Source organism: Enoplosus armatus, chromosome 6, assembly GCF_043641665.1.
Source record: "Enoplosus armatus isolate fEnoArm2 chromosome 6, fEnoArm2.hap1, whole genome shotgun sequence".
NCBI lineage: Eukaryota > Metazoa > Chordata > Actinopteri > Centrarchiformes > Enoplosidae > Enoplosus > Enoplosus armatus.
Genome location: NC_092185.1, coordinates 11626131 through 11696413, shown reverse-complemented (window position 1 = coordinate 11696413; position 70283 = coordinate 11626131). Strand labels below are relative to the sequence as shown.

The 70283-nt window shown below is 41.0% G+C and overlaps 5 protein-coding genes and 6 non-coding genes across 13 annotated transcripts; 9 read left to right on the top strand and 2 right to left on the bottom strand.

The window, feature by feature from the left end:
• The first annotated feature begins 25397 nt into the window (after positions 1-25397).
• Positions 25398-28046, top strand: snapc5 (small nuclear RNA activating complex, polypeptide 5). 2 transcript variants are annotated; one of them, XM_070906723.1, is made up of 4 exons: positions 25398-25468; positions 26027-26154; positions 26249-26329; positions 27425-28046. In XM_070906723.1, exons 2-4 carry the CDS (start codon positions 26065-26067, stop codon positions 27617-27619), a joined length of 366 nt encoding a protein of 121 aa, XP_070762824.1. In that variant the 5' UTR covers positions 25398-25468; positions 26027-26064; the 3' UTR covers positions 27620-28046. The 2 variants fall into 2 exon arrangements, with proteins under 2 accessions (XP_070762824.1, XP_070762823.1); XM_070906722.1 differs by having other exon boundaries at positions 25409-25504.
• Positions 28047-29566: 1520 nt separating this feature from the next.
• Positions 29567-33584, top strand: lctlb (lactase-like b). The gene is made up of 13 exons (XM_070906721.1): positions 29567-29654; positions 29758-29918; positions 30033-30120; positions 30207-30316; positions 30413-30541; positions 30675-30770; positions 30869-30923; positions 31024-31185; positions 31264-31541; positions 31676-31802; positions 31904-32103; positions 32261-32324; positions 33469-33584. Exons 1-13 carry the CDS (start codon positions 29567-29569, stop codon positions 33582-33584), a joined length of 1674 nt encoding a protein of 557 aa, XP_070762822.1.
• A 645-nt stretch (positions 33585-34229) lies between these two features.
• On the bottom strand, positions 34230-40127 carry zwilch (zwilch kinetochore protein). The gene is made up of 18 exons (XM_070907782.1): positions 40012-40127; positions 39785-39827; positions 39603-39695; positions 37416-37567; positions 37097-37284; positions 36866-36945; positions 36633-36788; positions 36412-36483; positions 36229-36322; positions 36076-36128; positions 35879-35981; positions 35701-35780; positions 35455-35611; positions 35325-35353; positions 35105-35241; positions 34913-35008; positions 34429-34544; positions 34230-34318 (listed from the first exon to the last, which is right to left on the bottom strand). Exons 1-18 carry the CDS (start codon positions 40059-40061, stop codon positions 34230-34232), a joined length of 1788 nt encoding a protein of 595 aa, XP_070763883.1. The 5' UTR covers positions 40062-40127.
• Positions 40128-40624: 497 nt separating this feature from the next.
• Positions 40625-46013, top strand: rpl4 (ribosomal protein L4). 2 transcript variants are annotated; one of them, XR_011597386.1, is made up of 10 exons: positions 40625-40694; positions 41174-41345; positions 41503-41609; positions 41866-42004; positions 42314-42438; positions 42722-42851; positions 43127-43283; positions 45455-45536; positions 45722-45812; positions 45903-46013. XR_011597386.1 is itself a non-coding variant. In XM_070907539.1 (10 exons), the coding sequence occupies exons 1-10, from the start codon at positions 40692-40694 to the stop codon at positions 44041-44043; spliced, it is 1110 nt and encodes a 369-aa protein (XP_070763640.1). In that variant the 5' UTR covers positions 40625-40691; the 3' UTR covers positions 44044-44094. The 2 variants fall into 2 exon arrangements, 1 of the variants encoding a protein (XP_070763640.1); XM_070907539.1 differs by lacking the exons at positions 45455-45536; positions 45722-45812; positions 45903-46013 and adding exons at positions 43490-43573; positions 43762-43882; positions 43972-44094.
• LOC139287200 (small nucleolar RNA SNORD16) lies at positions 41698-41796 on the top strand. The gene has a single exon (XR_011597405.1). It is a non-coding gene; the product is annotated as a small nucleolar RNA SNORD16 (small nucleolar RNA).
• On the top strand, positions 42132-42231 carry LOC139287198 (small nucleolar RNA SNORD16). The gene has a single exon (XR_011597404.1). It is a non-coding gene; the product is annotated as a small nucleolar RNA SNORD16 (small nucleolar RNA).
• LOC139287195 (small nucleolar RNA SNORD18) lies at positions 43339-43409 on the top strand. Its single transcript, XR_011597401.1, has one exon. It is a non-coding gene; the product is annotated as a small nucleolar RNA SNORD18 (small nucleolar RNA).
• On the top strand, positions 43620-43686 carry LOC139287197 (small nucleolar RNA SNORD18). The gene has a single exon (XR_011597403.1). It is a non-coding gene; the product is annotated as a small nucleolar RNA SNORD18 (small nucleolar RNA).
• On the top strand, positions 45309-45379 carry LOC139287194 (small nucleolar RNA SNORD18). Its single transcript, XR_011597400.1, has one exon. It is a non-coding gene; the product is annotated as a small nucleolar RNA SNORD18 (small nucleolar RNA).
• On the top strand, positions 45583-45649 carry LOC139287196 (small nucleolar RNA SNORD18). Its single transcript, XR_011597402.1, has one exon. It is a non-coding gene; the product is annotated as a small nucleolar RNA SNORD18 (small nucleolar RNA).
• Positions 46014-46073: 60 nt separating the features above from the next.
• Positions 46074-56080, bottom strand: map2k1 (mitogen-activated protein kinase kinase 1). Its single transcript, XM_070907159.1, has 11 exons — positions 55998-56080; positions 49794-50004; positions 49405-49551; positions 49116-49193; positions 48887-48938; positions 48466-48590; positions 47199-47406; positions 46913-46977; positions 46730-46788; positions 46548-46593; positions 46074-46473 (listed from the first exon to the last, which is right to left on the bottom strand). Exons 1-11 carry the CDS (start codon positions 56078-56080, stop codon positions 46360-46362), a joined length of 1188 nt encoding a protein of 395 aa, XP_070763260.1. The 3' UTR covers positions 46074-46359.
• Positions 56081-70283: the final 14203 nt, after the last annotated feature.

Here is a 70283-nt window from a genome sequence, read left to right as displayed (position 1 = left end):
CTATTGTGAAATCAATAATCAAGTTGAGAGAAAATATTTTATTATAGAAATGTGCAGCCACTTGTTTTGGCACAACTGGATTACATGAACCACTGACTCTTCTTTTTCTCTTCTCTGTCTCTGTGGCAAAAATGGTTGTAAAGAACAATAAAGGACAAGTATTCCTGCAACAATATTCTCTGCCATAGATATATCAGCATTACAAACTACATCAAAGGCTAGCGGCTTGAAGCTTATTTTCTCTGAATTACATGAAAGTAAAACGTGACCTGGGGTGTTTAAGATATCACAATTGCATTTTGGAGAGATGGAGCAAAGTGGAAGAACAAAATCAGGTCTCAGATGTCACAGCTTTTTATCCACAGATGACTTTTTAATCAAACTTTTGGGAATAAAACACTTGTTTAATTAGCTAATTCTCTGTATGACACGCATAACATCGAATGCTAGAACAACTAATTTGAATCAGTGATATGATTTCCACAAAAAATAAGAGAACGGACTTGTTTGGTAAGGAAAGAGTTGAAACAGGGCATCCTGTCGGCCTTTGCCTCATGTATTATTGTCGCCACTTTATCTTTGTTGTTTGCTACAGAGACCATATTTTGAGAGCGCTACATTGGAAAGAATCTCCTACTGAGAACCCCTGATTTGTTACAAAACTGGACGGATGCCATTGGCTAGTTGGTCCCAGCTTTAAGGTCCTCATGCAGAGTATGACAGCCGTTCTGACTCCAGATCACCTTACACTGCACTTCCCAAGTGGCTCCGGGATTCCTGCAGTTACACTTAGATGTGAAGTTATGAGCTCCATGGAGTGACAGTGGAATTTTTCAAGAACTTGTGTACCTCACTGGGGGGTAATAGTATGCTTTTGATTACCACAACTGTAAAACTGTGGATGAAGCTAGTTACTTATTTCACAAAACAACAGTTTATTATGGAAGCTCAAGTACAAAGCAACATCCTTGAGTTTCACATTGAGATCCCAATGTTAACTAAAAAGGTATACACCAAAACATGCAGCCACACACTTAAAGTCTCTATGTTATGTCTATGCAGACAACCACTACAGGTACTACTCCAAACAAAACAAAAAATTATTAAACCTCTCCTGACCAAGCACTGTGGTGACCACATTTTTGTGAGTTTTCCTTTCTTCCATTGTGATCCCATGATGACATTCCTTTGGCTCTTTTTACGACTATGCCAGCTCAGACTGGCTCATCTCTGCCAAGCACCAACATGGCACTGTTGGTTTACGGCATTCTCCGATTCTGTGTACCAAGCCCTCCATTATAATTATCAGTGCAATTAGCTGATTCACAGCATTTTAACACAGTGCCTGAACATACTCAGACATATCATCAGTCACTGTTAAAAGCCCTCTGTCTCAGTGGGAAGCTGTTCAGTCTCTCCTGTGGTAAGCGGGTGCCGCTAAAACAATGTCACAATCGAGAGACTCGCATTCATAAATAACAGTGACTGATGGAATGCATCACGCCTTTTCATATTTCACCTGTCTCATTTGAGTGTTTATGCTGTGACAGGCACATGCAGGAAGTCACTCGAAGTAGCTGCCTTTGGTTAGAGAAAAATGGAAGGAGAGAATTGGACAATGTTTAGCTTAAAGGATGGAAATGCCAAATGAAGAGGGCTAGGCACTTTTGTCATTGGAGTACTTCTGAGAAAGCCAGCTGTCAAAGCGCCTGCTACTGCACCTCCCTCACAACTTTGCCCCCACCCTATCACACAACATCCAAGATATTACTGACAATTACATATAAATTACTAATCTAATAAGGACTCAAACTGGTTCTCAGCATTGGCAGATGCTTAATGAAAAACATGGTATATAGACTGGATCTGAAAGAAATTATATCAGTTCACCTTATAAATACCTTCCTCATAAATAAATACCTTTGCCTGCAGTCTAAAGCTGATGGAAAGCTTAGGCGTCATACTCCACCCAAACCTACTCGTCCACTTCCAACAAGTAGAGGCGCTGGCCATGACTAAGCCCAGACAAAGCTAACAATGACCTGACCTTGATGATGGAGATAGAGTTAGCATGTCACAGGAGGCCGGGTGATAACATTTGTGACCTATGCCTCTGGCCAGCTTTGTGCCTGGCTGGCGCTGTGCTGGTGCCATTCTGTCTTCTGCACACCAGCTGATTGAATGTTTCTTGTCTGTTTCGCACAGCAGATTGCAAACTGTCTGGCCATCCGTGAATACCCCCCCGCACCCTCAACTCCACCCATATCGCCACGCTCGACTGCACGCTGCGAAGCAGTGAGCGCTTCCAGTGCTATCTGCTTCATCAGACCCTGATGATAGTGCGGAGACTGGCGTCTGAGCTGGCCGATAGCCGTCGGGCGCTCTCTGTTCAGAAATAGAGATGTGCCAGAATGGAAAAATATCACGCACCCAGCCATTCTTTCCTCTCCATCTTTAATGCTGTTGTTGCATCATCAGCGCTTGCGTTAGCACATACACCTTAATCCCAGTTTGACTCACATATTATACCTCTTTTCTATTACAAAAAACTAAATGATTATCTATTTCCAGTCTGCTGGACTTTATCTCTCTCGCCAATGTTGAGTTCTATAAAAAAACATAGTGTGCGCAGGAGAACGTGCCTCACTTCATGTCTCCCTCTTCCTGACTTTTCTCCTTAGTTGAAAGGTGAGGTGATTGCAGTTCAGAGGTTGAGTACTGGTCTGCAGTGCATGTGTGCTGCTGCTTCCTGTCGACTGTAAGTCTACTGGTAGTCTGGCGACAGGGTCACCGCACAGGACTTTGTATTCAAAGAGGAGAACAAACAACGGAGACCTTAACCCTTCAGACCCTCCCCCACTCCCCAATCTCATTCCAAATATCGGTGTCTAAAGACTCAGTGACAAAGCTCATGTTCACATCAGCGATGTGTGTGGGCAGTGACTCTGGAGAGATTTTCACTCCATTCCCATGTTAAGCTTAAAGATTTATTACCCCTCATTTCAATGTTTTCATCAGTGCATGAAAAAATAATACAACATAACACGACTTTGTTTTGAAATAAATCCACAGCAACACTGCAAGGCAGTGAATCCTGACTGGCTGCTCTGATTGTAGCCATGCTAAACGGGGTCAATGGAGACTCCCAGTAAATGGCCATGTCGCCAGAGCTCTCTGCTGCTGAGTCGACTGACGAAATAATGAACCGCACAGGCCTGTTTGATTTCCTCTGGAGACAGCTGAGCAGGAGTCTGATCCACATACAGCCCTGGCTCCCACTAACCCAATCTGCTTCACCCCGCTCTTTCTCTCCGTCTCTCACTGAGAGACGGCGTCTACGCAGGCTTTTTTAGGGTACATCCATTCACTGTGATTTATCGCAAATTAAAAAGCTGGGAGCTCAGTTGCACAGCTAAAATGCCCTCTGACTGCCTGACTAAGCTCCACACTGTCTGAGCTGGATTACATTTCCTCTCATGTCCATTTCGTTGCTATTGTAGCAGACCAATAATTCACATGAAATTGTGTGTTTCCAAGGAAATGCTCATTTAGCCCCACAGTTTGTGGTGCATACTGATCACACTAAAATTTGAGAGCTGGCATGTATGAATATTTTATGTACCACAATATCATGAACATATATACATATCGACATGGCTGTGTAAAATAATGAAAATAGTGATTTTGGATGGACTGCACTGCACTATGGCAGTAACAATGATGGGTCCATGATTTTACAGTGCAAAAGTCAGAAAGACTGGTAAAGGCACTGTCATGAAGGAGCACACAAAATCCAGTATTTTTCTGGGAAACAAGGAGGTTGGCTAGCATGCAGGCAGTCAGTGGTGATGTGTCCTGGCAGGCACAGATAGGGGCAGTGTAGTCATGGACCCAGTCATCATCATCTGGCCACACATTCCTACCCTATCTGTGCAGTAAACTGGATCTCCTTCTCCCTCTTATCAGCTGTCAGGAATTTTCTATCAGAGGCCCTCTTTCTCTCTCTCTCTCTCTCTCCCTCACTATCTCTTTTGCACTCTTATTCTGACTCCCTTGCTCTTTTTTTTCTCTCTTCCTGTCCCTTCCTTGAAGCTGCAGAGTTGACACAGAGCAGAAACGGTTAATGGTCATTAAGATAAGGAAGCAAGGAGACGTCAGGCGGCTCCTAGGACAGCCTGGAACCCAAACAGTTCTGCTGCCGACTGCGTCACCACAACTGACACATTTAATAAATATGACCAACATGAAAAGCTGTTTTGGACTGTTTCTCTGGATTTGACAGTTCTTACTTACTGGATGTTTTATGAACAAAAAAACATAAGCATTTAATCAGTCAGTTGTTATATTGCTGTGCATTCCCAGATCAAGATACTGTTTATTCCATCAATATCCTTTCCTAAGGCTCTCTTTTAACTATAAATGTATTTCTTTTCTATTGTTACGTCAATTTGTATTGTAATTAATTAATTTAATGTAGTTCTTTGCCTTATGTTAAGTTATTTGAATTGCCTTTGTGTTTGAAAGGTACAAAAAAAAAAACCTTAGAAAATGACTTGACTTGACTCTGTGGCTCGCAGTGAAGCACAGGTCGGGTCCGATATGTCTACAGTGTATGGTGACCTCCCACTAATAGTCACATAAAATGGTAATCATAGAGTAGATGAACACATTTCAGATTGACAACAAGGCTTATTGTTTCAGGTTCTGATAGCCCTGATATGTTCTTCCAAATAAAATGTCATGGACACTTAATTTTAGCTGTCTGAGAAATGTGTTTACTCCATTAAATATAAAGCAAACTATTTCAACAATACATACAGTGTTACTTGACCTTATACCACAGGCTGTGGCTGTAAATCAGAAACTGCATCATAAAACGGCATTTTCCATCTGTGTTTTAAATGAAATTATGTACGGCTGCATTTACACTGGTCTTTATTTATAATCTCACCCTCTAACAGCTAAAGAAATTAATAAATGAAAACAGAAATTCACCAAATGTGGGTAGAACCCCAACAGCCAAGATTACATGAATAAATATTATGAAATCATCATATGAATAAATGTATCATATAACTGAATCTATAAATATAAACATAAAACATAATTGAATCATTCCTATTTTTGTAGTATTTACTATTTTTTTTATTTATTGAAATTCATGTTTATTTCATTATAGCTATTTTATTTGTGAATTAGTAGCATATCTTCCAGTGACTTATTTCATAATGTAACTTTTTTATGGTGGTGGGTTGTTAGGCTTGGTCATGAAAATAAAAAACTTGAAATCACATTTTATATTAATGTGTAATTAAGTTACTGAATTATTTTACAATTCTTTCTTTAATTTATGTAGTTAACTGCATTTCTTAATATGAGTATTATATATTTCCTGACATCATGTTGACATTAGTGATAATGGTCAAACTAATGTTACAAAAAACAAGAAAAACATTCATGATTATGTCATATAAATACTATAATCCTTCTAAACAACATGTAAAGATATTGAAATATGTCCAAAAGTTTCTAAATTTTTATTTCTACAATAGGAATTCCTTCAATCTGATCTGTCATTGAAAGAACAAACAGCAGCACACTACAGGTTTCTCAGTGCACACAGCCCCAGAGGACATGACCAAGTGTGGCAGGTGCTGTCTGTGCTACTACTACCTTTTACTTACAATCAACACAGGAGCATACTTGGACAATTACTTGCTTTTGCAGTGAATACATAGTTTTCAATGTCAAGTATGGCATTTTAATTGATTTAACCAGTTCCCAGTAACCACTGTAACAACCAGAGTACCTCCTGGATAAAATTACCCATGTTGCTTGGGGTCTCAACATGCCAGATAATACAACATTTCCCAGTAGAAAGTTTATGGCGTAGTTTGGGCTCACTACTGAGATATGGATTACGTCTGACAAATGCTGTGTGTAGAGTACCACTTCACTACGGCCCTGTCCTGCTTGTCATCTTAACATCTGGTCACCACACTCCGAAAGCTAAAATATGGCTACAATTCATGCCACTGTGCCCATAATCCTGTAGTATCAAAGCACAGGCAGAGGGGTCTCTCTTTCCTCTCTCGCTCTCCCTCCCATTCACCCCCGTGTGATGACAGACCCCTGAGAGGAGCCCTTTGTTGGTAATTGAGCTTACCTCATTTTCAAAATACCAGGAGCCCTGCCGGATAATAAAAATGTGCCTATACTGGGGTACATATTTCTGGCAGAAGCCAAACAGCTCTATGCACAGAAAACAGAGCTGTACTTGTTGAATTAGACCAGAAAGAAGGAAAAGGTTTGTTTTCTTCATTCCCTGACTTTTCTTTGGTCAAGATTTTTTCCCCCTGCTGCCTTAACTACAGTGGGAGAGTGGCCTTGCGTGGAGTCTGGATCGCTGGGACCTTAGTAATATCCACCAGGGAGCCTGTAATTACTCAGACAGCACTGCTGCCGTCAGGCCACGCCTCCAGCACTCTGCAGGCTTGGCGGCCTGTAAACGTGTCAGTGGCAGGATGTCTCTCCTCCTCTCTCTTATACACTTTCTTACACACAAGAGGAAGGTCAAATACACTCTCTCTCAAAGAATACAAATTACAGAAGTGACCTTCAATGTCTACCTATTTGCATTGGATGATGGTAAATGACCTGATGATGCTCTTGGCTTTTAAACTGTTATGTATCTTAATATGACAAAAAAAAAAGGCCACTTCTGTCCATGTAGTGTAATAATGCTGGGTTTGCAGCTACAAGGCGAGGTGACAAAAGCTCCTGGTTCAAGTAATGTTTTTCGATAAATCAGGATATAGTTTTAATAGAGACCCTCCACTAGCTGTCTCCAAGAATAATGCAAATCACTAGAAAGTGCTACGCAGAAATGTTTGAGATGAACTTAGATATTAATGCAATGTGCACAATATCTTCCATACTATTGGTGGAGCAAGCGACACAGTTGCATGTGACCATACAAAGGCACACAGGAATACTTTTCTCCTCCTAACTTGCACAATCTTGAGCACTAACTATTGGCTATCTTACCATCAGTGTGGAGGCTGGCAGACATGAGTCTTGCAGGGCTTGGCTGATCCTTGTCCCAGCCAAGCCCTGCCTCCCTCACCCTAATTGGATGATTATATCCAGGACAACATTATTTTAACTTGGAGTGAGACGGGGGAGTCCTTTAATGCTAAGTAAATTCCTCTTGACTTGCTATTTGTACCCGTGGCAAAGAGTTACCAACTTCACGCTGTCAGGACTGGGAACAAAGCGAGGCTTGGCTTGGCCTTGTCAGCGCTTTAGCTATTTCAGTGGTCATCCGTGTATCAAAAAATCCTAAAAACAGACAAAGCCTCTTGAATATTTGCTTAAACTTTCAATGCCCCATAATCATGCCAGTAATGATAGTGTGTTTGCTTTGTCCAAACACCAGGGGCTCTGTTCTAAACACACAGAAACACACACATACACGTGTACACACAGAGCACTGGGACGGTGATGGATGTGAAGAAATTATAGGCCAAGGGCACTGAGTCTCCTTCTAGTCATTTAAATACACATTATATACACTAAAATCATATTCAATTCATATTGAAACACAGTACTAGTAAATCATAATGTTCACAACATGGGCAGCCAGTTGTTGGCAGAAATGGTACTCCGTTTGAATCAATAAAAGTCAACCAGACTCTAAAGCAGAACATCACACTGATTTGACTCTTATTAGTGCTGGATTGTACTTAGGTTATGTTTTCCTACAAGTTACCAAATGACTTTATGCAAGCGTTTAGCATTCTTACACACCCGTATGTTACATGGTCCAAGGATGCAAATGTATTTGAGTCAGTGGCAACGTATTCCTGAGTGATTTTGTTGGGAGACATTAAAAGCTTTAATAAAAATAAGTCTGAATATCAAAGGCTTTGGCTAAAAAAAAAAAACATCTACCCAGAGGGGAAAATTGTACAATTACCTACAATGTGCCAGGCTGCTTGCCAGTTGAAAACCAGGTCATGGAAAATGTACATATCCAGCACAGAGAAAAGGCAAAAACAACATTACACAAGCAGTCCAATAGCATTGTCATTCTTCATTTAAAAAAAATACTTTTCTTTATTTACAATACCAAGAAATTCTGCAGTCAGTCAGTCAGTGTGTGTTTTTGCATGTGCAGGCACATACAAGCCAGCTTCAATTCATGCACTCATTTCCTCTCTGTTGACTGAAGTGAGTCAGAATAAATTACAGTAACACAAACACGTACACTAAATCAAATCCTGATGTATGCATCACCCTCATCACCTCTGGCCTCTACACTACATTAACAGTGTAAAGTGTGCCAAGGCATTACTAGAACAGCAGTCTAAAACTATGCTATTACATGGTTTTCTAAACAGAGAGCATCCTGTCATGACACTGAGTGAGTGTGAGTGAGAAAACGGGGACTTGTTTCCTGAATGCTCCACAGAGGGAATTAGCATTAGCCTTGTCACAAGGTCAGGGTTCACATCAGGGTTATGGTGGCAGGAGAGAAGTCACATGACCACCTCGCTGGCAACTGATGTTTGAGGTTATTGGCTGCCAGGCCTTCAGCAGGTGAACAAACACTTCACTCTATATTCTGAACAACATGCAGCAGCTTCTGGGGAGCTGATGCTGTCATCACCTGGCACTGAGCTGGAGGTAGCAGTGTTTTAGGGCAGTGTTTTCGCTCACATCCAAAACTGTCTTAGTGGGTCTGTGTCTAATTAAGATTTCTATCCCTGACCCCCAAAAATCAAACTCTATAATATGTTAGCAAGATCACATTAAAGTGCTACGACTGTTAGCTCCAGTTAGTGCCTCTCATCACATTTAAGTTTGAGCTAAGCACCTGTTTTTCTGAAATATAAATACCTGACGATCTTTCAAAGACCCAGAAGGTTGTTAAACAACGCTTACCACTGTTCTGAAGGCATTTCCAGAATACCAAAAGACTTTTTTAACCAGGTGGATGAAAAAATATTCTGTCTACTGTATGAAAGAAAACTTGCACCTCTGTTCCCTAATCCAAACAAAGAAGGTAATCGGGAATGACATATGTCCTTACTTCATTTGTACAACATGAACCTGAATTACAAAGTTACAAAAACGAGCTACCTGGATAGGAAACACCATTGGGAAAAGGATTATAGGAAACAGAATATCCACCATCATCCAGATGGTTAGAAGAGTCCCTCATGATTCTGGAAATGCCTTAAAAACAACAATAAGTGTTGTGTAACAACTTTCCGGGTGTTTCCAAAGATCACCAGATTTCTTTTTTATAAAACATGGATGCTTAGCTGTGACTTGAATGTAATGATAATACATGAGACGCACAAACTGGGGCCATACTACTATAGGTTTCAAAGAGGAATTTAAAGATATTTATTATATGATCTAGCATAAGAAACAAAGCTGTGAGGAGATATACATATAAACACTATATCAATCAGCTCAGCCCTGATGATGCTTCTTTCACTGCAGCATAAAATGACCACACTCACTGTCTGTTGGTTGAGCAAGAACACATATGTATAATACAAAATAACTTGCGACATGTGTTTGCCAGACCTGGGTGGTATTAACTCTGAATGCAGCAGACAAAAGCTAACCCAAGAAACACATGATGCAGAACAAAAAATAAATCACAAGTGAGGGCATATATAGTCTAAAGAAAGTGTCTGTCATCCAGGGCCTTGTTTGTTTGTACTCTTTCCCAGGCTGCCTGGATTCATTAACATGTAGCCCCTGGCAGCACCCTCTTTGGCACAGGGTTGAGCTGGAGGACCACGGCTGTGCAGCCTCCGTACATCAGGAGATGAGGACATCTTCTCCACCCATCCACATTCAACCTTACCCTTCCCTGCACAGCACCCTCCTCTGGCACATATCAATTCCCTCCACCCTTGCTCCGGTGTCATCTGGCCCAGTCCTGAAGGCAAATGTATTAAATATTTTTATACTTTGGCTCAACAGAGGCAATTAAGTAGCGGTAAAGCTTGAGAAAAGTCTTTTAGATTACAGAAACAAAGAGCACAGTGGATGATGGGTGGAGTGCATGGGAGGGAAAAGACAGCCATTTAGGGACCAAGAAGGCAGTCCTAAGATGTTGTGTTTCCAGTCATTACCGCCTTGCTTTGTCTAAACCCCCTCAGCTGGCCAGGTACTCCGCCTCCACTCCTGCTAACCCTCACTCTCACCCACAATGCACCTGGAGCAAGGCCAGGGCTGCTGTTAATTTGGCCTCATTATTAAGTTAAATGCAGCGCGGGCGGCGGTGCTAGAGCTAATGAGCAGTGCAGAGCTGGCTGTGCTGCTCTCAGCCTCCTGTCCCAGCCATTAGAAAAATTAGAGAGTGGAAAATGAGTCAAGGGTTGTGGAGGCCTTAATTGAAGTCTTGAATGAAACTGTCTCTGATCTGAGTAAACCCTGCTCTTACTGGGAAGGTCTCAACCCTCACTTGGAAACAGAATAGCTCCTGTTGGGGCCATTTGTGTCAACAAAATCAACATGGCGTAGGGCGAGGTGTTTTAGGTAGGAACTGATACATAACAAACAAAGTGTCTACATAATGTAGACCATGTAATTAACTTACAATATCTTCCAGCCATTCTATGTGCATATGTATGCATTTATATGTATATATGTGTCAGAGAGACCTCTTTTGGTTGTGTTTATGCACAAGATGGTATCTGAGCTGTGTGGGTGGCAGGGTCTCTGCTCAAGGGGAGCTGTGGCTTCAGAGGAGAAGCTCAAAGCAGGGGCACTACAAAAATACACATGTGGGAGACAAACAGGGCACTCAGCATATCAAAAGACAAAGTTACACTTAAGGCTTTTAAAGAATGGAAAAAATACCGATATGTACGGCATGAACTGTTCAAAGCTGTCCACAACTCTGGAATAGTATCCCTCTTCAGTCATCTCAGAGACTGTCTATCATCTAGCCACTCAGTCAAGACCGTGAGAGACTGGGAGGTTTAGGACTCTCTATGTTTAGATGACTTTGAGGGTTTTTCCTCTGCAGCCTTACTAAATTGTCCAAACACGACCACACTGGCATTCATTTGCACTTCATCCCAACACAGCTTATCCTGACCACACATTGACAATGTTTTTCTGGGAGATACTGGGGAGATAGCTGGCCAAATCTTTGAAACCAAATCAGCAGCTTACAGAGATCAGCGAGAGGCTCCATTTCGATATTAAAAGAGAGAGAAAGATCAGTTCTCTGTTTAGGTTTGGCTGAACTCAGCTAGGATATAGAGATAGATAATAGCCAGAGGTTGGAGGAACACGGGAGGCAGATGATGACATGGTGTGTGTGTGTGTGTGTGTGTGTGTGTGTGTGTGTGTGTGTGTGTGTGTGTGTGTGTGTGTGTGTGTGTGTGTGTGTGTGAAGTTTGTGGGTGTTTCCTAGAATCTGACAGACATCTCTGCTTAGATTTGTCTCAAGGGTCAAAGGTTGTAGTAACTGAGCTGTGTTCAAGTGCCTCATCCAGGCTTTTGTCTCCCTCTCCCTTTTGCTCGAGTGCGTGGCTGGGGACAGTGTACAGCAAATTCCTGTCACAGTATTGTCCTCCTGCAAGCCTGCTTCTGATGGAGAGCACTTAGCCATGTTTATAACTGTACAGGTTCAAAGAGAGGCCAGCAGCACAATGGAGCAGTTGGCTACAGCAGCACTGTGTGGGAAACACCATCACACACCAAGGAATCAAAACAAAGACACAGAGGGGGAAAAAACTGTGCAAGGATTAAGGAAATTGTCACTTTTTCCCCTATTCTATTTTGCCACGTTGAATTCTACAGAAAACATTTCCTCAACACAACAGCGATAACAGCCATTAAGTTCATTAGTGCATCAATCAAAAACATTTTGTTTCCAGTCAAAAATATTTTTCAGGCAATGAAACGTCTCACTTTTACAAAAGCTGGCCTCTGATTGGAGAATGCCTCTTTCTCAGTGAGCTATTGGCTGGGTGAATGGGTGGGGCCATAAGGCCATCTATAGGGCAGCGTTGTCAAAATTATTACATCAATGTGCATGACACTGCTGACTGGTTGTAACAGCTCTTACTTTATATTGACTTCCCGTCACAAGAACAGAAATCTATGCATACTTGGCGTCAGTGGAGGTGAAGGGCAGACACAAACGCCACATTAAAGGGATAAAACTGGAGTTTGGGGTTTTGAGTAAATGTTTGCCTAACTCAGCTTCATCACATGTCCAGCATTTAACTAAATAGTGTGCTGACATTGACCATCACATACAATAACAGCCAGTCTTCTCGTGGTGGCCTTCTCACCCCAACCAGCCCCTGTGACCTGTCCTTCAGCCCCCCCTCCAATGCTTTAATCCAGCTAACCTTGTCAAAACCACCAGACCTCATTCAGAACAAGCAGATGACTCTCTGCACGCCAGTGGCCTCTATAAATAGAAATTTCATTGAGGAGCAGCAGGCTGAATGGGAGGTATTGTAAACAGCGGGCCAGCCTAAAGCCTTACACAGGGCTAACCTGGGAAAGTGATGGAAAGTGACATGCTGCAGCCATGAGGCATGCAGTACAATAACAAACTGACACCACTGCACCACTGTCCACTGTCCTTCACTTCACATGTAAAAAGGTTTTACCTCACACTGTTAACTGGCAAAAAAACTGCTTGCAAACAGCATACTAAGGACATTCTTTGGGTTAAGCAACAAAACAATGTGGTTTATGTTTATTTCTAAAGTAAGAACACTGTCTCTGACAGATTTCAACTTTCCAAACTTTCCTGTGACCCCCTTAAACAATACAAGAAACGAGATGTTTGTGGGAAGACAAAGTGGAGTGCTCACTCTGCCTTTTGTATAAAGAAAGAACAGTCTGCACCATGCAATCCTTAACTTACCATGAAGCAGACAACTTTCTTTTAGAGTATATATGTGTACAGTACATAGTACCTCTGGTCCTTCTCCACAGATAATAAGTATACAGTTGTTTTTAGCCACAACTCTACATCAGTCTGTGTTGGGCACAGACCCAGCCTGTCTGTGAGCTGCCTGATTCACTGATCATTAATTCAGTTTACTTACCCTGTTTTATACACAAAGCAATAACAAGCCCATTCTGGCACGGGTTGAAAGGTTTGGTATGGGAATGATGTCTTCCTCAGGAGGGAAAAAAAATGTTGGATAAATCAAAGGATTATTTTGTGAACGAAACTGTGCCATTCAGTCACATCAAAAACTGTCTGACATCTCATTCTGTCAGTTTAGCTATTGATGGATATGTTTGATGCGCAAGACAATTTGATCAGTGAGGCTAAGCACACACATCTAGTCTGTCAGTTTGGGCCTTGCTGTTGGTGCAGCAGAACAACAGGGGTCTGACTCTGTTTTTGACTCATGTCTGGGGAAGGAACATAGTTTTAGAAGATTGAGATTATAGGTGTTTGTATCTGTTCTCAAAATCTTTAACACATGGACCAACTATAAAGGATCCTAGACAGTCACCTACCAAACCACACAAAGAGAGAGAGAAAGAGAGAGTGAGAGCGAGGGAGAGAGGCTGAACCATTTTTAAGCCACTCATTTGATTCACAATTCACACGCAGATCCCAGCCAGGGGGCAGGGATTTTGAGGAGGAGAGATCAGTAGCCAGGCTTAACTTAAAATGTCAAATGCTTTACTTTGACTTCATGGAAAAAAGACAGTTCAGAGGACCCGACAGACCACATGCTACCAAGCACTTTTTCCCTCCTTACTTCTCAAAAAAAAGCAGCAGAAGCAACAGGTACAGACTGGCTCTTTCACTGAGCTGTAGTAAAACAACGAGGTGCTTCAGCCCTGAAGGCCAGTGATACCTGATCATCAAACTGCCACCAATTAGAGCATTAGGAGAAGTCATTTATTTTGCCTATGTTTAAGAAGGTGCTAAACTCCATGAACCATTCCCTCATACCCCTGCTGAAATCCAGAGCAGCCCTGGCCCCACAGAGAGAAAGAGGGATATTGAGGGGCTAAGTGAGACGAGGGCTCTGGAGACCGGGCTCACTAGAGTATATCCTGCCAGTCCAGGTTCAGCCAGAGAAACGACAGCCCCCCCTCTACCTTCACAGACCGACTGGAGGACTTGGTAATACAAATTCATCGTTCAAGACAGAAAAAATCTGCATGCTCAGAACGATCAGTCATGGAGGGGCTACCAGAGTGCAGGGGGGTTGGAGGTGGTGACTGACGCCCTCCCCCCTTTTCAGCCTATGACCTAATGCAGGTAAAGGGTGAGGCTTGGTGCTAGACTGCTCCCCTCTCTTCAGCCCCACACCCAAATCTACCCATTTCGGTATTTGTTGAACCTCCTGCACTGAAACCACTGCCCATACAGGAACAGATTGGGTGTTGGGCAGCACACAAGTTTCCATGCATGGTAGGTAATGAATGGAGAACTCAATAAGCTTTCAGCCTGCCACAACTATTACTGAAAATAACTGTCTTGACTTACTAAAACAGCACGAATAAGCAGCCCTTCAGGTTATCTAAGTCAGTAGATACATTGTCAACTCACAACATCATAGCAGAACAACATATGTGTTTTATCCATAAATCAACGTTTAGAAATGGAAACTGACATCAGTGAACAAAATAAACAGAAAGACATGACGGAAAGATGAACTCTGGAGCGCAAACAGGCTGTCGGTGGAACAGGAAATAGTGTTTGCATTGTGTCTCATCCGAGAGGTGTTTCCAGGTGCTGCTCAAGTGGTTTATCTGATTTAGGCCCCTGAAGATTGTCAGTTAACACCTACGCTGTCATGGGTTTACCCTGCTCAAACTAATACATCACCCATCACAGTGAACACCTTAAACCGAATGTCTGACACACCAACATGAAGACAGATGTAAACTTGATTGATGAATTACTTACACATTGAAAAGCAATACTGAGCAAGAAATACTGGATGTGGTAGTTATAAAATATCATGCAACAGTACCCATCATTTCTTTTGGAGCTGAAAAGTATTAAAAACAAAAACATTTAAAATAAATAAAATCTTTTGAGCATTCAAATATCAACACATGCTTGCTTTTTGTATCTATTGCAGTCAACTTTTACAAACATGCTTCAAAGGGTTCAGCCCTTCTGATGAACAGCACCCTCTGCTGCTTAGCCTCTGAACTATCCATCAATCCACTCCCTGTACAGCTTAACCTGCTCAGGATCAAGGGGGTTGAACTATCCCAGCATGCATTGGGTGGGAACTCTAAACAAATCGCCAGTTCACAGCACTAACACCTATAGAAAGAAAAAGAAACTCACATTTACATTTACACCCATTAGCTGAACTAGCTTTAGGGTAAAGTCACCCATGGAAAACCACTAGTGCCACAATATAATCATAGCATAATGTATCTATTGAGAACTACACGAACTTCGAAAATGCTTTTAAGCTTGTCCTTAAAAGCTTTGTCCTCCACCATCAATCACATCTTTGGGAAAAGAAGAGAAAAAACACCCAGAAAATACAGTCAGCCTATTCTTTTAATGTTGGTCAAAAAGTCTTATAAAAAGGACTCAATGAGTCATATGGCAAAATCTACATCTAAGAGCAGAAATCCTTTGGAAAACTGACCACTGGAAATCCTCACAAGCCATAAAAGACACATTACAGATTTTATATTATGTACAGATGAAAATTTAAATGCAATAGCAAATGTTTTCAATAGTGGTATAGATGACTTCTTAACTTACATTATTCATTTTAGTGTAAAGCAGTCTCTATTATTTTTTTCTGAATTGCTTAAGACAGATGATTAGGTATAATTCCCTACAATCAAGTGTTGCGGCCCTGTATCAAGAGTCAATTCCCAAACTGGGGAAGAGGATATTTCATCCAGAGACTCTGCACAGGGCTCCAACAATAACACCTCCCCACTGAAAGGAAATTCCTCCGCCTCCTCTGCTCTCGGCTGGAACACACAGCTCTCTTAATCCGTCTCTAGTAATGAGGTCATTTCACAATATAATTTTCTCCCTTCTTTTTTTTCATTTGAACAAATTAAAATCTGGCGTTTGTCAGTTACAGGAACAACACTTTGTGATTGATCTCTCTCTTTAATAAGATACTGTCTCTACAAAACTATAAATGATTTAATATAATCTGATGAAAGGGTTTTTATTTCCATATGAGAATCTTTGATCATTTAGATGTTCAGTAGTGTTTATGCAGCTAAGATCAGAGGCCCTCAGTGGGGTGGGAGTGGAGGGAGAGGAGGTGGTAAGGCAGTAATGGAACAGACAGAGATGTTGTTGAGAGCTATGCCCTGCCAAAACCAACTCTGATCACTGCTCTGAAACCATCTGATCGCAGGAGCAGCTAGTCTGGCCTTAAGTGGAGGTGACAGTGTGTCTAGGAGACACATTACAAGTCAGAGGAAATTGAAGATAAACAGATAAAAGAATGCAATCTCTGCTGGAAGTAGCGAGGCACAGGGGGCAGGAAATAAACCTGTATTTAAGCTGATTACCCGAGCAGAGTCCCAGCCCCTTTCAGCAGCTCTGTTCAGCCCGGCCTCACCACTACCAACGTTGTTAATTAGAGATTTGCTAAGAGGAAAAAAGGCAGCCTTGTCAGACTTGCAGGAGTGTTAGTGATGGCTGGCTGGAGGGGGACATGCAGGGCTCTTAATTGGGTCTGTATGCTGTATCGGTGGCTGGCTGGAGCGCTGGTGATGATTGCTGTGAGCAGGTGGCCGTGGTGGCAGCTCCATGCAGGCCGTCCCAGGCCAGCCTGTCTGTTCTTGTCAGGACCTGGAACACTGAGCAGACAGCTCCTGAGCCCCGCGCTCATTACGCCAAGTTGCCCACCCTGTTGCCTAGCAACGCCCTCACAGCCCCTCCACAACACTTCCTCCCTGGTCCCACAATGTAACCCGCAGTCCTGGAGGACTACTTCCACACAGTCCAGCTATGGGAAAAAAGATGAATACACTGCTACCTCTCAGTGTCCTCTTTAGATACAATATGTAGTACATTAAGGCAGCCATAATGCATCATCTTTACCAAAACCAGTGCCAATCAATGAAAGCTGCAAAACCCCCCTGATTTATCACTTTCTCCCTCAAAAGTGTGTTTTATGAAACCATCTTTACCTTTATTATGTTGGCTGCCGCAACTTTCTTTCATCCAAGGTGTGTCTGGATTTTAATCAGGTAATGTCTCGGTCACGCTACAGCTGGTCATACATGACATTTGCGATTATGATCTGCCTACTAAGAGTACTTCAAAAACTTAAATGCAGACATGAACATGTGCAAGCTTTCACACACGCACAGGAGTAGTTAAGATCTTGGAAGTATTCTTGTTAAATGCTGCCGCCTTTTTCTGGCAGTAATATCCATTTGCACCAGAGTGGAGCGAAGGTAGTAGTGGGTAGGGGGCAACTTCTTGCAAACACTGCTTGTGACTTCAACCTCAACTGCAATCCAGCAACTGCAGCAACAAGCAACAAGCAACAGCGGAGAGAAAATGCAGAAGTCTAGAAATCACTGTTCACAGGCGTATATTCAGCTTCCAAACAGTCCTGGTGCCAATGTGAGACTTGTTGGCAAAAAGAGAATCTTATACATTTTTGAGTGATAAAACTGCTTGAGGCAAACTTTACAGGGAAAACTGGGAGGGTGCAATTTAGGATTGCATGGGGGCAGAACATTTTCAATGTAGTGTTTTTGTTCTCTTTGTATTACCAAAATGTCATCAGTTCATTTGGGGAAATCTATGTCCCAAGAGGACCTAGCGTTTCTTTTGCTGCGGTTAGATTACTTTGGGCAGTAGTCAGCCAAAGTTTCATGATTCAATGGAATTTTGATGAATGCTACAAATGAAGTGTAAAAGAATCAATCATGTCAGGGTTTGACTGAACCAACTTTGGAGAAGGGCATGTGGAACAGTGCCTGAGCTGGAAAATGACAGGAAACAGTAGAATGACATCAGTTATGGCACAGTACAAGGCCTGTTTAATGAAATGGAGAAATCAATGGGCTTCTATAACGCCTTTTAAAACATGGAGCACACCTCGAGACTCCAGTTGTGAATTAAAAAAGGACATTTTTCATGCAACCACAGAAGAAATTGGAGCAGAGTTGGAATCCAATCAAAATCAACATCACCCCCTAATATGCAGTGACTAATCTGGCAGTAATAGATGTTATTTTCACTTCTCTCTTCTCAAAGGGTTATGGCTTGAAACTAAAATGAAACCAACTTCTGTTGTGCTGTGCCTAAGAGCTGTAGTATTCAAGTTGATTTAATCCAGTCAACAGTCCACTAAATGACACACAGTCCCCACAGTCCTGTCAGTGCTCTGAGTGCAGACTGTCCGGTGTTGAAAAAGGTCAATATTAAATCATAGCCCCACCCTGAAGGCTCTCTCTAACATAACAATCCACACCAGGACTTGTCCACATTCTGTGGTGACGCTCTAGTTACTGAAGCCGTACAGAGGGGAAAACTCTCAGCCCTGGGCCCACTTCACTGTGCCAAGAAGCCCACAGCATGCGAAAGCTGAAAACCCAAAGGGCGATCATTTGTCACGGGCAGTTCGCACGTCTGGAATGTCTCAGTTTGTGCACTCAGAATATCAGACAAGATGGGTGGTGTTCCTAGAGATCAGGGCCGCTCTCATGTCGGGCGATCAAAGTGAGCAGGGCTGGCGCTACAACGTTCACACGCAGCTGTGTCTTCCCTGGGGTTGCACTTGGGCTGCGGGTGCTAGACCTCACTGTGGAAGTGCCTGTAAATAAATGGTTTTGTCACTGTGTTCACACATTCCTCCAACCAATGGGCCTGCTCTGCCTTATACCTCCACTAGCATCGGCTGCCATCCTCACAGCTGACTGCTGACATCACCTCATTACAAACACATGGGCTTCACAGAGGGAATAAAATAATACGCGCAACATAACACCATCATTCAACTAACACTATCTACTCAAGTTATTTCACAATCTTTTAAATCAGGATGAGATGAGATCCCTCTCTTTTATCTACCTGTTCAATATCTATATGTATATTAATATATGTTTCTACACTTCAGTTTTTATACAGATTTAACAAAGAAGATATAACATAACATGAGCTTTAGAGGTGCTGGTAGGCAGACTTTGTTACCTTTGGACAGAGTCAGGCTAGCTGTGTCCCCCAGTCCAGTTCCAGTTTTAATGCTAAGCTAAGCAAACTGTCGTCTAGCTGTAGCTTTATATCTAACTAATGTGAGATGTGAGAGTGGTATCAATTCTCTTCTAACTCTCCGAAGAACAAGCATATTTCCTAAAATATCTTAGCAGTTTCTTTAAACGTCACTATAGCCATGTGTGCCTTTAGCTGAGGTAGTATAATAGGAGCAGAGGGCTTGGTTAATGAGTGTATGGAAATCAGGAGAAAAAGCAGGATTGCAGTACCTGTGCTATGGTCTTTCCATGAGGAATGTGAGGAATGCCCAAACCTCTGTAGTCAATATTTGCTTTAGATGAAATGATAAGAACAGCTCAGTCTCTCACCAACTACAACTGGGATGCCAGCCAAAATGTTTTGCCCAAAGGAACACACTCTAACCTGCAAATTAACCAGCCAAATGTTCGACTTGCATTACCTTCAGAACACAACACATAGTCCCACACAGACAAATATTGATTACACTGTTACCTAGCCGATGCTATGTCATGATCACACAGCCAGTCCTATGGGAGTAATCTGACCTTGTGTTGTCATTTGACCTTTGTCCTTGGCATTAGCACCTCAGACCTCCCTTGGCCCAGTGCTGTACTGAGTCTTATTTTACAACCCTGTCATGTTTCACTCTTTTGGCTTGTGGTGAATGGGGTCAAAAGGATTTGTTTATTTTCACCTTTCTCCAAAACTTCTTTCACCACTTTTGTAGCCAGGCAGTCGGATATTTGAGACTGAAAAGGATCACGAAAAGAGAAAAATGAGCCTGCAGACTTACTAATAATGAATCATTATGAAAAGAAAAAACAGCAGAAAAGGAAAACAGTGGATTTCCTTCTGGCTGGTCTGACATTACAAGGATGTTTAACTTAAGGTACCAAGGGAGGTGAACTGCACACACCAATACACCAGGCTCAGGAGAGCGAGGGAGTGAGCAAGAAAGAAAGAGAGAGAGAGGAAAGGGGAAAATGTAATTAATCACACTACAGTCAGTGGGCCTGGTGTGGTGGAGGTGTTCTTGAGTTCTGGGTTTGTTTGTCGGTCTTGAGAGAAAGGCCAGTGGAACAGGAACACTGTGTACGGGTGGTCAATTAGTTTACAAATTTCAGCTGTGACAGAGGCATTCTCCTCAGCCCCGGCCTCAAACTACCTCCTGCCATCCTCGACCAAACCACATCATATCAGGGCCCAAACCTCATGCTGTGATCTGAGGCATTCCCCGGACTGCAACATAAAGAAGCTCACTCGATTTAGCCCAACCTAAATCAACAGCCTTTTACTGTGGTTACATTGGATTGCCTTACATCCAGGATCTGCCAGCTCTTTTAGCCTCTTTTCAGTTTTCCATGCGTCCGACGTACTTCTGAGAACCAGACCTCCACCACTCTGTCGCTCTGCTTTTTGACTTCCCCGGGATCACAACATGTTGCACATCCTTTCCAATTTGACTGAATGTACTTATACCTGTCTGGACAGACCAGTTCAACTATAAAAACCAAATAAAAGCCACATTAGAAGACTGAAATCAAATCTGAACATGGGATAAATATGCTTTCCTGAACTTGTCGTGAATAGGGCACAGAAACAAGCATGTCTCCTGGTACGTAAGTGCTTCAGATAATAAAATGCTGATGGCAACAATGATCAGGTTTTCCAGTTGGACAAGTGAGTAATGCTTGGCTTTTACTACACTCGCTTGACGAATGAGGACAGCATCATAGCTGCGGTGGGCACCTAGCTATACACTTACACACGTACACATACAAGTGTTGAAAGACAAAAACCACACAGTGGATCATACCACACTGCTGTGGTTAATCTGGTGATTAACACTATTATCAATCATCTTCTGTGATGCAGTGACAGCGTGCCCACTGGGATTAAGCAGCTGACTGATTTAGTGTGAAAGGCTTCGATGTGCAAAGAACTAAGGCAAAGCTGACCATTATTCTACAACTTCACTTAGAAATAGATTATTTCTACTCACTACAATGATTACATAACATGAAAAATGATGAACACATATTTCCATCTTCTGGCACTGTTTACTGCATGCAAAGGTGCAGGGATATTTTTAACCACATAATGTGCATTTGTGCTTACATGGATCTATATCAGTACACTTAAACATCCACTTATTCACCACAAGTATGCATCCATATCTTTCTGGCTCTGTGTACGTGCAGAGGATTGTGCTGATTACAATGAATGTACTCTAATACATTTGTCACACTGTGTGTGCGTGCCAGTATGCATGAATATGTGTGTGTGGGAGTTCAGAACAGGAAATGTAAAGGTTGAGGTAGTTCCTTGGAAACAAAGGCTCCTCCACATCTCCGCATCTCCACACGAGTCCTTTCCTTTCATAGGCGCCCGAGGCTCCTGTCCACATTACTGCAACACTTAAGAGGGAACATCCTGGAGCTGCCACCCCCACCTTTCCCATCACCTTCTATAGATGGCTTGACCTACAGTGCATCAGTCATGTAAAACTTAGGTAAAAATGTTTATTATACACAAATTTCATAGTAAAGCTCTGTTAGACTGGGTGCCTTGTTCCTGAATCAGAGACAAGCAGTGCTGGCCATGGTCTGGTTTTACTCAGCTGTGACTGCAAGAGAACCCATGATTCCCCAGTGACTCCACAAACTCCTCACTGCTGTTTTACAATCTTATCTCTCTGGGCCTCACCTTACAATCTGTCCCATCATCTTCCCTCTCTCTCTCCTTCTCCATCTTTCAACATTCCTCTATTTCCACACTCTTACCCTGTTTTACTGCCACGATTGAAAATTGAGTCATAACTTCCTGACGGCACTGTTCAAAGGTCACCCCCCTCCTCTGTCTCTTTCTGTGTGTTCCCCGCCCCCTTTCCTCCTCTCACTTTTGCGAGGCCCCTCATCCAACACGCCCAGCGCTGCATTCCACAGGCGGTGGGAGCACCTTCAAACGCTGCACAAGCATAGCAGACCACCACTCGCAGCGGCACGCAGGGCAACCGAGCCCTGGCCTCAGCTGCCACCAGGCCTCAGCACTAGGCTGAAGCCCTGCCAAGGAGAGCTTTGATTGGGGAGAAATTGCAGTGTAGCAGCAACAGAGTCTGCGTGATGACAAGGAAAAAGCAACTGTGGTTCTCAAGGAGCAGAGTGATAACTGTACAGTATTAGCCACCTTCAAGCTGCTGAAACCAGCTCCAAGTAAAACCCTCATGCCACTGGGGGGCCTCTCATGTCTGTGCTGGGAGGCCGGCAGCTGCGATAGTGGGGCGCAGGCCTCAGAGCACCTTTTCGTCTGACCCCCAAATCCTTAAGGTCTCAAGTACACTGACACACAGCTCCAGTTTCACCCTCCCAAGGCTCCCTATGTGCTTGGCCCTGAAAACAATAATGTTCTTGTACATGGTCACATACCACAACACGTCAAATCTACAGTGCTGTAATGAACAGTAAATAAATCCATTAGTTGACCCGACCGACACAAATTAAATGGATTCCAATAACTTGACTATTTCCCTTGCATGTCTCCATCAGTAGCAGCAAAACAGTGGAAGCAGAGACATCAGAAACTGCTTGACTTAATTTGTTGCAAAGAATATGACTCATTTTGTATTTTGGGAAATCCTACTGGGTATTGTGTTGAAAATATTAGCGTTTGTTTTAAAGCAAGAAAAACTGTTTCAATTCACCTCTGAATATGGTGTACAATATTTTGTTGAACAGCAGTCATTAAAAGGCTCAAAACCTATTTATTTTACACACAAATATTTTACATTGCAACAAGATATAAATGTGTCTTGTAAGTCAGTGACGTACTAGATGTCTTAATTACATTTTAATTTTAAATAATTCAGATGTATGACACAGTATAGTTCAATAATTCTAGCCAAAATATTCGTACTATAAAATCTATATATTATCACATACCTGCAGAAAGGTTTACAGCAATATTGATAAAAAATACTTGATATCAAACCTGTATCAGAGACACATGGACACCCTCTTGTCAACCTGCCCTGCTGTGTTATCTGGGAGTGCTCCTGGGTCTTCAGTGGCAGGCGGCACTGTGTTGCACTGGACAGCTGCTGCTTCTCACCTGAAGCACAGGCAACATATGTATATGTATATGTATATGTGTATATGTATTTTCACAAAGTGAAACTATAGACACCAAGATCAAGATAGTAGTATAGTTCACAGATAAACTAAAAACAGTAATGTTGGCTAAATAACATCATGTAGGGTGACACGTGTGTGCATACAAAGAGGCATGTGGATTCACAGGCAGGATAGTCATTATGAACATTCACACAAGTGCCATGAGGTTACGTTAGCTATATCCCATCATGACAAAATGGTCACAGGATATTTGGAATAAAGCAATTATATAATCAGTGAAGCAGGTATGAACAATATCTTGACAAAATTTGACAAATCTGTAGTTTGAAGGATAAGATGCCTCATCACATTTTCAAGGGTCCTCACAAGGCATTACATTTCAGCACATAGTAATGGCCAATGCTGTTGAAATTACTGTCTAGCACACCAATAGAAGGCATGTGGTTAGGGAAATTTGAGGAACTTACATCCTACAGCAGTCCTGTTTTCATGTGTGTGAACAGAGACAGGTATGTCTCTCCTTTTGGCTGGGCTCCATTGTTAGTCTCCAGTCGTGCCTGCGTGCTGTGATTATCAATGCACACATCTGGATGGACTTAGTCAAGGAATCCAATAAAGAACCTAATGGGCTCTTCTAACATTTTTTGAAGACTGATTAAGAGCCGTTTCAGATCTTGTTCACATCAATGAGTTCCATCTGTGATCTATTTAAGTTTTCACTGAATTCGTTATCCACGTTACTTGCTCCCTTTCAGTGTAATGGAGGATTTAGGGGAGACTTGCATGCTTTGCAGGTAATGTGCAAGACTGTTGACTATTTGCTTATGGGGCAGGTCAGATACTTGAATAAACATAGAGGGCTGCTCCATCACTGTCAAACTCAGGTGTTTCTGTACCATGCAAACAATCCCAGCTTCCTTAACATGCATGACAATGCTTAAAAACTCTCACAGATACTGTCAAAAATTGTCAAAGCACGTTTGAAAACCATTGTTGTTCAAGTTTCACTCACTTTTAATCTTGCTAATCATACAGTAAAGTCGCTACTTGGAGTCACGCCAGCATGAAAGGCAAATTTACACCTTGCATATTAGCTCAGTTACACCCAGCATACAGTCTGGTGAAGTAGAAAGCAGGCCTCGCTTTTAAGGCCTATTTGCCTTCCAATACTTTGACCCTTATGTTTTATGAGGGAGACTAACACCATGAACTACATTTGTTACAAATTAGGCTTCCTAGTGCCGTAAAGTTGACACCTGCCACTTCAAACCTTTCTTTGGAAAGAAGGACGTCCATTGATAAGCGACTCGAAAGAAATAGCTGCATTTATACACGTTAATTAGCTAGGTTAGCTAACTCATGTCCACCTGGTCAAACTGACTACAGGGTAACTAAATTATTGTTAAGAATAATATATAAAAGAACTGCTGTGGTTTGTTAACACATTTAATTTAGTTACTTAACTAACGTACATCACAAAACACTGATACGTTTTCTTACCGTCAAAAAACACATTTTGTCCAAATAATTAGCAAACAATCTAACTTCCAACCCAAAGGACAAGGCCGCCATTACCGTCGCTCACCGCAAGATGTCGCTACTCGCCAGGTTCCTCCACTAGTAATGCTGCCTTTAAGTGCTTCTCGTAAGGTCGTATTCCTGGTTGTAAATAGATGTGTGAGTTGTGGATTCTTTTAATAAATCGACTGCAAGTCATAAATAAAATGAACAGCGGAACAAAAATATGATTAATATTTCTTTTTATTCTCTAATGTAAAAAGCTATATCCTTTGAATTACTTTTATGGCCAAAAGTTCCGTAAATCGGACTTTTTAACAGCAAATGACTTTCACTGTCAGACGTTTGTCAGTAATGGTTATTGCTGAACTACAGCTTTCAAGTGGTAGTAAATCTGGTAGTAAACCCTGACAGTCGTCAGTCCGAGACTAAAACTTGAAATTTCCGACAGCACTTAAAGATACAATAAGCCCGGATATGACCGCATAACCACAGGACCCAAACTTTAGCTTGTTGCAAGCTGTAGCATAACAGCTAAGCTAGCAGTACTCAAAAAGCTGTCGGAAGCACGTTATCTTGTGTATCACCGATTTCAACGGTAATATGGAGCTGTAGGCAGAATTTATAAACAGAGGTAACAGTCTCAAACTAGGTTTTACTCTTGCATGTGTGGAAATAAACATAATTAAACGTAATTTTGGGGTAAAGCTCTTTAGCCGAATTGTTTTTCCGTAGCTAGCAGTACAATGTATTTACCATTTTTTAATGTGACAATCTGTACAGCTGGATTAAACGCCGATAACAATGTGTAATAGATGCACCATTATATTGTACTATTAAATACATTTTAACTGATTAACGTTACAGTGGCTAGTTGATGAATTGTCACGTTGTTAGATTAAATCCAAAATAGGTGGGACAGGACCAGGATGAATTAGCAAACTAGCTAAATGTCCCCGTCATATTTCACACAGTTTGGACTAGTATACTTCTAAAAGTTCTCAATGAGTTTAGTGAAGAAACTTGCTGTCCGACACAAGTTATAAGGCAGGGATATTTTGACAGGTTGAGAACATTGCCACCCCCACCCTCTTTGTAATCAACAAAAAATCTTGCATGACACTGTACCCCTGACTACTGATTTCTTCCCTTTCAGTGTTTAGGAATGGTCTGACTGCAGCAGTACCAGTAAAGATGCACAGCCGTCTGCAGGAGTTGAAGAAGGAAGAGGAGACTCTCCTCAAAATCAAAGTGATGCTACAAGACCAGCTGAACAGGTTGAAGGTGAGGGAGAGGGTTCACAGTATGAGCGTACTGGGGTTTGTGTCTGTGTTTGTGGTACCTGAAGTTTACATATAATGTTTACACTCTGTTTCAGTTTGAAGAAGGGGCCTTGAAATCTATCATTAGTGCTCAAACAGAAGAAGGAGCCTCTGAACGCTCAAACCAAGAAACTGAAGTAAGTCACTATACCAGAGAGAACATCAGGGGACAACCGTGCTAAAAGCTCGGAGACAATCTGTCACATTAAGATATTCTTGATAATAGTTTTGCTTGTGTTCTTTAATTAATTCACATTTAAGTTGGTTTGTTGAAATTAAGGCTCAGAAGTTTTCATTACTATTACACTATACTACTGTACTTTTTTGCTGGGGATGTTACAGTTTGCAGACCTGAATAACCTCCCTGATTACATTTACATCCACACACAAACCAGGTTACTCTTGACAGGAAATCAGATGACATGTTTGTGTGCGTTGCTGTAATTTCATTACTTTAAAACCTCAGTTTAAATACAGTACGACTAAGGTATACAGAGCCAAGTAATCATGTATTTCTAGCAGATATGTTGCTGAATCTGCTGGGTTATTTTAAATCCCTTAATTTGTGGGAAATAGTCAGATTATTTCAGTGCTCATGAAGGCACTGACTAAAACATTTAAGGCTATTTTTGTTTTCATTAGTTCCATTTACTCAGAAAGATACATAGCCGTCTCAGGATGCTTGTTTATGTCATTCAGCAATTGAATTCAGTTTCTGCTTAGCACTAGCATTTCATGATCATGATTGAACTGTATTTCAAACATGTCTGCATGTGTCGGCTAACAGTGTTAGACTCAAATTGCTACTAATTACTTTTAAGGCACAACCAGGTATGCCCATGAAATGTTAAAATGTGCGCAGTCAGAAGTTACATTATATGACTAGAGTCATATAGGTGCTTATTGTTTTCAAAAAAGCTATTAAAAACAACAATTAGTAATACTTTTAGATGACTTCAGACCACAAATTGTAGTTAGATTAAAAAAATTGCATTTCACCAAACTGTGTGAAGAGATGCTTATGTGTCTCCAGCCAGATGTTTACTCCCACTCTGACTTGATCTTTATTTTGTATCTTCACTGTCATGAAAATATAACAGCGGCCAGAGTAACCTAAAATAACCAACTATGAAAATTAGCTGCATAATAATATTTTAAGAAGTTGCTTTTTAAGATTTGATTTAAAAGTGGGCAACATGTATATGTTTATTATTTGTTTCCTGTTGTTTTAGGTTCATATTAACCTTGATGATGAGAGCGAGATCAACCGAACCAAACTGCTACTGAATGCCGCTGTAGATTATGATATGGAGGAGGAGGAGGAGGAAGAGGAAGATGATGAGGATGAAGACGAAGAGGATGATGAAGTAGAAGACAATGAGCTTGAGTTTGTTCCTGAGGAGGATGAGGAGGAGGATGATTACTGAGATTCTCAGTGTTTCATGGGGCTTCAATATTTGCACCACTGATGAAGAACCACATGTTAACGGACATCTGTTTGTTTGTTCACCTGTTTTGTACTATCACTTAGGAAGTTTAAGTTATTTGGATGGAGTGAGTAACAGTTACAGTTTAATGATGTGTGGTGCTAACAGTGTCCTCTCCTTTGCCTGATTTAAGGCATGTCATCCGGATTTCAAATTATGTTAGTATTCATGTGTCAGATTTTGTGAGAAATGTCTCACTGAAATGCAGTAAGACGGCGTTATTAGGTGCTTATAGCTTACTAGACATATTGTGCATTTTGAGGATTAGCATTAAAATGTATGGCTGGGCCATATAAGAAGATAGTGTGTATGCATTATGTAAGAAATGATAATCGTAAGCACAAAATAAAATGTTTTGCATAGAGTTCACCTGACTGATTTGTACAATGTATACTTCTAGTTTTACGCCAACATGCTTTCCAACATACAGTAATGTTTGTCATATGTAATTAATGTTTGTTTACTTCTGGGCAATGAGAGGATAAATCTCTTTTTCAGTTTCCCTCTCAGATACTCAATTAAGGTAATACCTATATAAAATTGTCCTAAACTGACCCAGGCGAATGGGTAATGCAGTGCAAACACTTTCCACTAGCAAACCATTCAGCATTTTCTAAACAGCTAAAACAATACAGTGAGCCTCACAATAAGGCCAGCTTTCACACTGACAGCAGGGACAGCTCTGGAGAAGGGTGGTGCTACAACAGGCAACGTACAATAGAGATTGCACCAATAGATATATACGGCTTTCTACATGGTCTGCTGTTCCAGGAGAGCTCCCATTCACCCAGGGACTTGGGCTCAGCACACAAACCTGCTGCAAATGAAATCTTCATAAGGTACGCAGGTGATTGGACATCTTATTCAGTACATTTGCTTTTGTGAATCAAATTTTATGGAGTGATGGTTATTTATTTTGCACCCGTGTTTGAAAAAAATATTTGCAGGTGGAATACTGAAACTAAAATGCTAACCTGAGAAAATTAATTATTTGGGAAAAAACAATGGCAAACATGGCCAGAGATGTGTATCACCGTTAGTATTCATAACTGTCGGAACATTAGATTTCTCTAGCTTCTATTTTAGGGTAAAAACTTTTACCATATTCCTGATTTAAAGCTATCACAGTGAAATGTCTTCAATTTTGGATTATATGATAAATCCTATGTATCACACTGATTGCAGGCTTATTAGACTATAAGACTGAAATGTGATATGATGCTCCTGAACACCTGGAATTGAAATTGGAAGAGTGTTGTGTTTATTTTCTGAGAGTTGTCAGCACTCAAATCTGGAAATGAACCATGCCAATATAACATATAGCACTGCTTTTCTTATAATTGTCAAATGATGAGGTTATGAAAGTTCCCATGTTTACATTTAGTCTATATGTGTGGAAAGGTTCATCCACTGTCATGTGATTGTGCACTGTAAATACATATCAACCTCCCTAACATTAACTTTGCTTACAGAGGTGAAACCATAGTTTGTATGGGATCTGTCTGCCTCAGCAAGATGAGCTCACACTCCATTGAGTTTGAAAAGGGGTATTTGGCTCTGCAGTAGGGATGCGGGACCCCCCGTAGTCCACCACATTGGATGCTTTCAGACTGTTTGATGACAGTTTATTGTGATCACATTACACTTTTTTCGGTTTACTGATTTAGACATTCTCTTTTTGGAGAAGACGATTATGTGTTTATGGGTCTTGAGACAACATGTTGGCTCCAGACCAAGCTTGTTATTCTGATGAAGTGGTGAAGCTGACTGGTTCTCATCTGTGTGCAGACGTCAGTGAGGGACTGGAGCAGAACCAGACAGTGACTGTGCTGCAGGCTCAGGAGTACCATGCTGCCCCGCTGTGCATTCAGTGTGTGTCATGTGTTTATGTTGGTGCTGTGTCTGTCTTCGGCTGAGGACTTCGACTGGACAAAGAACGACCACAGCTCCTTCTATTATGGCACTTTTCCAGCTGGTAAGCACAACTTCTTCTTTTCATTTTTCATTGGTGATATTATCCCTCCCAAGAGCTTCTCATCTAACTCAGAGTTGGTTGTTGCCAATGATGTATTTATTAGGATTTTCGTGGGGTGCCGGCAGTTCAGCCTATCAAACAGAAGGAGCCTGGGACAAAGATGGAAAAGGACTGAGCATCTGGGACGTGTTCAGTCATAAGAAAGGCAAAATTCAACAAAATGAAACAGGGGATTCCTCTTGTGAAGGCTACCACAAAGTCAAGGTGAGCTGATCAGGGATGGTGTGTCGTAGAGATATGGAAAGAGCAGAGGGAGGCAAAAGGAAATCTAAATATTTCACCCCATTGTGTGTGTGTGTGTGTGTGTGTGTTGTACAGGATGATGTTTCTCTGATAAAGGAGCTGAAGCTTAACCACTATCGCTTCTCCATATCCTGGCCTAGACTCATCCCCACTGGCATAAAGTGTGAGTAACTGCTGCTGCCTGGCATATATGATTTTATTTGTTAACTGCTAAAGCTGATGAGTTATCTACTTTAATACCGTTTGCAGCTGACCATATAAATGAAAAAGGAATACAGTACTATAGTGAACTGATTGACCACCTGCTGGAGAACAAGATCACTCCCGTTGTCACTCTGTATCACTGGGATCTTCCACAGGTTGGTATACAAAACACTGATATTCCCTAACTTCAGCCTTTATGCAGTACAGCACTATTCTTTTATACCGAATTACTGTACTCTTTGCTTTTCTAGGTCTTACAAGAGAAATATGGTGGATGGCAGAACATAAGCATGGTCAATCATTTCAATGAGTTTGCTAACCTGTGCTTTGAAAGATTTGGCAACAGAGTCAAATACTGGATCACTTTCAACAATCCATGGGTAGGTTCAAAATGAATTATTTGCAGGTTTTACATTCACATCCACCTTCTAACGTATAAATAAATGAATATCTACCTGTTATTGTAAGTCCTGTTATCACACTAATACTCTAAACTCTGCTAATCTGCTTCAGTCTGTAGCAGTTGAAGGCTATGAGACAGGTGAGCATGCTCCTGGACTGAAGCTGAGAGGAACAGGGGCATACAGAGCTGCCCATCACATAATCAAGGTAGGAGTATAAATATATATATCCAGTGATCAAAAACACTTTGCAATTAATGTGCCACTTTGAGATGAAATCATATTCATAACATCTTTTTCATATAGGCACATGCTAAAGTTTGGCACAGTTATGATACACAATGGAGGGGAAAACAAAAAGGTAAACAAACGCTTGAAAGTAACATATTGACTTAATTCAATATTTGCCTCTCAACAGTACTGTCTGTCTTAGTGTTGAGAGCTGCTGTTCACATCTGCAGGTTTGGTTGGCATCTCTCTGTCTGGAGATTGGGGAGAGCCGGTGGATATCAGCAACCAGAAAGACATTGAAGCGGCTGAGCGATATGTCCAGTTCTACCTGGGCTGGTTTGCCACACCCATCTTTCATGGAGACTACCCTCAAGTGATGAAAGACTTCATTGGTAAGTTAAATTGTAAAGAGTTAATCCTATTGGTCATTGGGGAATTAACTAAATCACTACTTATAACTGTGTGTGCAGGAAGGAAGAGTGTCCAGCAGGGCCTCGGGACGTCTCGCCTGCCCACATTTTCCCCCCAAGAGAAGGGCTACATCAAGGGGACCTGTGACTTCCTCGGCATCGGCCATTTCACCACCCGCTACATCACCCAAAAGAACAACCCATCAGGTCGTAGTACCAGCAGCTATTTCACTGACCGTGACCTGGCGGAGCTGGTTGACCCGCGATGGCCTGACCCCGGGTCTGAGTGGCTCTACTCTGTGCCTTGGGGTTTCAGACGTTTGCTCAACTTTGTCAAGGTGACTTATAGTGGACAGTGAATGATGCAGAACAGTCTTGACTGTAAAAAATGATCTTAGTACACTGCTGCAACCCTAGTTAAATTACATTAAAACAACTTATTGCACATCATACTGATTTATTCCCCATCTAGACTCAATATGGAAACCCAATGATATATGTGACTGAGAACGGAGTCTCTGAGAAGATGTTGTGTACAGAGCTGTGTGATGACTGGAGGATACAGTATTATAAAGACTACATCAATGAGATGCTGAAAGGTGAGTGAGTTCATATGTGCATTTTGTGTGGTAATGAGGAGCAAAGTCTGATCCAATTTTTTGTGACCAACTCGTTTTCTGCTCTTTTTGGTGTCACTCAGCTATCAAAGATGGAGTCAATGTGAAGGGCTACACTGCATGGTCCCTGCTGGACAAGTTCGAGTGGGATGAAGGCTACTCCGAGAGGTTTGGCTTGTACTATGTGGACTTCAGGAACAAAAACAAGCCTCGCTATCCCAAAGCTTCTGTCCAGTTTTACAAACGCATCATCAGCTCCAATGGATTTCCTAATCAGAGAGAAGTAAGAGACACAAGGTGGTCACTACAAAGCCCTGCTTCTAATCCTTTCCAGACATTCAGATATTCTTCTGAATTTAAAACATAATTAAGATGAATTGGTTAAATATTCGACTGTGCCACGAAAAGGATTTCAGTGATTGTATTGTGAACCTCTGCAGGTTGAGAACTGGAGGAGGAAGGCTGTAGAGTCCTGTTCTTCAAGCAACCAGCTCCTAGCTGCAGGTCAGTTCGTCTATAACATCCCCGACCATGTTTATCAATGATCAGAGGTGAACAACTAGCGGGGGTAAACAAATAAAGATTCCAGCATAAATATCAAAAACGTGCCAATAGTTCTTTAAATGCAAATAAGATCAAGAATTATAATTTGACTTGAATATGTGTTGCTGTTCTTTAAGCACCTCAGAAAACACACAAACAAATCATTAGTTAATAATAAGAATGATGGAAATATAAAACATATAAAATAACAAAATCTGAGATATCTTCTTTGTTTGCCCCTCCAGCTAGAAGAAAAGCCAAGGAACATGCAGAAATGCCAAAGGTTTGGCCAGTGCATGATGAAGTTTAGAACTTGAGGGTATATATCTTCCATTAGTCACTTTTTGTTGTTGTTTTGTGATTGTGTGGTTTTAAATCTGACTAACAGAATTAAGCCTCTGCAGTTTTAACACTTAGACATGCCTCTGAAACAAGCTTGTACTCCCTGTATACAGTGTGCAACTACGTCTTCATTCATCTGACGTTTTTACTGGTGTGCTTAAATCTAATTTGCAACCAAGAACAGCCCTTTTGATTTCACAGCAGCTTTGACAAAAACTCAGAAAGCATAAAACATATCTGTGGACTTGTGCCCACGGGGATATTTCACAAAGCAGGATTATACATTTACCCAGATAACATAAAACCAGTGTCTGTGATAGATCTGAATTGAATTTAGAGAAAAAGAACTTCAACATGCGATTTAGGAACATGATTCAGCCATGCCTGTTGATAACTGGTAATAAGACTGAAGATTTGAAAGTTATGTGGGTACAAATGGCACAAATGCTGTTTTCTGAAATGTTCCCCAGTAGCTGCATGCAGTTCTCAAAGGGTTAAAGTGCCGTTAATCAACTCTGAGTACTTTCTCTTTTTTTATTAGAGGAACAGCGGAGTACTGCTGCCAATATTCTAAGACTTATACATGGTAAGAAATCCCTCATGCTCACTATAAATCAGATAGAGGATGATTTGATTTAGGGGAAAAATATTAACCCTTTGAGTGCTGTGCTTGAGCATCATTACTCGCCTCATAAGCAGTGTCTGAACTACATAGTAATGCTACTGATGTTTTCATGTGTGTTTGTGTGTGTGTGCCCTGCAGACCCTTTGACCAGCCACATGGAGATGGTAACTGAGATCGTTGTTCCCACTGTGTGCACACTCTCTATTTTGCTCAGTGCCATCTTCCTTATGTTCCTGCTGCGGAGGCGGAACTAGAAAGGAGTTCTGGCAGTGTGCATGTTTACAATCACAAACATCAACATACATAGACACACGTGCACACACACATATTGTAAATGCATCTTTAATGGAATGAATTTCAAGAGAATTAGTGACTTCATTAATTTGGTGTGCATACAGTGTTTGCTGTAAAAACATTGGTTTAGCCTATGATAATACATTTAGTACCAGACACTCAAACAGTGTGGATAGCCCTGCAACATGTTGGAGTTTCTTATTACAATATTGCTGTGGAATATTACCATTGCAGCCCTTGTGATCTACTGTACTTTGTGTTTTCATTTGGTTAAAACAGGGAGTTGTTTGGCAGAAATCCTCCTATCCTCCTTTCAGCTGCAACATTGAACAGAAATTCAGCAAATCTAATAAAGATGCAATTAGAAAACTCATGACAGCATCACAGAACATATATACAAAGGACTGAAAGTTGCTCATTTAAAACATTTGACAAAAATACAGAATATTATAGAAAGCCCTATAGTGGTCCCTGTCCACTTTGTGATGCAGTGTAAAGTCATATGGCCAGTTCTTCTGGCATTTTAAAACCTGTTAATTGCTGATGAGAATATCAAAAATTACAATAAACACATCCTTTGTTGTTCAGTTGTGCTCAGTGTCTATTCATGCAAAGTTGACGAGACTGCAGCACATCGTGGTGGAGAAGAAAGCAGGATCCTCACTGTCCCCATTCACTGTTTCATTTGGGTAATCTAAAACACACAACAGTTACAGAAGAATGATGTTATCTGTACTTTACTGGGATAGTAACCGCTATCACTATATTGCATGTACTACATTTGGAGTGGTGCATTAAAATCACCTGTTTCAAAGATGATATGATCAACCAGTGGTCTGTCACTAAGCTGTAAGGATGTCCTGACCTCACGGGGACCGTGGCCACTGGACACCTCGACCCCCCACACTACTGGGTGCTCTCTGTGGAACACACACAAACAAGAGACAACAACCCCTGTTAAAACTTTGCAGTTGGCACTTAAATGCACATTAAGTGATCTGATCACAAGAAGGCAGGTAGACACATGTGACTACATCAAAAGTGTGAAAGCAAATGTGTTTCCCACAACTAAACTCATGAACACATCTGAACAGTTGACTTGTTTCCGACTTTCATACCTGACGCAAGGTACAAAATCCAATCACAAGTCCTACCTTCTGTTTCACCTCTTTGACACTTTTGTAGGTGAAACAAATGACTAGTGCGTGTTCAAACATGAATAAAAAAGACACATATCTCAATTTCATTTACAATTTCCATCGGATGTAATGAAGCGGTTGCTCCTTACCTCTGGTAGAAATGGCTGATCAGTGCGGGTTTGAGTTGCAGTTTGAATTCATGCTCCTCATCGTATGGGTACGTTTTGTAGTGCTGCAAACATAATCTATGAGAAATGAAAATGATCTACTTTAATGTCATCTATAGTGAAGTACATTTTTCACACTCACACATCACTGGAAAAAAAGCCAAATTGATTTACTGTGTGAGAAGGAAGAGCCGGTCATAGGGCAAACCCAGGAAAGTACTGCAGGTCACAATTATTTCCAGCAGATGGTGCAATTTCCTGAGTCGGATCACTTGCTCCTGCAGATCAACCTCTGTGCTCAGGTAGTAACACTACAGGGTAAAATATTCAAAATCAGAATATTGTGTTCACAGCCATTTGAAAATAATTGTCAGCAAAATAATCTTAAACATACCAAGTGGTTTAGAGTTGTCAATTCTTCACCTGTGAAAAAAAAACAGTTGCAAATTGTTGAATATCAAAGCAAAGTTTGTGTTATGAGTGAGGTTAAATATAAGGGTTAGGTATAAGGTATTAGAGGTTACCAATGAGGTAGTTAATGTAATCTTTTCTCATCTTGTCCAGACCCATCTCTAGCAGCATGTGGACAGGGGTGGCGCCCGTGAGAGACACATGATCAATCTTCTGGTGGTAGGACTGCAGGATGAGCTTACTGAGGGAGCTGCTGCTGTCTCTGTGAATCTGTGAAACAAAACAAAACAAAACAAAAACAAAATGTACCCACATTTTTTTTTTCTCACACAGTTTTCAGAAGCTGCATCATTTCATACCCAGGGTTTGATGTCACCGTATCTCAGAGCTTCAATGACCAATTTCAGGCAGTCTCCGACGTCTTGATATGAAGTCACACCTGTAATGAAAAACAACATGGAAGAAAATGGCTGTCACTGTCTGTTTGTAATGCTAAATCAAATGAATCTAGTTTCCTTAATAGAGGAATTGACTCACTCTTTCTCATCCGAACCCACAGCTGCTCCACAAAATCCAAATCACCTCGTTCCAAGAGAGAGTTGAAAATGGGAGTGTCTGTTTCAGGCTTCAGCTTTGTGGTCTTTAAGAAAAGATGAAGAAGCAAAAAAAGCTAATACATTTATTCTGAAATTAGTGTATTTGTGAAAAGTCCCTTGAATTTAACACTATCATACCTCAGCTTTCTTTGCAGCCTGGTCTGGTAGTGTCTTTGCAGTGCTCTGAAGCTCTGAAAGAAGAATAAAATAATAAAGTAATTTAAGTAACTTCTAAACTACCTGTTCGCAATAAATCATAGTGATGGTACATTGATTTAACAAAGCAGATACCTTCTAGGAAGGCCTTGGTCAGATGTACAGCTGACGTGCTTTCCAAAGGTTCCATCCATTCTGTCTCACCCGTTCTAAGACCATCAGCAAGAGCCTGAAATAACAGGAATCTGATATATTTAGTGGTTTATTTGTGTATTGATACTCACGGTCATTCATCTCAGATTACTGTGGGACACAAACCTGAAGAAACTCTAGCTCCCTGTACATCTCGAACATTGGGCTCCTCATGTCCCCGCTGGCAACTTTGATATTCTGCATGTGAACAAAGATAAACATGGCAAGTACACAAAATGTACTACCTAATTTTATATTTTAAATGGTATTATCAAATTAAAATTCAACTTTAAGTATGTGGTAGAGACAGAGTATGTGTTGAAAGAGTGTGAATTCCTGGTGATTACCAGTGTTGCTGTGGAGGACAGGGGTGGGGTCTCAAGGATACTCTCCACATGGCTCCATTTGAAATCCACTGTCACACTACTCTGTGACTCAATCATGGTGTTTTCAACAACAGTGGAGCCAAACAAGGTGAACCTGGCACTGCCTTTAATCGCCATCTGGAAGCATTGACAGGCGTAAGTGAATGAACATTCATTCACACTGACTTACTAAGAAAGGATGTACACTCACTTACCGTTGATGGGTGATGCCTTTTCTTGTGCTCTTGTTTAAGGTCGTCCAATGTCATGAGAGATTTTTTGTCCGCAGTTGAGCCTAATACAATTTTAAATTCAAAAGTTGGAATTAAAAACAAATACCAGAAACTTCAAAATCACACAGGAGTTAATTAAAAGCAAATATTCACTAGACTGGTAATGTTCCATGGATGGGTTATTCAAAGAGCTATGAAGCATTTGAGCTATACCTTTGCAGGTAACAGAGTACAATTTGACACCAGATACTTTATTGCCCATGCAGACTGTTTCAGCTCCAAACCAGGTTGTTCCAGCTGGATCAGACATGTCACACCGTACCCACAGAGGGTGTAAAGCAGGGTTGTTGTCAGCTGACACATTAGCATTTTGAGATAATGTGTACCAAGACAGCAACTGCCTATAAAAAGAGAAAGAAAACACTACATTTTCAATGTGATCAACAGTGTACTAGATACACAGGTAATATAATCCTGCGAGCACTGGCTTAAGTTTTGATGAAGTGTTCTTCTACTTCTTAACATTGGTCACCTTGCTTTCATGATTGTGAGTGGCTGGGGTCCCAATTCTGTCTGGAGTGCATTGGCATTATCGTCGTCGTCATCATCATCATCATGAGCGTCATCGGCGCAGTTTGATGTTTCAGTTCTTTGTTGATCATCAGGTTCATATATTTTTGGAACCTTGTGAAATCCAGAAACAAAAACATGGCTCAATGGTGAGCATTAGTAAGAGGTTTTTAATAAGAATGTATGAAAAACAGTTAACCACAGGTATCTTGAGTTACAGTGCATCCGGAAAGTATTCACAGCGCTTCACTTTTTCCACATTTTGTTATGTTGCAGCCTTATACCAAAATGGATTAAATTCATTTTTTTCCTCAAAATTCTACACACAACACCCCATAATGACAACGTGAAAAAAGCTTATGAGATTTTTGCAAATTTATTAAAAATAAAAAACCTGAGAAATCACATGTACATAAGTATTCACAGCCTTTGCTCAATACTTTGTTGATGCACCTTTGGCAGCAATTACAGCCTCAAGTCTTTTTGAATATGATGCCACAAGCTTGGCACACCTATCTTTGGGCAGTTTCACCCATTCCTCTTTGCAGCACCTCTCAAGCTCCATCAGGTTGGATGGGAAGCGTCGGTGCACAGCCATTTTCAGATCTCTCCAGAGATGTTCAATCGGATTCAAGTCTGGGCTCTGGCTGGGCCACTCAAGGACATTCACAGAGTTGTCCTGAAGCCACTCCTTTGATATCTTGGCTGTGTGCTTAGGGTCGTTGTCCTGCTGAAAGATAAACCGTCGCCCCAGTCTGAGGTCAAGAGCGCTCTGGAGCAGGTTTTCATCCAGGATGTCTCTGTACTTTGCTGCATTCATCTTTCCCTCTATCCTGACTAGTCTCCCAGTTCCTGCCGCTGAAAAACATCCCCACAGCATGATGCTGCCACCACCATGCTTCACTGTAGGGATGGTATTGGCCTGGTGATGAGCGGTGCCTGGTTTCCTCCAAACGTGACGCCTGGCATTCACACCAAAGAGTTCAATCTTTGTCTCATCAGACCAGAGAATTTTGTTTCTCATGGTCTGAGAGTCCTTCAGGTGCCTTTTGGCAAACTCCAGGCGGGCTGCTATGTGCCTTTTACTAAGGAGTGGCTTCCGTCTGGCCACTCTACCATACAGGCCTGATTGGTGGATTGCTGCAGAGATGGTTGTCCTTCTGGAAGGTTCTCCTCTCTCCACAGAGGAACTCTGGAGCTCTGACAGAGTGACCATCGGGTTCTTGGTCACCTCCCTGACTAAGGCCCTTCTCCCCCGATTACTCAGTTTAGATGGCCGGCCAGCTCTAGGAAGAGTCCTGGTGGTTCCGAACTTCTTCCACTTACGGATGATGGAGGCCACTGTGCTCATTGGGACCTTCAAAGCAGCAGAAATTTTTCTGTAACCTTCCCCAGATTTGTGCCTCGAGACAATTCCTTTGACTTCATGCTTGGTTTGTGCTCTGACATGCACTGTCAACTGTGGGACCTTATATAGACAGGTGTGTGCCTTTCCAAATCATGTCCAATCAACTGAATTTACCACAGGTGGACTCCATTTAAGCTGCAGAAACATCTCAAGGATGATCAGTGGAAACAGGATGCACCTGAGCTCAATTTTGAGCTTCATGGCAAAGGCTGTGAATACTTATGTACATGTGATTTCTTAGTTTTTTATTTTTAATAAATTTGCAAAAATTTCAAAAAAACTTTTTTCACATTGTCATTATGGGGTGTTGTGTGTAGAATTTTGAGGAAAAAAATTAATTTAATCCATTTTGGAATAAGGGTGTAACATAACAAAATGTGGAAAAAGTGAAGCGCCGTGAATACTTTCCGGATGCACTGTATATATCTCTCGCTTTTACAACGGTGCATGGTTGTGATACACAATAATGACAACTGAACTGAAATTCAGGGCTAGTGGAGTATACTGATTCCTATTAAACTGATTGTGCACCATCCCATACCAAAATGAGTGTAAAAAAAACCTAAGCAACTGGTGATGCATCAGAAGAACCATGCACCAAGAAACTACAGACCTCTAAAATGCAAGATGATGTTCGTTATTAATTTATTTATTTAATTCACATATTACACAGTAACACTTGTCTCGGGCTTGCAGCCACCCTGAATATATTTAGTAAGTGACAGCATTAACATTACTCACAGCTTTTTCACAGATGAAGACTGGCTGGTTGCCACAGTACATATTCAACACAGGGATTCTGTCTCCATTCATCTTTAACATTTGGATATCCTCCTGAAACCCAACAGATATGTATCAAAATAATCATTATAAGATAGACAGATACACCAAATTGCGACAGATTTACTTAAAACAAAAATTACCTCATATGCACATGGATCATTGCTTTCCTCCTCTTGAAGAGACCTTCGACCAAACACAACAACAGAAATTAAGCTTACTTCGCCAAGACAAGTAGTTAGTGGTTACTGAAGCAATAATATAGTGAATGTGAGCTAACGTTAAAGGCTGACAACCCATCCACTGCCTAGCCTTTATTTGACGTTAGCTAAAAAAAATTGTAACGTTAAGCATCCAAAAGTAAACTCACCGAAGAATGCTGTAAAACTCCTTAGCACTAGCAATCACCTTTGAGCCCATAACAAAACTATAGAAGAGATCTCTTTTTGCACGGAAAACAATGTGGAGAAAATACAAGTTACGAAATACGAGTTTAACGGACTGCTGTGGAGAAGTTTAGGCTGCTACTGTTGATATTTTGACAGTCGCGCGCTCACTCGGGCGATGACGTCAAGAGGTCACAGGTCATCCCGTTATCGTCATAAAATACAAATCAGAAATTCATAAATAAAGTCAGCGACGTATATAAATAATCTCCCAACACATAAAATAGAAAATGTAAACACATTAAATTATATTTTATAGAAAAGATTTGACTAAAAAAATAGTTCGGCCTTTACGTTCATCCTGCGCCAACATGGCGTAAAGAAATAGTCCCAGTGTATCAACCAACTTTATGGTGATTTTGTTTAGCCGAGAGAATTTGATTGAAAATTCTAACTTAACTGTTTATTACATTCATAGACATTTTATCATGTGTTTTTCTTTGCGGTGAGCAAAACAATTGGGGAAAATAATATGTCGACGGAAGTGATACTCGTCAAGGCGGAGGCATATAGCATTTAGGGTCATTTACCAACTTCCTTTTTACTGTGGCCGCCATAGCGAGTGGAGCGTGGTTCCCGGCGAGCCGAAAAGAAATTACCGAAAATGGTGAGAAATTACCCTCATATCGTCATTAATGTGCTATATAATACGCGGGGCTTATCTCGTTGGTTGTACTTCCAAAATAAGTCCGTATTTTCTGTCTGTGGAAGCTTAAATTTAGAGTTAATAGGGCAGTGAGTTGGAATGTCCCCGGCTAGCGAAGCTAACACGAGGAGCCATTTTGGAGGACCAGCTTCAGTAGTTCAACCCAGTTACACGTGTGGTTGTGGATTCAGTGGTAGATCAGTAACACGCAGGTAGCAGTTGTTGCTCATTTAGAATGCATCTTTATACCATACGACTCATGGTATTCGATTGTATTTATGCTCTTGATAGCGTTCACGCCATCCACAATGAGTGGACAAAATGACGTTTAAGACCGATCTGCTAGATCACGTTAGCAGAATCGGGCTAAGCTAAGGCCATCAGCCGCAGATTTCTCGGTAGTAGCCTGAAGCTCAAAAGTTGTTCGTTTTGCTTCCTAGGCCTGTGCAAGACCCCTGATTTCGGTTTATTCCGAGAAAGGAGAATCCGCAGGCAAGAATGTGGTCATGCCTGCTGTGTTCAAGGCTCCAATTCGCCCTGATGTTGTGAATTTTGTTCACACCAACATGCGCAAGAACAGTCGCCAGCCTTATGCAGTCAGTGAACTGGCAGGTGAGTGTACATGTCTGCCTTGAACTGACATGTTGATCAAGCATTGCCATCATTGTTTTTAAATAACAAATTAAGATGATTAAGATGCGATTGTCCTCGTTTTCACCAAAAGTATTTTTTTTCTGGGAAATAAGTGTGTAATTGTGTTTTATTTCAGGCCACCAGACCAGTGCAGAGTCCTGGGGTACAGGAAGAGCTGTGGCCCGTATCCCTCGTGTGAGAGGTGGTGGTACTCACCGCTCTGGCCAGGGTGCTTTTGGAAATGTATCCTTTGACCAGAATTGAAGTTTTAAAATATTTTATTTTTTAATTTGCTCTGTGTCAAGGAAAACAAAAACTGAATCAAAAGACTTGCTGTGATGGTGTAATTTGCGTCCGACTCTGTGACCAGTGACAGAATGCCTGCTGTCATATGCTGGCACAGAAGACTGATGACCCTTGAGTCTGAGCAGGTATTAAGTACTTCAGGAGTACCTCATGTTACTTCAGGAGTTGTCAAACCTCCTTGACTTTGGTCTAGATGTGTCGTGGAGGACGCATGTTTGCCCCCACCAAAACCTGGCGCCGCTGGCACCGCAGGATCAACACAACCCAGAAGCGCTATGCCATCTGCTCTGCAGTGGCTGCCTCTGCCATCCCTGCACTTGTGATGTCCAAAGGTAAGCTACAAAAACGATACTTGTGGAGAAGAAAACTGGTTAAGTCTTTAAGAAATGTATTTTTAAGACATATTGTTATAATGTAATAATAACTTAATCAATTTAAAGTACAGCTTAACATTTGACTTGCCATGATGGTGTAATTTGCGTCTGATCCTGTGAACAGTGACAGTTGCCTGCTGTCTCTAAGCTGTCACAGGGAACTGATGTGTGTGAAATTCTGAGCAAGCTCTAGTACCACTGTAGTCTTTGGCAGTCACAAGAAGGTTGAGTGGGAGTCTTTTGGTTGACATAATGGTCTTCTATTAGGACACCGCATTGAGGAAATCCCTGAGGTCCCACTGGTTGTGGAAGACAAAGTTGAGGGCTACAAGAAGACCAAGGAGGCAGTGCTCCTGCTGAAGAAGCTTAAAGCCTGGAATGACATCAAGAAGGTAATCTCAATTCTCAGCAATCCATTAAGGAACACACAAATTGAAGCTGAAGGGCTGGTTTAAGGTTGAATGACGTTTGGTGATGTTTGTTTTCCACATTGTATGAAGAGTGTAGTAATCAGTTCTATTTATACATAGTCCCCATCTGTTATCTGATTCATATGTATGGTGTGTAGCATTTAAAACCTGTCTGAGGTAACTGCTTGGGTTTAGTATATTACGCATTACTAGGTTTCTTTACTTTTTTAATGACATATTGAAATAATTAACTTTCCATTCTCAGGTCTACGCCTCTCAGCGCATGCGTGCTGGTAAGGGTAAGATGAGGAATCGCAGACGGATCCAACGCAGAGGGCCATGCATCATCTACAACCAAGACGCTGGAGTCACCAAAGCCTTCAGAAATATCCCAGGTGTGTTAATATTTCAAATGTAGAATTCATTGCTGTGTTAACTAAATGCATATCAGAGCTATGCAATATATAGTTCATAACAGTGTGTATTAAAAACCTGGAGACAAAATATGTCAGTGTAGTAACATAGGCATTAACAACCCCAATCATTGTTAAGCTCTTTATTTTTGCTCTTGTATAATGAATTTACAATGACTTGTAAAATTACTTTTTAAAAGAAGCAACAAGATAACTAAACCTGTGAGTGTTTTTAATTGTTGTGTTGTATTATGAAGGCATCACTCTGCAGAACGTGAACAAACTGAACCTCCTGAGGCTCGCCCCTGGTGGTCACGTCGGGCGCTTCTGCATCTGGACCGAGAGTGCTTTCCGTAAACTGGATGAGCTGTACGGCACCTGGCGTAAACCTGCTTCCCTGAAGGTCGGCTACAAGTGAGTATTTAAGGAGCAGTTGCTCTGTAGCGCAAGTAAAACTGATCAACTCACATTACAGTGATGAGCTTCCACTTCATGGTCCGTGTTTTTGAAACTGTGTGATATTAACGAAGTTCTGAGTTTCAGCATCAAAACGTCTGAGTTTAGTATTTTCATAATTTCCGAAATGAGGAATTTAATTCTTAATACCTTATTTATTCCAGCCTGCCCATGCACAAGATGACCAACACAGACCTGAGCAGGATTCTGAAGAGTGAGGAGATCCAGAAAGCACTTCGTGCTCCTAAGTAAGCATGGCTCACTTTCCATTGTTAAAATTGTTTTTTAGCTTGTCAACTATGATGATGTTCCACTTCAGGTCCGTGTTTCTGAACCCTGATTATTATGGAGTCCTGAGCGACACAAAAGGTTTTTGACAAACTCGTAGTTTAGCAGAAGTTCACCTTGTTAACACTGTGTTGTATTGTCATTGCAGCAAGAAGATCAACCGCAGAGTGCTGAAGAAGAATCCTCTGAAGAACTTGAGGATAATGCTCAAACTGAACCCTTACGCCAAGACTGCAAGACGTCATGCCATCCTCAAGCATGACCCTGCGGTAAGAACCCAAGCAATTCAAGCTGGAAGCAAAACTTGTTGACTTTAATTGTTTTTTTGACTTTGAAATTTTGGTTGTTCTCTCCATAGATCAAGGCCAAGATGCTGAAACCCAAGAAGAAGCCCGGAAAGAAGGGAGCACCTGCTAAACCTAAGGCATAAATCTATACTTACAGATTGGAGTTCAGTGATAAATAAATCAGTTGTTTCGAATTTTGATTTACAAGACTATTTATTTCACATAAGCTAACAGAGTTTAGTCTGCTGGAGCTGTAAGGACACAAGGTTAAGAGGAATATCAAGCACGCTGAGCAGCATTTGTCATTAATTTGATAATTAGAAAAAGATGGCTTTTCTGACAGGCGTGTAATGTAGCCCAAAGTCAACAGTTAATTTCACTTGGCATGTAGGTTTGTACACTGAATATACAACTATTGATTGCACAACTTAAAGTAATTTAATACTCAGTAGATACATTTTACCAATAATATAAATCCAGTCATTAGAGGACCGTGGGGTTTGTTTTAGACTCAACTGGTCTCACATTGCTGTGTTGCAGGCTGATTAAGGTAAATGGTACTGGTACACGTGATATGACATTGAAACACAATGCAGATTTCAGCTTGGTGTTTATATCCGCATTGTATGAAGAGTGTAGGAGTCAGCTCTTTTTTTATTTAGTCTCCATTTTAGGGGAATCCTGTGAGTGTGTTTTACTCTGAAGTAAAGACAGAAAGCTAAAAAAATCTGAGCTGGTAGCAACATACGCTGAGTAAAAACTTGACGGGGAAAGATGCCGGTTCAGGTAACTTGAGGACTCGCAGATGGATCCAACACAGAGGGCCATGCATCATCTACAACCAAGATGCAGGAGTCGCCTAAGCCTTCAGAAATGTCCCAGGTGTGTTATTTGTATAAATGTAGGATTCATTACTGTTTTAACTAAATGGATTCAGAACATTATTTTAATAAAGTCTTAATATTTAATACCTAACAATGTACAGTTAATTTGCAGTGGGTATTACAAACCTGGAGATGAAAATTGATCAATGTAGTGAAAGGCAGCATCACTGCTATCCTTAAGACTCCAGTCACAACATAGCTGTGTATTTATGCAGGTGTAATGACTCCATGTTGCAGTTTTCTGAATCTTGGGGCATCACTGATGATCAGTTTTGAATAAGTAAATGTTAAATCACCTTTTTAAAAGATTCAACAATATATCTCAACCTGTGAGTGTTTAATTGCTGTTGTATTATGAAGGCGTCCCTGTAAAACATGAACAAACTGGACCTCCTGAGGCTCGCCCCTGGTGGTCACACCGGACTCTTGCTGAGTGCTGTCCTGCACCTGGTGTAAACCTGCTTCCCTGAAGGTGTACTGAAAGTGAGTATTTAAGGAGCAGTAAATCTGAGAACTAAAAGTCGTTACAGTGATGAGCTTCCACTTCATGGTCCGTGTTTTTGAGACTTTGTGATATTTAAGAAGTTCTGAGTTTGAGCAATAAAAAACTTTACTATATCCATCATTTCTAAAATTAGGAATTAAATTCTTAATACCTTATTTATTCCAGCCTGCCCATGCACAAGATGACCAACACAGACCTGAGCAGGATTCTGAAGAGAGGAGATCCAGAAAGCACTTTGTGCTCCTAAGTAAGCATGGCTCACTTTAAATTCTTGAAATTAGTTTTTAGCTCGTCAACTATGATGATGTTCCACTTCAGGTCCGTGTTTCTGAACCCTGATTATTATGGAGTCCTGAGCGACACAAAAGGTTTTTGAGAAACTAGTTTAGCAGAAGTTCACCTTGTTAAGACTCTATTATGTTGTCATTGCAGCGGAGTGCTGAAGAAGAATCCTCTGTAGAATTTGAGGATAATGCTCAAACTGAACCCAAGACGCCATGCCATCTTCAAGCATGACCCTGCGGTAAGAACCTAAGCAATTCAAGCTGGAAGCAAAACTTGTTGACTTTAATTGTTTTTTTACTTTAAACTCTTGTTTGTTCTCTCTCCATAGATGCTGAAACCCAAGAAGAAGCCTGGAAAGAAGGGAGCACCTGCCAAACCTAAGGCATAAATCTATACTTACAGATTGGAGTTCAGTGATGAATAAATCAGTTGTTTCAAAGTTTGATGTACAAGACTATTTATTTCACATAAGCTAACAAAGAGTTTAGAGCTGTAAGGACACAAGGTAAAGAGGAATATCAAGCACACCGGTTGAGCAGCATTTGTCATGATTAAATAATTTGATTAGAAAAAGATGGCTTTTCAGGCAGGCCGGTAGCCCAAAGACTTGTTCAACACAGTTAATTTCACTTGGCATGTAGGTTTGTACACTGAATATACAACTATTGCTTGCACAACTTTTAAATCCATTTAGTACTCTGTATCAACGTACATTTTGCCCACGATACAACTCCAGTCATTAGAGGACCTTTTGGATGTGGGGTTTGTTGTAGACCGAACAGGTCTCACATGGCTGTACCGTGGGTGGGGGTCACAGGCTGATTGAGTCCGATGGTGCTGCACAACCAGCCAGCAAAGTCGACCTGCTCTGCCTCCGACTGTTTGATAAAAGGATGCACCTGAAGAAAAGGAGACGTGTGTAAGATGGCTAAAGAGAAACTTAGAAAGAAAACTGCTAAATATGTGCACTCACCATCAGCTGTTTCAGGTCTGCTCTCTCTGCAGGATTCTTAATCAAACTGCAATGGAGACACAAACCATTTTAGAAAGTAGTGCATTTGAGCACCACTAGGTGGCGTAAAGTGTGATGGGCAGATGTGGATTTTCCATTGCTGTTTGATGCCAGTAAATTTTTCAAATATTTATTCTACGTACCATTTATTGACAAAGTCTTGAAATTCAGAGCTAAATATCCCAGGCAGCTTTGGTGGAGGCTGAAAATTAAAATGTCCAGTCAGCACTGAATGGATCAAATTTAACATGATCAAATGGCCATCAAAGGTATCACAACAAATGTACACCAGTATGTCAGGATGTAGTCATAGTGGGCACACTCACCTCATTGACTATGTAATCAAGCAACTCAAATATAGCCATCGGTGGTCTGCTGTCTGGTCCGTATGCTGGGGGGGTAAAAAAAAAAAAAAAAAGATATCAGCCTCGCTCATAATTCACTGTGTCCTCTGCACTAATAGTCACCAATAGATGTCACTTCATGACTATGCTGTAATTGACTTCTTGTGGTAAAGAATTTCAACAGATCTTGAAAAATTCACTCAAAGCTGCAGGAATAAAAAACAAAAAGCCACAATCACAGAATGAACCAACGTCATCTCAGACTTACAGCTGCCTGGTCGCCCAGGGGGCCGGGGCTTTGGGGAGGACTCACTGGAGGCTGCCTCCCCTTCCACTGGGAAGCCAAAAATCTGTTCCAGTTCCTTAGCATCAGGCGGTGGGATAGGGAAGCGTCCAATGGCCATTTCAACCAGGGATAGACCCATGCTCCAGATGTCCGACTGAACAGAGTAATGGGTGCCCTGTAAACGCTCCGGCTGCACAACACGCATGCGATTACATCACTACTACAACCATCATTGACTTGTACAATGTAATTGTAAAATGGGTGGATCACGTTTTTGTTGGGGATTTTATACATTTAATTAATTTTTGATAAAGCAACCTAAACGTAAAGATCTACATTACATCATCCAATCAGTGGTATAAATCATATAAATTGCATAGCCTATGTCTACATATGGGTTACTACTTTTAACATGGCTGATGCTGAAAACATGTATGGCCTACTCGACATAATGCCCTCTACAGGAAGGGCCAGAGCCGTCTCTATTTTCTGAGGTGGCTGAGGTCCTTCAACATCTGCAGGACTATGCTGAGGATGTTTTATGAGTCTTTGGTGGCCAGTGCTATCCTCTATGCTGTTGCATGCTGGGGCAGCAGGCTGAGGGTGGCGGACTCCAACAGACTCAACAAACTGATCCGCAAGGCCAGTGACGTTGTGGGGGTGGAGCTGGACTCTCTGACGGTGGTGTCAGAGAGGAAGATGCTGTCTAAGCTGCGGGGCATCTTGGACAATGTCTCACATCCTCTCCATGACGTACTGGTCAGACACAAGAGCACCTTCAGTGGGAGACTCATTCCTCCCAAATGTACAACAGAGCGCCACAGGAAATCATTCCTGCCTGTGGCCATCAAACTGTTCAACTCCTCCCTCTGAGTGTCAGACACTATACACATACATATACATTGTTATTGTATATATTTTTTACTTTATTTTTCACTTAAAAACTGTAAATGTGTATATATATATTTTTTTTTCTATTTCTTATTTTTATATTTTGTACATACTTTTAGCTCTAAATTATGTTACTTTCTACTCTTGAATGGGAGCACCGGTACTGTACAATTTCCCCCCGGGGATAAATAAAGTATTTCTGATTCTGATTCTGATGCCTATGTATAAAGCCAGTACCAGTCATCAAAATTGGGAATCTAGTCTGAACGCTGTTTCAATTCAATTGTGTCAGATATCCTAAAGGATAAAGTATGAATGAGAGCAGCAGGAGAGGAGGAGTGTGTGCACGTTAACTCACAGACATGTACGAGCGAGTGCCCACAAAGGAGTTGGCCATGGAGTCTATGAGCTGCCCGCTCACTCCAAAGTCACACAGCTTGATCTCACCGCGGGAATTCACTAGGATGTTAGAGGGCTTGACATCTGAAAGAGGACGTGCAGCGTTTAGGAGAGCATGGAGGGCAAATTGTTCAACAGGTAACAGTGAACAGACTGCTGCAAAGCCTCTGTGCATGTTGTGCTGCTTCTCGCATGCTTGTATGTTTTAACATTTCCTTTCATCATTTACATGTAAGGTAATACTGAAGTTGCTTAAAGCAAACAGTGTTATTAAGTATAGCATACCTAAGGGCGGGTACTCATGTATTTAAAGGTCTCGTAAAGGTGCCAAAACCTTATTATATTTATGACATCTTTAAGTAAATGAAACAGTGGTTGACCTCTGTGCATGATCTTGTGTTTTTCCCTCAGGTAGGAGAGCCCTTTAATGACCTGGAAAGACAAACATTGCATATCAGCGTAGTAAGCATTCAGATTATTTGGTAGTGCAAAAGAAAGAATGTACTAGTACATATGCATCAGTGATAAAAATAGTTGTATATCCAAAAACAAAATGTGGTGTGACGACCAGAGCACGAAACTGGTAGAGGAGGTGTTGGAGCTACCCACAGCGATGCTGACTTTGCCAAGGATCTGCTCTGGGATCTTGCCTGCCTTCTTCAGTGACTGATCCAGGGAGCCACCGTCCTGCAGCCAGCAGGGAAGGAAAATATGGAGAGCATCGACTGAATCCAAAATATAATTTGTGAAATCCAACACATATCAAAATTAGTGTCTTTCAATACCAATGAGGTTGTGCATGGAAGGCAAACAAACTTACAGCACAGCCTGTAAAGCAGCACTCAAAGTGAATGCTGTGTAAATACACCGGCAGCTAAAATGTATTAGAGATAAGTACCATATGCTCCATGCAGATGCTGATTTCTCCATCACTGTAGAAAGCGCCATAGAAGCCCACAATGTAGGGGGAGTTACACTCATGCAGCACCTGCAGCTCCCTAATGATCTGGTTCCTAATGGCTGGTTTGATCTCCAGGTGGATCAGCTGGAACACAGATGACATATTCATGTTCTCACAGCACACAGAACATAAATACTGGGAGATTCAATCTGTGCAATGTCACACACACACACAAGAACATTAGATACTATGTAACATTTTTTTATATGGACTGCCCAATGTATACATCTCTGCTAGACACAGTTTAGGCTGAGTGGTTTTCTGGAAGCAAAAATAGCTTTTTTCCCCAGTGTCTTTACTAAAGCCCATCTACCAGGGCAGCTTACTTTCCTCGCCATAATCAGACCAGAGGGTCGGTGGGAGACCTTGAAGACAACTCCTCCGTTGCCTGCGCCCAGCTCACAGATCTTCTCAAAGTCGTCGTCCTTCAGCTCTCCCACCTTCTGCTTCTGTGTCAGAAAGGCCTCCAGGCGTTTCCGCTGCTGCTCATCCAACTCAAGCTCCTCTAGTTTCTTCTGCAGTGCCTCCAAGTTTGTTCTTAGAGAGAAGATAAAGACAGAAAGAGAGAAATATGAGTTATTCATGCATTATAAATGTGTTCTTCCCTAAATAAGGCAGAACTTTTGCAGATGTTTTTTCCTGGAAGTACCAGCTGTCCCCCCAGGAGACATGAGGCAGCCCATGGTGCGTCCAGATCTATTGTATTATTGAAACCTTGGATAAAAGGCAGAGCTTGTGTGTGACAACTGCTACTGCACCTGCCTCTGGGAACAATGACAGCCAACTAAAGAGACAGCAGGACGACAGAAAGGGTCGCAGGGTGCGTTTCAGTGTTCCTTCCCAGATCCCGATGTGAGGAAGCTCGGAGTTCCTATAATCGCTGACGCCGCTCCTCTGATGCTGTTGTCATGGCGATGCATTTTCTTGAGAAATCAATTGCGGGGCGAACTCTTCTGATCTGCTCCTCTTTGACCTCTCCTTCCCCTCCCACTCTACTGTCGCACTGGATGTACAGTACTGCTACACAAAGCCTTTATCATGAACTTGATAAGAAGGTAATGAGTCGTCATGTTAATTCAACTGATTAGAAGTCAAAGAGCTGGTCTGTAAACTGATATTTTTGTTATCAAAAAAATGTACAAAGAATGTAGATATCTGTTCAATGTATTATAGACTAATGGAAACAGTGTGAGTTTGAGTAAACATTTATTAATGCAAAGCCAAAAGCTTCATGCTGCAAAACAAGTAAGGACATGTCATGTGCCTGCAAGTGTACAGGCTACTGGAAGGTGTTCTATCTTCAGCTTCTGACAAATAATTAGTCTTTCATATTTGGATTATAATACGCTTGTCTGATGATAATAATATGATTTTCTTCAAGCTCAGAGGTAATTATGCTTTGTTTTATCTTTGCACCTAATCACGACTCAGTGGAGAGCTGGGCAGCGTGCTCTTCTCTCCGCTGCTCCACCACACAGCACAGAGAGGGTTAAGTGGTTTTATTTTTGACAGTGGGCCTGCATATCCATGGAGACGAGGCGCTGAGTTTGAGTTGGCTGTGGGTAGCGTGGGCGTTTTGTCGACAAGAGCTGGGGGTGGAGGAGGCTGGAGATACTGAGAAGAGGAGCAGCCTGAAAACACACTCCACACAATACGAATGTGGGAGGGACTACAGTAGCTGCTGCACACTGCAGCCCCCCCTCTGTGTGCTGGAGGAAGTGAGCACGACGCTGGCCTTTTGTGCTCCATCCACACAATGTCCAAGGACATCCAGAAGATCTTGAATGCAAAAGACACAATATTGCTGCAGCTTGCCATAAAGTGCTGGAAAGAAGATGGCTGTTTGTTTTGTGACTTGGGGTGCAAAAGTAACCACCCACTTTAACTCTAACTGTATTTCTTAGACTATAAAATCTTTAAAAATGAACATTATTATTATCAAATTGAAATAAATGAAACCTGATGAGCTTAAGAGGCTGCAGTTGTGAGGCCTACATACTGTTTTCACTTTAAGACTGCTGTAAATCTGCTGTAACCTGTAACATGGATCACAGCGGACAGAAAGGTGCTCGATGGATTCAGTATCAGAAAACAGGAGCATCACAGAATCAGCGGTTCATCTAGTGATGGTCATGAGCGCCAGATATTGAGGATCCAGGGAAAATAGATCATCATATCTTCATTGTTTTTTTTTATACAGACAACTTGAAAGTTTCTCCAGTACCTCCACAGACTTCCATTATAATCTATATCTGGGTTAAACTCAGGCAAAATGCACACAAATAGTATTGTTTGATGATTTCACAAGGAAGGCATGCTTTTATTTACAAAAGAGAACAGTGTGTGAAGTGAAGGTAATCTAATGCTTTTGCAACCAGTGCATATCACTGACTAAAGCAAACAAGTACTAATTCTTTTGTGGTGAAACAGGATATGGTAAGTGGTATCTAACCAATGAAGAATCAGCACCACAAACTATGGTTGCTGTATGGGTTAGTTGTTGCTTTCCTTTTCACACACTCACATGCACACTTGCTTTATTCCTGTATTTGTATCCACCTGTGTGAGAGCACATAATAAAGATCCCCTTAAACAATACAGGCATATTCTGTAAGTTTGGATGTATGTGATAGAGGGATTTTATCCAAGATTTTAGCAAATAGCAAATTACCCGAACAGGTCTACTCAGAACAGGTTGTTTTTATTTGTTCTCAGATCTCCTCTGATAATATTACATGCTTGGCTGGCATTATGTGGGCCACTCAGTGCACTTCTCCCATGGCTGCCGGCCATTTCACGCTGAGAAAGCATTTGGTGGGTTGGAATGGCAATTCCTTTTCGCCAGAGTGGAATGGTCTGGTTTCAATAAGAGGCTCATCGATTGCATTAAGCTTATCTATGCCCGACATGCAACACCTGCTAGCTGCTAGTGTGAGCATCAGATCCTCCTGTGTGCTGCTCCAAATTACCCCAAAATAATGTGCTAATTTATGTGTATGTCGTTTTCTCCCCTCTGTATTCAAAACAGGTTTTCTTTAGTTTCAGCCATAATATTGATATTGTATTATGAGACTAGATATAATCTGGAATTATTGCTGTCTAACATCCTTATACAGTACACGCCTTTTTCACAGAACACATTTTGGCATGTCACAGTAAATAAATCACAACTATAATTGATAAAAAAAATAAGATGGCTGTATTCCATTTAGGTGCTTCAGTTTCAGGGTCCTGGTATTGTGCACTCTGGCTCACTGTCACGGCTTACTTGAATACTGAGACACTTGAATACAAGTGCTTTTCCTACTATGACAAGTCAAAATATCTGCCGTGTGGAGCTATGCTGTCAAATAACATGAGGTCATTAAACTCAGTGTCCCAATAAGAATGACAGAGGTGTGGCCTGAGAAGAGGTACAATCAGCCATAATACAAAACACCTGTGGGGATGAACCATGGCTAGGGCCTTTAATTGTTTGCTAGAATGTCCTGTGACACTATTTTATGCAGTTTTGTTGCCTTTGTAGCTCATATTCATAGACTAAAAAGGTCCTAGACTGAGTCCTGACAAACTGCAAACACCTGTGGACAGCTGCAGCCTAAGGGTGCCTAATTTTGTTGAGTTTGTTACCATTAAAGGTCTAACAGTCACATGGAACAGTGGACAGTGCTCCCAGAAAAAATATCCTGGTTTGACCTTGTAAGAACCCAAAACATGCTCTTCATCCAGTCTTTAACATCCCAACTGGGGTCGCCACAAACATACACACTCATCCTATTACACCACATGTGGAGGAAAGACGCCTGGTTCATTAAATCCAGTCCTCCCCTTCACTGGTCAGCAAATGTTTGGCAAAGCTCCAGCTCTCCACAAAACAAATCACTCTTCCACCTTCTGGTTCTTTAAGGTCCTTGCAGAGCTAAAATTAGGAAATCAGGAAATGTTAAAACTCTGGTTGAGATATCTGCCATGCTTAACATTTACACTCAGCACTTCTGGAAGTGGATGTGCATCGATGTGCTTCTCCATAATACCTTCAAGTTCAGATGTCGATCAGTCACCTCTTACAAAAAATTATAAATCAGATCAATTTATTTTTCATTTGGGCTTTAAAGAAGCTGTCTTTCTGATTGTAAGTATGATGAAGAGGGCACTTTGGGACACATTGCTCTGGAGTTGCTCAAAAACTCAAGAATTTAAATGGACTATCAATATTACAGTCTAGGCTTTAACTTCTCGCCTAATAATATGCGATCCTAGAAAATAGAAAACTTCTTCACCCTTGTCATCTGACAAACAACATACAAGTTCATTATTAGATACATTTTACTTGTAATGTTGTAACTGTGAAACAATAACAAATTCTGATGCTTTTTCGAGTGGGTGTGCAGGAGCTTAGTTTTATGCAGTGTTAAGGAACAAAATGTGTGCAGAGTGTGACGGAACTGTGTGTCTGCAGACCATCAGACATCACTGGTCTGAAACAGGACTCGCTTTGCTTCAGAGCCTCAGACAGCTGAGAGTGTGGACCCAGATGAAACTGACTTTTTATGGAAAAGAGGTCTGAGTAACACGTAACACCAGGCTGCATGGCTCTCTGTCAGCAGTGTGTCAGTCTGAGTGTCACAGTGCACGACACAGCAGTATTACTAGACAGACAGACACACACACACACACACACACACACACACACACACATTGTGAGTTCCTGCTGTGATGGGAGGCGGGATCTCTCCACAACAGAGACTTCCAAATCTCTGATTCAGAGTTCCTGATTGTTGCTGCATCGTGTCATGCTGCTCCTCGGCCTCAGCAGCAGGAATGTGCTCAGCTCCAGCCAAACATTATGTCATCATCAACAACTTCTACTGAGCAAAGCCAAGGCACAACTCCCCTGCTGAACACTATCAGCCCGCTGATCCTCCACCATAAACGTCACTGACGTCCGCTAATATCTTTTATGGTTCTAATACAGAAAAGTGTACAGATAAATGTATATATGGGACTAAGTATATTAATTGTAATGGAAGCTCTCTTTTCAATTTCCAATTTAAAATGAAATGTTACAAAATGTCTGAAACAGTTAGTTTATTAATTGGTTAGTCGATCCATTTTTAAGTCATTCATTGCGAAAGACTCAAATGTATGATCTAACGATGAAACAATGAAATATTCCACCTCTACAACACATCAGAAAGCCAGCCATCATGAGGGATGACATGTTATGTAATTCTCATCTCAACTGATCCAGCTTGTTGCTGGGCTGACTGGGTTTTTCTCTGCGAGCTGAGAGCTACGAGAACTTGGTGTCACAACTATTTAATATCGCCATTACTGTGTTTTGTCAAACGGTGGTGGGAACAGGCCTACACAAAACGTCTTCAACACACAGAAATATTATTCTACATGCTGCCTCCCTGCAAAGGTCAATCTCTGGGTAATCACTGTCCGCACAAAGTGGGCTGGTAGAGTGACCTGCTCATCCATGACACCACGAGGACCTGAGAGCTTTTTCACACTTTGACTTGTCGTAGCAGGAAAAGCACAGGTGGAACTAATTTTGTTAACGATGGCTCAGCTCCATCAAGTATCCCAGTAAGTCGTGCCAGTGAGCCAGCAAGCACAACATCAGGACCCTGGAACTAGCTCATCTAAATAGAATGCAGCCATATATAATGTTATCAATTACACCTGTGCTTTTCCTACGATGACATGCCAACATGTCTGCTGTGAAATAGGTCTATTGACAAAGATTTTCAATGTAACGTAATTAATTTGTGAAAGCAAGTAACAAAATAGCTTCAAGTAAAGTGAATTAAAAAAATGAATTGGAATCATGAAAATGTTAGCAGCTGCAATAATCCATGTAAACTAGCGCATGAAATGACAAGTTGATCAATAAACAAATTAAATGTTGGCATTTATCGAGCAAAAATGCCGAACATTTGCTGGTTCCAGCTGTGCTGCTTTTCTCTGTTTTATTTCATTGTAAATTCAATGTTGTTATGTTTTAGACAATTAGTCTGACAGAGAATGCCATGTGAAGATGTCAACTTGGGCTTGGGCTTTTTTTTGTTATTGTTGTTTTTTTTTTTTTACCATATTCTTACATTTTATACTCTAAATGATTAATTATCGAGTGATTAATCAATAATGAAAATGTATAATTAGTTGCATCAGACATAGGCTATTTGAAGATTTCATGTAATCATTTATTAGATTAATTAAAAACATCTCAATATGTCAATTGATAATAATGAATAGCCTAAGTGCAAAAAAAACAATGACACACACACACACACACACACACACACACACACCTGGTGCAGAGTCTCATATTAAAGACCTAAGGCAGAAGTTCACACACACTGTAAAGGGGCTATTGAATTATCTATATGTTATTGCAGTTGTCATGAGCCTTTACAGCATATTGAACATGAATCTGACATAAATGATAAATCAGATAACCGTTATCAATATTCCCCATTGACCAGTCTGAATATCAGTAGCAGATGATTATTGACACTCACTCAGTGGCCCCGGTGCCGTTGATAGTGTTTCCATCGGGGATCGGGTTGAGTTGGATCGGCTCTGGCTTCCTTCTCTTCTGCATGTTGCACACAAGAAACAAGCTGGTGTACAAACACACGAGTTACAGCGAAACAGATGGAAAACCCGAAGAAAAAGGAGCTCAGCTGTCAAAACAGGCACAGAGTCAGACACACAGCGGTGCTGTCATGAGCCGCAGGGACAGCGGGACTGATATTCTTCTTAATGGGTGGATGTGAATGATCCGGCAGATGAAACGTCACGAAAATATTTACATTCGTCTTCCGGACAGCATGGCTGTGCTGGGGACAGCGCCCCCTCTCCTGGTGATGGGTGGTATTACCATCCTGTAACCAAAATGACGGGACAGTTTCATTCAGACCAGAGGTGGGAGCAGGACTGGAGCTACCTCATGGATGTATTTATACGAACTATTATGACTAAAGCTGCTATTGAGGACAGCGAGGTCATTATCTCGGTATTTTTCCTCTGTGGGAATTTGGGTGTTTTACGCACCTGGAGGGAGTTACCAAGTATCCTACATCGTGTGAATTTTATAGGCTGAGACTTGTTTAAACCACAAACTAAAATGAAATAAAATACAGGATTTAGGGTGTTATTTCATGACCACAGTGTCCCAGGCTACAGCTCCGGGTGGGAGCCAGTCACGAGAAAGTTTGAAATTAAGAGATGCAAGAGTCCAAAATATGTTATTCTAATTTTAATTCTTATGTAATTCAAAATGTTCATATATAAAATTAACATAACATGTGAATGCTCTTCCTTATTCTAATAACAGCTACAAGTCTTAACCAGTGGTGGAATGTAACTAATTACATTTAGTCAAGTACTGTACTTAGGTAAAACATTGAGGTACTTTAATTGAGTATTTCCAGGTTATGCAACTTCATACTTATACTGCACTACATCTCAGAGGCAGATACTCATTACCCTAAATAAAATAATATCATTACTAATTTTTACCCTTCCTGTCCAGTGAAAAACATGCATCTCCAAATTAGGGGATTTTGAATTTTGATAATCATGTGTTCCTTCATGGGTAGAGAAGATTCTCCTACTTCTTAAGATAAATTAACTCTTCAAAAACCCTCTTGGATTAGCTAGAAAATGCAACGCCACAAAGCTGAAATCATTTATGTTTGTCTGAGCTCATGAAACTCTTTAGATACAAGGTTCTCACAGGACAACGACACTTCTAACATATGATGATCTTATACAACATGATGCTTTGCTGTAGAATAAACTACCCAACATTATACAAAGTAGTTAAGCTTAGCACAACCAGAAACATCTACCAGTAATATTAATCCACAAACATCATATATTATAGTAAAACACTGACAGGGATCATTGCTCTGCATAAGTACTTTTACTTTTGATACTTTAACTATATTTTGCTTATAATGCTTACATACTTTTACTCAACTAAGGTTTTGAATGCAGGACTTTTACTTGTAGAGAATTTTCACAGTGTGGTATTTGTGCTTTTACTTAAGTAAAGCATCTGAATACCTCTTCCACCACTGGTCTAGACAGACAGTACTCATTTACAGCACTACAAAAGCCAAAAACTGTACACTCTAGTGCAGTACAGAAGAAATGAGGTGCAAGTTCAACTGAACTAAATAAATAAAGCAATAAAAATAAAGCTGAAATTCCCCATTAAATAAAAACATGTTTATTCAGGATCTCTCATCTCACCATTATATTCCCTTAAATGGTTTTTCATTCAAAATCCAGAATGACAATGATGCATTTAGACCTTCCAATAATGTATTATTTCAGTCATACTGTTTCAGTTCACCGCCTTACTTTTTAATGCAGGATACCCAGTTTTTAATGCAGTTGAAAGCCAGATCAAGTGATTCATTTCTAAGTAGGATGGAATACATTTATGATCAGTGGACATTAGACATGTACAATTTAAATCAGCATTTAAACATAAAACATGTGAAAGCTGCCAAATCTAAGAGATTTATTGGGTAAACCTTTAATATTTGTAGCTATTCCCAGTTTTGTCTTGCTCCCACATTACTCTGATCCTCCAGCATCCTCTCCAACTGACTGTTTGTTCACTAACCAGTACTCTCATTTGGAGACAGCCCATTAAAATCATTTCAGGTCATCATCAGCCTTCTGCAAACCCAGTGAAATATTCCGTACATGCTCTGCTTCTGTTTTGATTCGTTTCAGTCCAAAATCACTGAGGATTCAGAGTCTGATTTCATCCCCAGCAATACCCTCCCCTCTAATACTTCCCTTTATGCGTTTGGTATCTTTTATTATTGTTGACACTCTCTGTGGCCGTTGAGAGGATTAAAAGAAGCTTCAGATGATTCTTTTTATATTGTAGAGGTCTGACTTTTACAGGAGACCAGACTTATTCTCAACAGTCCTGAGCTTTCTTGCTTAATATTTGTACACAAAATATCAAACCCCCAATGGCTTTTTGCATATAACAAAGCCATTCTATCAACTTTAGCAGGTTGCACCATTACCATCTTAACATTAAAATGCTTCAAAATATTCTGAGTACTAATTAATTTATCAAACTTTCTGATCTATTCTGTCAGATACATCACTGAATGGAGGAACTTTTGGATCAGTTCTTTCTTTGATTTGGGGGTCACACTGTATCAGTCAGACTATTTGACCTCTGAGGAAAAAAATAATCTGTTAGACGGGAGACCATCACCTTCTCTGTTGAGCGATGTGTCAGCTGTCAGCCTAACCGCACCATGTAGATTAGATATCAAGCAGAACTTGAATCCGGCTGCCATTTTTACAATCTGCTCTGAAGTCTCCGTCCTGACAGACACAAGGCCACTGAGCCGTGCCTGGTTTGCAAAAAGCATCTTGCTGCCAAAATCATCTTTTTCTCCATAAACCAGGATTGACAGAGAGGAAAGATTGGTTGTGTCCTATCTCGAGCCCATGGACAGGAACCGTATGAATTCTAAGTTGTTTTTGACAAATTGGATTGTGGGAACTCAAGTATATCAGACCTGACTACAGTCCTGGACTCCCACGTGGACCATAAAACATTTACACCAGTGATTTTTCCTTCCTGGGGGTGGGGACCCTCATAAATACATGACTAAATTCTGCTTCACAAAATTACACTTATTTTTGGGGGCTTTTGTTCTTCTGAAAAAAAATCTAAAATAAATCCAATGAGCTACTCACAACATTCTCCCTGTGATGAGGAGCTGCAAGTACAAGATATTGTTTTGTTTTAAGGGATCAAACGTACACTTTAAAAATCCTTGGGGTTGGTAGATGGAGGGGCGGCTGGATGGGTGGGGGAAGGGAAGATGGATGTTTGTTTACATAATAATAATAATACAGATTCAAAGCTGAATGAACGTTTATGTGAGAGTAAAGACTTTGAAGTTGAAGTTAGAATTATCTTTTAATAACATTACTCATGTTGAGCAGTGCAAAAGCAATCCAACAAGAAATGATTATATTTGATCAAATGATATTAATCCATATTTTCTCATTTACCTCCACTGGTCGATGGTGGTTTGGCTTTTATTCACCCAGGTTTTGAGATTTCAGTCTCCCCTCCAGCCCCATTACACAGGACAGGAGGTGAATGTAATTCCATTTGTGGGGCTCTAAACATTGGAAAATGGCATTCAAAGTCCCCCTCCAATCAAAAATGAGTTTGTTTATTATTACTTCAGTTGTTGTTCCACCTAACTTCAGCCTGGCCTTATCGAATCAGCCACAATAACTGAAAACACCTGTGTGGATGTTTTGGATATTGCGACAGTACCCAAAATCACAACATCAAAACTGTTCACTTTGATGTTGTTTCAGTCACACATGATGTTTGCGCTTCACTGTGCAGAATGATGTATGTGGTAAAATGACATTTCCACTGTGTTTCACTCTGACCAGCAGGGGGGACTGCACCCTTCACAGGCTGATGTGCAGTATGTGCAGAGTTTGACACAAGAAGACTGTTTCTCTGTTTTCACCTTAAATCTGACTTTAAAACGTGTACATACAAGCATGATTTTGTGGTGTCATCGTTTGGAAGCAAATTATGCAATTTACACAAATGTGATGTGGAAACCTGAAGCCTCCGGTGCTCATACGCTGTGGATGGACTTTTCAGTGAACCAGGAGACATCTTGTGTCCTGCAGTTAAACTGAATAATATAGATTCTGGATTTTTCAATGAGGGAGAAAGAGCAGATGTAATTTTAACACTTTTTTTTTTTTTTACAAAGTAATTGAATTTTTTTGTGGAAAAACCCCATCAGACCCAAATTATTATTCAAAGCAGAGGATTTTTTATATATCTTAACATGTCTGGAGGGGATCTTTAAAAGATTCAGCAGTAACATTTATTTTCAGAGTCAGTGTCCCTGATACTCTGAATAATCCACAGACCTCGTTGTCGACAGTTTTTATGAGGGCTATTCCTTTGTTAGAAAGTGGTTACAAAGGGAATGACTGTGACGTCTGTGAATCATCCACATTATCAGGGACTGTTGATGTTGCTCCGAACATATCGCTCTTGAATGTCATTTTTCAAAGCTGTGAACACCACAAATGAAATTGCATTAATCTCCATTTTAATTTGGTGGCAGCAGAAAGACAGAGACAGATATCAATATCTCAAGACCTGGGCAAATAAAACCAAAACTATGTTTATTCCACTCTCTTTATTTACATTTTTTTCTCCCTGCTTCCCACTCCAGTTGGCGGGCAATCACACTTTTCATTTCTACCAATCAGATTTTGCCTCAATCTCTGCGAGCTGATCACCTCGTTGCTGTCAAACTTGAAATAAACAAATACCGCACAGCCTTGCACTCTGTTGGTTTTGGTTTCCTGTTTTTTGGTTTATATATTCAATATTTCCATTTTATTTTCTCTCTCTCTGTTTTTAAGTATTCTGTTTTGGAGCATCTGGTTGTTGTATTGCAATGTTGCATTCCTTATGCTACACACTATCTATCTATCTATCTATCTATCTATCTATCTATCTATCTATCTATCTATCTATACAAAATGTACTATTCCCTTAACTGTACATTGAATGTGGGAAACTCAAATAAACTTTAAATCTCAAATATAACAAAGAAAAAAACAAAAAACATCTTCTGCTGCTGTCAGCCGTCATTTCAGCGTCCAGTTGATGCGACCGCCTCCACTAGATTCCCTTCCAATGGGAGCTAATAACCAAAGACTTCTCACATATGTCTTCAACTTTTCCTTTTGTGCACATTATTAAAATAAATTAATTTCTTAATACTTCTTTAAGCCCTTCTATTCAATGGATGTCCCCTGATTGAAATAATGTGTCTTTTGCAATTTGCATGGACCAACCCTTTAACTGTCAGAAGAGGAAAGGCATAAGGCAAAAAAAGTCAGAAATCACTGCAGAGCAAACACACATTAGGGAAGACGGTTACTGAGAATTACAACAGACGTCACATGGGCCACCAACCTACAGCTACAGAGTTAAAGTCCAACTCTATACCACACACTGCTGAGCCATGAGGACAGATGAGACACAAAAGGTCTCAGATGCACTGATCGAGGACAAGCAGCAGTGCTGGAAGACCAGAATATACTATGTCTTGTTTGATGCTGTGGATTTGTTGCCTCATCCACCACTACTTTGTTTGGGGAGTTAGGGACTTGTGGTCAGGGATTACAGCAGGCTACAAAGGCAGCTTCTGAAGCAGCCGATAACAGCAGCCAGTTGCTCCGGATGAAGAGAGAGGCCAACAGTTGGGCTCCCAAACATGCAAATCTGTCCAATGACTAAGACAGAATAGTAGCCACAGGATAGGACAGCTATGGTGAGACAAGTGGGCACTCACGCACTGTTCTCACTTCTTGGAATAACTGTTAATAAGCATACTATTTGCTTTTTATTCAGTGGTTGAATCTCATTTGGAGTGTTTGAGATTTCCTTGTCAATCCACACTCAAGGGAGTCACCTGCAACCCATGGACTTCATTTTCAAGTGTTGGTCCAATTAATCTTTTATAGAGAATGAAATTCATATCATTGTTTCCTTCACCTTGAGCGTCCTCCCCCGGGACAGCACAGGGTCTGCTCAGGTGCAGACCAAAGCAGACTTTTGAATTTTCTGAGCAGTTTTAAAATGTGCTTTAAGTGATGTTTGTTTTCTTGACTTTTCTCAGCATAGATGCAGGCAAGTCTGTACAAAGATAACAGTAATAAAACATGCATGAAAAGGATCAAAAGAAAACAAAGGAGACACCAAGGAGGGAAAAACAAATAACTTCAGGAGAGGATTTTTCCAAGAAAAAAATAGTTTGTTTGCAGGTCCTTGAGTGGTGTAATGGATTTTCATGTTTCATACAGAGCATAATGTCCCTTAGCCAGTGGCGGTGGGAAGGTGGAGCTGTGCCCTTCTGTTTGGGTAAGATAACTCGGCACGCTAATACGCAGGCAAAGGCAGCTGTGTCTTCTTTTACTTTGGGGCAGATGTAGTTCGTCTGGAGACGGGCCAAAGACGGTGCACAGAGGACTGCATGTGCTGAATGTGCCTGCAAAACACATTTCTGATAAAGTAGCAAAAACAAAAGTCCAACACTCAGCTGAACTGAGGCAGAACAAGCGTTTGTAAATGATTGAGACATGAACACACACACACGGGCGGGGTACACCGCTGGGAATGCTGCAGGTTTGCACAAATTCATGGCAAACATACACAGACAGCATCCACCTGAGAGCTAACTAAATACATACACTCAGCCACTGTACTTACACATTTGAGCTATTGTTCTTGTACTTGCTTTGAACCATTGGATGGACAAGACAACAATTTGAACATATCATTTTGAGCTCTGGGAGAGTGTGGTAGGCATTTCTCACTATTTTCTGACATTTTACAGACCAGACAATTAGTTAATTGAGAAAATAATCACCAAAATAATCAATAATTAAAATAATCATTCGTTAAGAGCCCTATATAAAATGGTTAGCTCCACCTTAACAAACTACTACAGTAAAATGTTGCTTACACATCAAAAATGCATCAAAAAGAATAATCTAATGATATTAAGGTATTGTTATTTCCCCCACCACCTTCTTCATGTACCAGGTCATGTTTGCATTAGCTGGTCAGCTGAATCTGGAAGGTTTGGTAATGACAGTAAATCAGATACTGACCCTTTGAATGTCAGTATCTGATTTTCTATATTTTATCTGATTTTCTATATTTTATAGAGCGTAACGTGTGAAAGACTTTCAGTTGTTATTTCAGGGATTTTGGGTGTTTGACATTGCACATAATCACTGAGAAACATCAGAAAAAGTGAGACAGATGCTTCTCTTGTAGCTTGGAAACTAGAATGGTTGTGTATAAAAAGCATATTTTGATACTGTTGAGTGGCTCAGCAGTGTCAGCAGAGTTTTGTTGAGGCCAATAGCAAGATTTGAGTGGCTGCAGAGGTGTTGATTGGTGGTGTAGGTGACTACAGATCTGTTGAGAGCCATGCTGTACGTGTGCCATTCTTAGATCCTGAGCATTTATAAATGAAGCCGCTTCCCTGTTGTGTCACGTTTGTCTTGTCATATGCTTCTTGTAACATGTCTTTACCACATTCTGCATTGACACTTAATTTAAGGGTAAGTCTGGTGTTATACTGTTTTTCTTCCATCAATAAATCCCATGAAAACATCAAAACCAACAAAGTCTCAGTTCTTTCTGACTTCTCTACTCTGTCTGCGGCACTCAGCCCCAAGCCCATTTGTCCCTGCTTTGTATGTAAATCTTTGAAAAGGCTCATAAATATAGTTTAATTTTTAAAAAATGCTATAGAGTACTTTCCTAAAACAGGTGGACACTGTAGTTTTCAGCAAACGTTACTCAAACCAGAGTAAATGGTGCATTTGTTGGGGACTATTTTCAGCTGGAAGACAGTGTGTGTGGAATTGACTCGAAACAAACTAAAGTGATCATTGTAATGAAGGAACCTGCCACACACTGCAACAGTGTGGTTCACTGATGTGTTTTAAATAGTTGTTGGACAACAATGGAGATTTAAGGCAGATGAATTAAGCTACATTAGGCTTTGAATACACAGACAATACTAGACTAACAATAGATTAATAGATCAGTGCAATGTTAGGTGTGCTTGTTAGTTGTGTTTTTTTTCCCATGGATTTGTTGATAATAAGAAAAAAATTGAATATGAAGACACTTATCCTTTAAAAGGACTGTTAGTCAGGTAACACAACCATTCAGTAAAAAATCACTTGCCTTAAAACACTCTGACACTCTGACCTCCTTCTGGGAAACACACCTCTGTTAAATGTCAGTGAAAGAAACTAGATTTAATGCTCGGTTTCCAAATCTTCCATGTGGAAAAGGGGGAGTCTTGTCTGTCCTGGGAAATATCAGGACTGCAAGGTGTGAGGTTGTTCTAAGACATGTAGTGATGCCTGAAACCTTGCTCAGATACACAAATTGCAAAGTCCGTCTGCCATCAATCGTTAGTTGAGTTCCTCTCTAAAGTGGAGCATAAATCTGTCATCGGCAGGTCAGCGGGTGAGGATGCATCAGTACAGGTGGATTTTCAATGATCATCTGAACTGAAGGAAAACATCATTCTACCTGATATGACTTGATCTTTTTTTTCCTGCTTCAGAGGAGAAGCAAGTGTTCACCCTTGCAGAAAAATATAGGGTGTAATTATAATAATTACGCTGTTCTGGACAATTTACCCACTCTCACCTCATTTTGAATGTTGCAGCCATGTATGGCAAGCAGACAGACAATCCTTTGAGGAAATGTCTCCATCTTTGTATTTTATTAGGTGTCCTACAGGTTGTTTCTGTCCAAGTTAAGTAATATTTCACAAGTTGCTGTAGGAATATTGTAGGATTATGTTTAAGGAGAAGGTGTGTGTGTGTGTTTGAGAGGCTGGATGATGATGATGATGAGGCGGGGGGGGGGGGGGGGGGGGGGGGCAGCATCAACATCAGCGCCCATGACGTCACCAGAGTTTAAAGTGGGCCGCGCTTCACCCAGTGAAGGAGAGGAGAGGGAAGAGGAAGGAAGCAGCGGCGGCTCCTCTCACAACACCTGACTCCTGCGCGTCGCTGCTGGTTGAGACATGCCGGTTTGAACTCCAGAAACTACCCGCTTTAAAACCTGCCTGCATCTTGAGTTTCTCACTTATTAAAGATGGGAGACCGTGTTGCGCCTTGGACCCGCTGAATTCTGTTTTGTTGAGGGCGACAACTTTAAAATCTCTCGGAAGGGTGAGTTCAGATGCTTTTCCCCCCACGAAAACAGAAAAAGAAAAGCGGGCTTGATTGACTCGGCAGAGGAGGATAATGATGCTGCAGCAGGCATGTCACCATCAACAGTATCTGTGGTGGTAAACAGCTTTGCAGATGTTTGTAAAAAGAGATAAATTGCTTTTGCCTTATTTTTGTTTGTGTTGTTGAAGCGGCCCGCAGCAACTTGGGGCGCAGTCCTTTGGCATGTGGAAAGCGCTGCTGTTGGCTGGTTGATGTGACAAATTGTGCTTTCTATTTAATTAGGCTATTGGCGAGTCTATCCCGTGGAAATGTGCCTGCCGTGCCAAAGAAAAGGGCTGTATCATCCCGGAGAGTTTTATAATCCATTGCAGCCATGTATTGTTTTGTTTTTTGCTTACATGCCTCGTAGCCTGCATGTTCTGCCAGGAAAACTCTTAGTTTGAGGATACAGACATTTAAAAGCCTGTTGTAATGCAGTGAATGCTAATGAAGCTGAGGTGTGTTACAGGATGCATAAGCAGTTGGTTTGGAGGGCTTCAGTACAAGTTTTGATTGGTGACTGCAGCTGATCATCATCTTTCATTTCTTGGTTCCTGTTAAATGTCACATTTGACATTAACATTGCTGCAGGGACGCAGTGTCTTTCTCAGTCCAAGATTCATTTCTCGATGAGGATTTAAGATCATTTTGTGTCCTTCAAAGTCGAGGATGAGGAGTGAATCCAGCAGCTGTGATGAACATTTTGATTCAGACCAGAATGAAGATCACATGCAGTATGTTATGTCATTTTTGGGCCACTAGATGACAACAGAGCGCAGGCTAAAGCAGCTGATTAAACTTGCATTAGTCTGTTAGTCAATGAGCAGATCTGCACCATGGTTTGATAATAAAATCATTACTGCTGTTGATTTCCTTTGTGAAAAAAATAAACAGACCAAGGCGGCTTTTGTAGAATCAATGGTTTTTATCAACTCCCTGGCAGATACATTAGGTACACACAAACACACACACACACACACACACACGCACACACACACACACACACACACACACTCTGTCATTTGAAACAACTGGAGCCCCACAGTAGACACTGTTGTTTTGCCCTGTTGGAGCTGCATACATTGCAGCCCACGCTCTGCATGGGTTCCCTGCATTATAGCAATTTGTCATAAAGTCATTTATCATAAATGTACCTGGGCACTACAGCAATGCAGGTTTTGTTTTGATACTGAGACTGACTCTTGTATACTAATATCATGTTTTTCAAAAATGTACTTTCTATAAGTCTAGTTTTTTTTGCAGTCTTTAGTCACTTCCCAATTTGTACATCCATACGTTCTCTCTCCCCTTATAGCGACACAAACACAGCACATCCACCTGCGCAAATTAATAATTCACACCATGCGAACTCATGCTTAACTTACAATTACTGTTTGTATTTGTATTAAGAAGTTAGATGATGAATCAACTGAAGCAACAGACAAAGTCAGTTGTGATATTGTGGACCATCATGGCCGTTCAGGATGTCAGAAAATGTGGACCAACATCTATGACGTTCTTATTTTATTTTGTTTATGACTTCCATGTTGCTGTAATTAAGCTGTCAAACAAGCTGACTGAATCTGCATATTCCATATTTCATCGCCGTCCTGTGAAAACTATGTATCTTCAAAATGTCAACTTTCCCTGAGCATCAATAACCGCCTTGTCTTCTGCTTTGTGACAATGCATTTTTCAGCTTTTTAAATGGTTTATTTAGCTTAAGAATTAAGAGTTAATTTTCTTAATCCTTTAGTTCATGTGAGAAATTCAAAATCACCAATTTTGGAGATACATAGTCTTCTTTGGACAGCATCATCTGGTCAATGAGCTTCGGAAGTCATTTCATCTCATTATTATGCACATTTACACACGCTTTTTTATTTACCGTAATGAGAAAAATTCTGAAAAATAACTGTATATAATTAAAAAAAATGTATTTCTATGTGCCGAGCATTTATGTGGTCAAACAGGCAGTTTTTTTAATTGGATCCACACACAGCAGTCTCAGTTTGTCCTGGATGGCGTGCACTTGGAAGTACTGTAACATGTTCAGTGAGCTTTAAAGTTACTTTCCCCTCTAATAAAGTGGATTTTCATTAAAACGTTTGATCTGTACGCTGTTGTTGTTGTATAGCATCCGGTGGTCCTCCAGGGATAGGGCTGGTTCAAGCTGTGATTTTTCCAGCGATGAGAGGTCATGCTGCTAGAAAACAAACTGATTCTCAGTTCAACTTCAGTGGCTTCAGTTCTCAGTAGAGCCATGGACGTCATTTGCCACAGAGACGGCGAGAATTCTGACGTTATTTAATGAGAAGCGAGCCGACGCATCTTTGTCTCATTTTCTGAGCTCTTCCAAAGCGGCACATCTTTCAAGGGCACACAAGTGGCTTGTGCTTTTTTTCTTTTGTTGTGTGCACTTTACAGTCTAGTAAACCCTTTCAACTGGAAATCCTGATGTTTGGCTCAATCAATAAGTTTAATTAGTGCTGATTAATGAAAAAGTGTGGCTGTGGAAGGCTGACAGCTTTCTCACTTCACAAGGACATATTCTATTGGCAAACAGGGAGAAATTGCTCTCTATGGTAGGAGTTTGATTTTACATAGTAATAGCCATCCACAATGTAGAGTAGGCATGATGAAAAAATATATGGGATTAGTGTGTAAGTACAATTTACATTCCTGTTTGATTTAGAGGACACACTAATTCATTCTTTAATTATTCAATAAATGCAATTAACACACATCAGATGCTGGATTGAACCCATGCTAGCTCAATAATCGCTTAATCACGTGTGAATTAAAAGATTTGGAAGCACATATGCTGAGAAATAGTTTTCCCCACAGGCCAGATATGTTGTTGGCAGAGCCAATAGTCTCCAGCAGCATATCGGGATGTGCAGTGCATACAGTGTGCTGTAGGATAATGAGTGGGTTGGGTCCAGTTCACAAGGGCAAATCATAACAGTCAGCTCAGCATTATATGCTTGACACAGATTTTGAGAACTGCGTGTGAACATTTTAGTATACTGTAATATTTCAAGGCAGAGTTTCTTTTAGAGTTTGTTGTTTTGAACACTGTTCTCTGTCAAAGCCCCTCAAAAGTAACAGCTCCAATGACCTTTATTGTGCAAATTAAGCTGTTTTTGCTTCACACTGACTGATAGATCTTGTTATTTCAGCAAAAGTGCATTAAGCATTGAGCAAATACCCTGGAGCCATAGCGACTACATTAACAAAAGTTAATGAAATATGTGGAGGCAGGACCTGGACTTTGCTTTACTTTTGAAAGCTGTGACATTTACATTTTGCACGTCTGTAGGGAGGCAATGAGAACAATATAATACAGCATACACCCACATGTGCCTATACTGTAATATTTGAGTGTAAAAGCAGACTCAAGCTTGTTAAAGTCCTCTCTGTCATGCATTTTCTTCTCTTGTGAGTCTGGATTGTAAATAGAAGTCATGGCTGTGCATGTTTTGCATCACAACAAAGTTAAATAAGTGCAAAGTGATGCTAAATTTTTAAGGCCACAAGATTTTGCTCCTAAAACAGCATAGCTAGCTGGCATTGAAAAATAAGAAGAAATCTGCAATTTAGATTCAGCTTCAATTCTATGTTAGCTGTCCCAAAGGTCTGACCATGTCTGCATCTGATTATGCTTGCATGCATTTCATTAATAATTCGACAATGCACGGCATTGATGTCGGTCAGCCAGCGCTCTGCAGGGGAATAGATTGCTTGAGCCTGATATCCAGCCACAACCTCTTAGCGCGGAGCAGAAACGATGAGCTCAGGCAGATTTCGGATACAGGAGCTCCAGCGTGGAGCTGCGTTAATCCCCCCTCCCTCAGGTGCAACCGCTCCTGGGGAGGAACGCCACAGACTACAGCTCACCATCGATGCTTGGCCGCGCTCTGATTAATGCACTCATCAGTTCTTTTCTTGTTTGTTTTAATGACAGGCATGTCCCTTGTGGGAATCTGGTGACTTTTTGCAAATACTGCTGATGCATCTGCTTACACCTGACACTTTTTTTCCTCTTTCTTGTTTCGTGGAAGGGCCCGCTGCCATAAAGCCTGAGTCTTTTGACATGACTAGGCTGTCAGTTACAGTGAAGGGAGCCAACATGACACATCTTCCACCGGAGACACAGGAAATACATGAGCTGAGGAAATGAGCAGTGATAAGATCTCAGCGTGTTGGGATGTGTTGTGCATTGCTGATAAGGCTATTATTCATCATTGTGCCTTAAACATCAAAAATCCACCCTCCATCTCAGGCATGTGCTTTTTACACATAGTTTACTCACTGCTTTACATTTGCAGTTGAGGTGTACTGACTTTTATTACTAATTACTGTGGCGTTTACAAATGATGTAATCACTCATTTAGATTGTAGAGAAACCGGAGATGTTCAATGAGCATCTTCCATTTTGGCTAATCTTTTCTTGAACTGAGGTTGTTGAGTGGAGAATTAAAATATGGTCCTTGGAAACATGCTGAAATTTAGTTTTTTAAATTAATTTGACAGCATCAAAAAGGTACTGAGAGGCACTAAGTGTGTGTTTTAAAATGTTGAGAAAATCAGTTAAAATAAATGTGATTTGTTTTATATAAGTCCCAAGAAATATTATGCAGAAGATTATTCATGACTGTAATCAAAGTGCGAGGCCATTTTTGATACTTAAATTTGTTGAAGCTTTGCAGATTGTTTCCTTATTATCAAACAATATTGATGTGTGCTAACAAAAGAGAGGTCCTGTGAGTGAAGTCTTTGGAAAAGCCTGAACCAGTTTAATACTGATCTGAAAAATATGTAATTAACATGACATGCTGACCTGAACATGAACTCTTGAAGCTACAACATTGTTACATAGGTGTTTCAGTACAGTACCGCAGTATATCTCAGTAGGCTAGCCGACATAGTAATTATTA

Bases quoted from the DNA above. Each gene is read 5' to 3' on its own strand.
- snapc5 (XM_070906723.1), top strand. From the start codon at position 26,065: ATGCACAGCCGTCTGCAGGAGTTGAAGAAGGAAGAGGAGACTCTCCTC. The intron at 26,155-26,248 runs GTGAGGGAGAGG...ACTCTGTTTCAG, and splicing joins ACCAGCTGAACAGGTTGAAG to TTTGAAGAAGGGGCCTTGAA. The intron at 26,330-27,424 runs GTAAGTCACTAT...CTGTTGTTTTAG, and splicing joins GCTCAAACCAAGAAACTGAA to GTTCATATTAACCTTGATGA.
- lctlb (XM_070906721.1), top strand. From the start codon at position 29,567: ATGTTGGTGCTGTGTCTGTCTTCGGCTGAGGACTTCGACTGGACAAAG. The intron at 31,803-31,903 runs GTGAGTGAGTTC...GGTGTCACTCAG, and splicing joins CATCAATGAGATGCTGAAAG to CTATCAAAGATGGAGTCAAT. The intron at 32,104-32,260 runs GTAAGAGACACA...GAACCTCTGCAG, and splicing joins GATTTCCTAATCAGAGAGAA to GTTGAGAACTGGAGGAGGAA.
- zwilch (XM_070907782.1), bottom strand. From the start codon at position 40,061: ATGGGCTCAAAGGTGATTGCTAGTGCTAAGGAGTTTTACAGCATTCTT. The intron at 35,612-35,700 runs GTATGAAATGAT...TTTGTTTCACAG, and splicing joins ACGGTGACATCAAACCCTGG to ATTCACAGAGACAGCAGCAG. The intron at 34,319-34,428 runs GTGATTTTAATG...TGTGTGTTTTAG, and splicing joins TCATATCATCTTTGAAACAG to ATTACCCAAATGAAACAGTG.
- rpl4 (XM_070907539.1), top strand. The intron at 42,005-42,313 runs GTAAGCTACAAA...GTCTTCTATTAG, and splicing joins TGCACTTGTGATGTCCAAAG to GACACCGCATTGAGGAAATC. The intron at 43,284-43,489 runs GTGAGTATTTAA...TATTTATTCCAG, and splicing joins TCCCTGAAGGTCGGCTACAA to CCTGCCCATGCACAAGATGA.
- map2k1 (XM_070907159.1), bottom strand. From the start codon at position 56,080: ATGCAGAAGAGAAGGAAGCCAGAGCCGATCCAACTCAACCCGATCCCC. The intron at 48,591-48,886 runs GTCAACCACTGT...GTCCTCTTTCAG, and splicing joins ACACAAGATCATGCACAGAG to ATGTCAAGCCCTCTAACATC. The intron at 46,594-46,729 runs GTACGTAGAATA...TCTCCATTGCAG, and splicing joins CAAGACTTTGTCAATAAATG to TTTGATTAAGAATCCTGCAG.